This window comes from Musa acuminata, chromosome BXJ1-4 (genome assembly GCF_036884655.1).
Source record: "Musa acuminata AAA Group cultivar baxijiao chromosome BXJ1-4, Cavendish_Baxijiao_AAA, whole genome shotgun sequence".
Lineage (NCBI taxonomy): Eukaryota > Viridiplantae > Streptophyta > Magnoliopsida > Zingiberales > Musaceae > Musa > Musa acuminata.
Genome location: NC_088330.1, coordinates 24,002,112 through 24,074,200, shown reverse-complemented (window position 1 = coordinate 24,074,200; position 72,089 = coordinate 24,002,112). Strand labels below are relative to the sequence as shown.

The 72,089-nt window shown below is 39.7% G+C and overlaps 2 protein-coding genes and 1 long non-coding RNA gene across 6 annotated transcripts; 1 reads left to right on the top strand and 2 right to left on the bottom strand.

Annotated features, from left to right (window-relative positions):
* Positions 1-22,116: 22,116 nt before the first annotated feature.
* On the top strand, positions 22,117-25,657 carry LOC135650806 (uncharacterized). Its single transcript, XR_010501629.1, has 2 exons — positions 22,117-23,610; positions 25,439-25,657. It is a non-coding gene; the product is annotated as an uncharacterized LOC135650806 (long non-coding RNA).
* A 922-nt stretch (positions 25,658-26,579) lies between these two features.
* LOC135650783 (uncharacterized) lies at positions 26,580-41,568 on the bottom strand. 3 transcript variants are annotated; one of them, XM_065170385.1, is made up of 10 exons: positions 41,214-41,567; positions 39,835-39,927; positions 33,561-34,418; positions 32,855-32,948; positions 32,706-32,768; positions 31,755-32,615; positions 29,367-31,661; positions 29,209-29,278; positions 27,230-27,378; positions 26,580-27,097 (listed from the first exon to the last, which is right to left on the bottom strand). In XM_065170385.1, the coding sequence occupies exons 2-10, from the start codon at positions 39,877-39,879 to the stop codon at positions 26,784-26,786; spliced, it is 4,749 nt and encodes a 1,582-aa protein (XP_065026457.1). In that variant the 5' UTR covers positions 39,880-39,927; positions 41,214-41,567; the 3' UTR covers positions 26,580-26,783. The 3 variants fall into 3 exon arrangements, with proteins under 3 accessions (XP_065026457.1, XP_065026450.1, XP_065026465.1); XM_065170378.1 differs by having other exon boundaries at positions 39,857-39,927; XM_065170393.1 differs by lacking the exon at positions 26,580-27,097 and having other exon boundaries at positions 27,236-27,378; positions 29,371-31,661; positions 39,857-39,927; positions 41,214-41,568.
* Positions 41,569-42,731: 1,163 nt separating this feature from the next.
* On the bottom strand, positions 42,732-54,474 carry LOC135583996 (probable histidine kinase 3). Of its 2 annotated transcripts, none has more exons than XM_065170407.1 (14): positions 54,085-54,474; positions 53,380-53,572; positions 49,933-50,470; positions 49,484-49,765; positions 48,235-48,404; positions 47,917-48,129; positions 47,587-47,773; positions 47,421-47,472; positions 47,112-47,341; positions 46,924-47,022; positions 45,754-46,856; positions 45,081-45,446; positions 44,605-44,694; positions 42,732-43,121 (listed from the first exon to the last, which is right to left on the bottom strand). In XM_065170407.1, exons 3-12 carry the CDS (start codon positions 50,359-50,361, stop codon positions 45,182-45,184), a joined length of 3,030 nt encoding a protein of 1,009 aa, XP_065026479.1. In that variant the 5' UTR covers positions 50,362-50,470; positions 53,380-53,572; positions 54,085-54,474; the 3' UTR covers positions 42,732-43,121; positions 44,605-44,694; positions 45,081-45,181. The 2 variants fall into 2 exon arrangements, with proteins under 2 accessions (XP_065026479.1, XP_065026472.1); XM_065170400.1 differs by having other exon boundaries at positions 53,380-53,548.
* Between the last annotated feature and the right edge of the window lie 17,615 nt (positions 54,475-72,089).

Genomic DNA, 72,089 nt, shown 5'->3' with positions numbered 1-72,089 from the left:
AAATCTTCTCTTAGACAAGTAAATCATACGTGAATCAAGAAAAAATATTTCATATAAAATGCATCTCATTTCACAAACATTGATAACTGATTCGATTGGATATATTATCTGATCATTAAAACGAATCATACGAAAAGGAATCCAAAATCATCATAAAATCACTTTTCGGAAAATTCAATAGGTAGATTCCTATAAGATTAAAGATAGCTCAAGTTCTTTTAGTTCCAAATTTTGTTTTTGATTTCATATTCAAGTATTTTATACAAAGTTCATGCTTCATTATGTATAATCAAAAAGCAATACGGAAATCATAGAAATCATCAAGCTCAATAAACTATAAATTACCCAAAAATCATCATTACTTCAAATTACCATGCATAATTATAAAATCGTCAAGCATGATACCAAGACTTTTTAACATTTCCATTACATCATTACATCATTATGCATCATTAAATCATTAAGCATGATTTCATTAAACATGAAACATTTTTAATCAAAATTATTTTGTTTGTTATAGTAATGTAATTTTCTTTTTAAGTGAATCTAACTTTTCATGCTTAGTGCTAGGAGTTAACATGTAATTCTCATGATCATTTTTTTTAACTTTTCAAAAATAGAAAAGCATAATCCCCTTTTATTTAATTTTTATTAACTAATTTAAAAACAAGTCATGAAAAGCATCAAGTAATTTCAAAATAAACTAAGGGGGTTTCAGGTGAGTCATTTACCTCATCGTCGAGAGCCGTTAAGGCGTAGTTTGCCACCTTGCCTTTGTTGGTTTGTTATTCATCTTCAGATAAGCTTGATTCGTCCTTTGACAACTTCTTCTTCAGTTTTATATAGTCATCTTTGGAGTGACTTGGCTTCTTGCGTTCATAGTAGGTAGTTGTGTTCTTTTTTAAGTTTATTTTTATTCTTTGATTCTTGTTGTAAGAATTTTTTAAGCTTTATTATGTGAAGTTCAAGTTCATCATCACTTGAGTGGTCTTCTTTTGTTTTAAGTGTAAAATCTTTCCTGTTCTTTGGAAGATTATTCTCAAGTTCATCATGTACCACATAAGTCATTTCGTAGGTCATCAAAGACCCGATAAGTTCTTCGATAGGGAAAGTATTTAAATCCTTAGCCTCTTGAATGATCGTTATTTTAGGATCCCAATTTTTAGAAAGAGATCGTAAAACTTTAGTAACAAGTTCAAGATTCGAAAAACATTTGTCAAGAGCTTTTAAGCCATTGATGATATCTATAAAACGAGTGTACATGTCAACAATGGTTTCGCTTGGCTTCATTCGAAATAGTTTAAAATCATGTATTAAAAGATTGACTTTAGACTCTTTAACTCTATTCATGCCTTCATGAGTGATTTCGAGTGTGTGCCAAATATTAAAAGTTGTTTCACAAATAGACACTCAATTGAACTCATTTTTATCTTGACAAATGTTTGGCAATGTACCCCTCACAATGTACTAGCGGTGCCACCGCCAGTACTCTCTGACACTGGGTGATACCATCACCTAACATAGTTTAGGAGGCTATGTCTAGGCGGTACTACTGCCCAATCTTGCAATACCACTACCTGACATAGTCTGGGAGACTATGTCTAGGCAATACGACCGGTAGACCTTGCTATAGGACACTGAATGGGCCAAACAGTAAGACCATTTCAGCCCTGATTCAGGCCCAATTGGCCCCTAATTGAGTTGAAATTGTTTCATCACAAAACCTATTCAATTAGTCCTAAACTAACTTGATCTAGACACATAATTACAAGCATGAATCCTATATTGTTTGGCATCTCATTGGTTCATCTAGCACTTGTCCGATCTTTCGGCGCATCGTGCTCTCCTTCAACATATTACCCAACTGGCTTGTTGACTCTCGTAACTTCCGATCTCCTTGGCGCAATGTCTGATCCTTCAGCCTAATGCCCGAACTCATGGCACGAAGCATTCTATCGATATGTTGACCAATCCTACAGCCCAATGTCCAATCTTCTGACTTGTTCTAACATCTGTTTCCTCCTGCTTTAATTGATTTGCCTTTTCTGATCGAAGTTAGTCCTACGTCACTCAAAACGTAAATTATATCGTAAACTCATCAATTGATTTCATCATCAAAATATGAGATTCAATATTATTTATTTTAATCAGTTGCATCATGGTTACTTCTTGGGGATCATTGTATAGTCCATCCCTAATCCTAGAAAGAAAGTTAGAGTGTAGCTTGTTGAATCTCGGATTTTGATGATGAAATCAATTGATGGGTTAATTGATCTAATCCATATTATTGAGTTAAGTGTGCAGGATTAACTACGATAGCTTGAAGACATAAAGCAAGTCTACTAGAGTCAAGTTTGATGGGTGTTCGAGAGTCCACCGAAAGTCTGAAGATTCGTCAGAAGTGCTACCGGAACCAACCGAGAAGAAATCGGGGACTTGCCAAAGTTTTCGGAAGTCCACCGGAGAGATCGTCGGAGGTTCGTGGAGATCACTGAGAAGGTTCGGCTACTTGCCAAAGACTTGCTAAACTCGCCACAAGACCGAGAGCCTGTTGGGAGTCCGTCGGAAGAAATCCGATGGTGTATCGGAAGTCCGCCAGAAGTTCGCCGAAAAGCTCGCCGAAAGGAAACTCGATGTTGCCAATTAAAAACTTGTTTAGGACTATGTCTTAATTTCATAGTTTGCATGTAATTAGGGTTAGGATTAAGGGTTTGTTGGGAAATCATTGGGGGCGACATCATATGCGCAGCGGAAGAACAAGAAAACAAAAATCCCCGATTCCCAAAAAGATGTTCGTCGTCGTGCGAAGATTGGTGCGCAAAAATCCGCAAAACACAAAACTGCTTATAGAGATTGTGTTACTTAGGGAGATCGTATATCCCTGTTTCCTTGCAGATCCTTAGGAGAGGGTGAAGGAGGTCAAGCGTCCTCCTCTCTAGCGGTGATCCACACAACAGGGTTGCGACGACGCTCCTCAAAACTCTAGGCCTACTCTGAGGTGGAGAGGGAGAGGAGAATAGGAAAGGCAAGCAAAGACTCTAGCCTATGAGGCTATGAATCCCTCCTATTTATAGAGATCCCGTGTCAAACCCTAATGGGTCCTTCCCTAGTGGGTATTGGATCTGCATCCAATAAGACAAGGGCTCCGTCGGATATCTCATATCCGAACCTCTACTCATCGCAATGCCTACCATATGTGTGTGACCCTCTAGGCCCAATATCGAGCTGGCCGTGAGTCATACCTGTCAGAACTCCTTCTAACTCAGTGAATTATTATCTCTGTAATAATTCACTCGACTCATCGACTACGGACGTACTAGGCCACTACGCCGTAGTCCCCAGACGATACAGGGAATCCAATACATTGGACCTGTCTGTCCTCAGTTACCATGTACCTATAGTCCCTCATCCATCTAATATCCCAGAGACCGTATATCGAGCATGGTGCTGTCAGACCCATACGGTTTCTACTCGAGTTTTGCTCTAATCGGATTCTCCCGGAGAACTCTTTCTCTCTCAACCCGAATGACCCTGGCTAGGGATTTGTCTGAGCAAGAACACATAGGATATTCCTCTCATGACGCCGAGAGTGGATGATCCTCTATTGACACTCAATAGCCCTCGTAAGGTCGACTACCACTCCCAATGACCAGCTGTACTAGATCTGGGGACAGCCAAACCTATAAGTCTGGTATCAAAGAGTGGAGCACTCATACAGGACATCCTTGGTGTCTCAAGTCTAAGGACCAGATACACCACTAGGACTACGGAATCGCTGTCTGACAATAAGGCATCATCAACCATCCAGCATTCCGTAAGCGGATCAATCAGTGAACTCATTCTCCAATGAGCACATGTACTATATCCCTAGTGTCCCTACACGAGCAGCTATGAGACCAGCTGCATCCATCATATGGACGGGTATACAGCACACCAGTCTATCCGGTTATCACGATGTCCCTCTCGAGTAACCTATGACCGGGATTATTTAGGATATGTGTTTAAAGGTGAATAGATCTCATTATCGTGATCTCATCACGATCCGATTCCCATTGCACAAATCCAAGGACATCACAATATATGTATGCATTTATGCAATAGTTATAAAGTGATATACGCCAAAATATAATAAGCAAAAAGATTATGTATCAAGTCACACGTGTCATCACTCACGTGATTGGCTTGCTGGGCACCTATGACTAGCAATCTCCCACTTGACCTAAAGCCAATCACCTATGTGTCTGATCCCCATCAGACTCCTGTGACGCTCAAAGACAATCTGAGACAACGGCTTTATCAGTGGATCTGCAATGTTATCTTCGGATGAAACTCTTTCCACTGCTACATCTCCTCGGGTTACAATCTCTCTGATAAGTTGGAACCTCCTCAGAACACTTCTGATGAGACCCGAGTTCCCTTATTTGAGTAATCACCACATAGTTGTCGCAATAAGGGAAGTCGACTTGTCGCTATCTGTATCGACTCCCAAATCTGTGATGAACTTCTTCACCCAGACTCCCTCCTTTGCTGCATCTAATGCAGCAATGTACTCCGCCTCTGTGGTCGAGTTAGTAGTGGTATCTTGCTTGGAACTCTTCCAGCACACTGCTCCTCCATTCAAGGTATACACATACCCTGAATTCGACTTGCTATCATCGACATCAGACTGAAAACTTGAGTTAGTGAAGCCTTCAACCTTAAGGCTATTACCTCCATATACTAGTAAAAGATCCTTAGTCCTTCTCAAGTACTTAAGGATACACTTTACTGCTTTCCAATGCTTCAAGCCTAGATCCGCCTGATACCTGCTCGTGACACTTAGAGCATGCGCTATATCAGGCCTAGTACATAGCATGGCATACATGATAGACCCTATTGCTGAGGCATAAGGTATCATATTCATGTTCGCCCTTTCTTCTGGAATTTTCCATGTCAAACCTTTTGACAATGGTTTCTATGTACCTGGACTAGGACAAGCCAAGCATCCTCTTAGATCTATCTCTATAGATTCTAATCCCCAAGATATAGGATGCTTCCCCTAAGTCCTTTATGGAGAAGTGTCTAGATAACCAAGTCTTTACTGTGGATAGCATTCCTACGTCATTCCCAATGATGAGGATGTCATCCACATATAACACCAAAAAGGTGATAGCGCTCCCACTTACCTTCCTGTACACACAAGGCTCATCTTCGTTCTTAACGAAGTCATAAGATATGATTGCCTCATCAAATCTTATGTTCCAACTTTGGAAAGCTTGCTTTAGTCCATAAATGGATCTAAGCAACCTACACACCTTATCTGGGCAGTTCTTGGACACGAATCCCTCAGGTTGCATCATACACACCTCCTCCTCGAGGTTCCCGTTGAGGAATGCGGTTTTCACATCCATCTGCCAGATCTCATAATCATAGTGTGCTGCAATAGCCAATAGAATTCTGATGGATTTTAGCATTGCTACGGGTGAGAAGGTTTCGTCGTAGTCAACACTTTGCCTTTGACGATACCCTTTAGCCACTAACCTTGCTTTATAGGTCTCTACCTTTCCATCTACTCCGATCTTTTTTCTTAAAGATCCACTTGCAACCAATGGGTACAATACCTTCGGGCGCATCATCTAGGTTCCAAACCTTATTGGAGTACATAGAATCCATCTCAGAATTCATGGCTTCTTGCCACTTCCCGGAGTCTATACTCATAATAGCCTCCTCGTAGGTTTGAGGATCAATATCCTCAGCATCCTCTCATCTAATATGTCCCACATATCTCTCAGGAGGATGAGATACTCTATCAGACCTGCGTAAAGTTGAAACTTGTGTATTAGGTACCTGAACAGACTCGGGCTGTAGAGTGGTGCTTGAGCTTGGTTCTCTAACTTCGCTCAACTCTATCATTCTCCCACTGTCTCCGCCAAGAATGTGTTCCTTCTCAAGGAACACTGCTCTCTTAGCTACAAAGACCTTTTGGTCCTCGAGATGATAGAAGTAATACCCACAAGTTTCCTTGGGGTATCCCACAAATATGCATCGCTCTGTCCTTGATTCTAACTTATCGGGGTTGTATCTTTTAACGTGGGCTGGGCAGCCCCAAATCTTAACAACCTTAAGATCAGGCTTCTTCCCTTTCCATATCTCATATGGTGTAGACACTACCGACTTAGTTGGAACTCTGTTCAGAAGGTAAGCTGCGGTTTCTAGGGCATATCCCCAGAATGAGATGGGTAGGTCAGTGAAACTCATCATGGACCGTATCATATCTAATAAAGTACGATTTCTCCTTTCAGAGACACCATTGAGCTGAGGTGTGTAAGGAGGTGTCCATTGGGATAATATCCTATGGTCCTTGAGGAACTGAGTAAACTCTGTACTTAAGTATTCACCTCCTCGATCTGATCGAAGAGTTTTGATACTCTTTCCAGTCTGGTTCTCCACCTCATTCTTATACTCTCTGAATTTCTCAAAGGCCTCGGACTTGTACTTCATTAAGTACACATATCCATACCTTGAGAAATCATCAGTAAATGTAATGAAGTAGGAGTAACCTCCAATGGCATGAGTTGACATGGATCCACATACATCACTATGTATGAGTTCCAACAACTCAGTGGCTCTCTCTCCAGTTCTACTAAATGGAGATTTGGTCAGTTTTCCACGAATGCAAGGCTCACAAGTTGCATATGACACATAGTCGAATGGATCTAGATATCCATCATTTAGCAACTTTTGAATCCTTCTTTCATGGATGTGACCTAGCCTACAATGCCACAGGTATGCACTGTTCAACTCATCTCGTTTCCTTTTGGACACATTTACATTCATGATATGTGGAATGGTGTCTAACATAAATAAACCATTATGCAATGTTCCTTTCGTGATGATCTTATCATCTAATAATATCGAATAACCATTGTTCTCAAAAACAAATTTATATCCACTAACTATTAAACATGAAATGGAGATAATGTTTTTGATAATAGAAGGAATAAAATAACATGCATCTAATGCAATAAAAGCTCCACTAGGCAGATGTAGGGCGACCTCGCCAACAGCTAATACAGCAACTTTTGCTCCATTACCCATCTTGAGGTCCATCTCGCCTCTCTCTAGTCTCCTAGGCCTTGCTAGAACCTGCAACGAATTGCATATATGATAAGCACTACCGGTATCCAATACCCATGTGTTATCATAAGAGTCTGACAAATGGAGACTGATCATGAATGTACTTGAAGCTTCATCAAGCTTTTGTTTCGCCCTTTCTGCAAGATACTCTTTGCAGTTTCTCTTCCAGTGCCCATCTTTACCACAGTGGAAGCACTGGCCTTTGTCCTTTGTTGGGTCTTTCTTAGCAACCTTTGCTTTACCTTATTTGCCCTTGCCCTTTCCCTTCTTAAGGGACCTTTCTGCTTTCCTTTTCTTTCTGGTCTCACCAGTGTAGAGAACTAGCTTCTCTTTCTTAATAGTACTCTCTGCCTCCCTCAACATATTGAGGAGCTCTGGGAGAGTCACCTCAAGCTTGTTCATATTAAAATTCATTATGAACTGTGAAAAGGAATCTGGTAGGGACTGAAGCACAATGTCCACACACAAGTTATCCTCTAGGACCATTCCTAGACCTGCGAGTTTCTCTATCCACTCAATCATCTTTAGGACATGGTTCTGAACCGGTGTCCCCTCAGTCATCCTAGCGAGGAAAAGGCTCTTGGATATCTCATATCGTTAAGTCCTTCCCTGTTCCTCAAACAATTACGGACATGTAGGAGAATGGATCTGGCATCCATCTTTTCATGTTGTCTTTGTAACTCTGGAGTCATAGAGCCCAACATATAGCACTGAGCAAGAGTGGAGTCATCAATGTACTTCACGTAGCGAGCGATCTCATCCTCGCTTGCCCCTTCGTCGGGCGTAGGCATCACTGTATCAAGGACGTACACGATTTTCTCCGCTGTGAGAACAATTCTCAAGTTACGGAGCCAATCCGTATAATTTGGACCAGTGAGGCGGTTGACATCAAGTATGCCACGTAAGGGATTTGAAAGCTACATTTTCTGAAAATAAAGATGTAGCAGAAATGAATAACATACAGATTTTGCAAGAAATAAACTATCAAGATATGGACTTCTATCTTAATATGCTCCCACTATTTTACTGACGAGTCACGCGACACCCTCAGCACGTGAAACGGAAGTCTCCGGCAGACTTCTAGTGGGGATCAGGATCCAATCAACGTCTTAGTGTAACCTCGAGGGACTCGACCAATCACACTAAGCCTAAAAGGTAGGCAACTCTTGCCGATCACAACTCCTTGTGATTCCCGTCTTGTTCGGCCTCCGAATCACCATGGCCTCGAGGGACTCGACCAACCATGATGCTCGGTTAAGTCAACACCTTCGTTACAAGATGAGTCTGATTTGATGATATACCCTCGAGGGACTCGACCAAGCATACCATGTCCTCAGGTCACCGGTGACATCTCTATGTCGTAAGCAAGATAGCGAATCGCGATATAGGTGAGTCTCGAGGGACTCGACCAACTCAACCTACACCGGGAATCGATTCCTACTCATAACGATGGAAGGCCACGTGAGTCAATCTAATTGCCTCACGTTTACCGACTTAATATTATCGAGAGATGTTTCTATAATTTGGTCTCCTAATATGACATGTCACACATATACATATTTAATATATATCTACATCACATGCAAATATATATACATATCTAGTATGTGTATAAACAATCACACCAGATGATCATGGACCACAACCTAATATGATTAGGCCCGAGCCAGTAGGCCTAATCACTCACATCAAGATCTATGTGTGCTACGGTGCATCTCCATGCCCTGTGATCGTCCATCTCGTCCTCGTCGGTTTCGTCGACATCTTGATGCATCTCCATGCATCACGATCGTCCGTCTCGTGGGTCCCGCTATCGCATCCACGCTCCCACTGCGCCTCCTCATGTGATTACAACTTAATCATAGGCACGCAGGCCCGACAATAAACGAGAAATATAATGGAGGTTCGCAGACCTCAATAATAATAATCACAAGTACACACATCACACGGTCCATGATCATCCGTCCACACATCATACATCACATGTATAAATAATCATCATCATGTAGGACTACTAGATAATAATAAAAATAATAATCAACTAAACCTTTTAATTAATTAATTATTCTGAAATCAGGGACATGTAGGGAATTTCTCAATTCCTAAGGGTATTTTCGTAATTTGGACAAAAGACAGAAACTGGAATTTCTCAAATTCCGAGAGGCAAAACTGTCTTTTTCCCAAAAAACCCTAATGCCCTTTCTTCCTTTCGTTGCTGTCGCCGCCGCCACCCTGCCGGCGGCGGCCTGTGCGGCGAAGCGAGGGCACTGCCCTCGCCTGCAGGCGGCACGCCCGCTGGCGGCGATGCCGCTGCGGGTGGGCGCCCCCTTCGGGCGCCGCTGCCTCCGCAGGCGGTGCTGTACCGCCGGGCGACCGCCCCTGTGGGGGGGGTTTCGCCCGCGGGAGCAGCGGCGGCAGGCGTCGCGCGTCGCTGCCCTGCGGCGGCAGGCGCCGCTTCCTTTTGGCGGCAGGCGCCGCTGCCCTGCGGCGCCTCTGCCCGTGGGTTGCCAGCCCCGCCGACAGCAAGCCTGCTGCAAGCAGGCCGCCGGCCGGCTGCTGCAGACGCAGCCCCTGCGCTGCCCGCCTTCGGCTGCGCTTCACGCACGCAGATCGAGGGCAGCAACTGTTGCTGCCCTTTCTCGCTAAACACAACACACGTAGTTCAAAACCAATCATTCGCACGAACAACTTGGCTCTGATACCACTGTTGGGAAATCATTGGGGGCGACATCATATGCGCAGCGGAAGAACAAGAAAACAAAAATCCCCGATTCCCAAAAAGATGTTCGTCGTCGTGCGAAGATTGGTGCGCAAAAATCCGCAAAACACAAAACTGCGTATAGAGATTGTGTTACCTAGGGAGATCGTATATCCCTGTTTCCTTGCAGATCCTTAGGAGAGGGTGAAGGAGGTCAAGCGTCCTCCTCTCTAGCGGTGATCCACACAGCAGGGTTGCGACGACGCTCCTCAAAACTCCAGGCCTACTCTGAGGTGGAGAGGGAGAGGAGAATAGGAAAGGCAAGCAAAGACTCTAGCCTATGAGGCTGTGAATCCCTCCTATTTATAGAGATCCCGTGTCAAACCCTAATGGGTCCTTCCCTAGTGGGTATTGGATCTGCATCCAATAAGACAAGGGCTCCGTCGGATATCTCATATCCGAACCTCTACTCATCGCAATGCCTACCATATGTGTGTGACCCTCTAGGCCCAATATCGAGCTGGCCGTGAGTCATACCTGTCAGAACTCCTTCTAACTCAGTGAATTATTATCTCTGTAATAATTCACTCGACTCATCGACTACGGACGTACTAGGCCACTACGCCGTAGTCCCCAGACGATACAGGGGAATCCAATCCATTGGACCTGTCTGTCCTCAGTTACCATGTACCTATAGTCCCTCATCCATCTAATATCCCAGAGACCATATATCGAGCATGGTGCTGTCAGACCCATACGGTTTCTACTCGAGTCTTGCTCTAATCGGATTCTCCCGGAGAACTCTTTCTCTCTCAACCCGAATGACCCTGGCCAGGGATTTGTCTGAGCAAGAACACATAGGATATTCCTCTCATGACGCCGAGAGTGGATGATCCTCTATTGACACTCAATAGCCCTCGTAAGGTCGACTACCACTCCCAATGACCAGCTGTACTAGATCTGGGGACAGCCAAACCTATAAGTCTGGTATCAAAGAGTGGAGCACTCATACAGGACATCCTTGGTGTCTCAAGTCTAAGGACCAGATACACCACTAGGACTACGGAATCGCTGTCTGATAATAAGGCATCATCAACCATCCAGCATTCCGTAAGCGGATCAATCAGTGAACTCATTCTCCAATGAGCACCTGTACTATATCCCTAGTGTCCCTACACGAGCAGCTATGAGACCAGCTGCATCCATCATATGGACGGGTATACAGCACACCAGTCTATCCGGTTATCACGATGTCCCTCTCGAGTAACCTATGACCGGGATTATTTAGGATATGTGTTTAAAGGTGAATCGATCTCATTATCGTGATCTCATCACGATCCGATTCCCATTGCACAAATCCAAGGACATCACAATATATGTATGCATTTATGCAATAGTTATAAAGTGATATACGCCAAAATATAATAAGCAAAAAGATTATGTATCAAGTCACACGTGCCATCACTCACGTGATTGGCTTGTTGGGCACCTATGACTAGCAGGGTTAATCTTATAACCCGGTTAGAGGCCAATTGGGCCCAAGTTTGGACTAGTTAGGGCCAAGTTTGGAGCCCAACCAGTGAGCTGAAATAGTTTAGGCGGTGGCACCGCCCAGAACCTGAGAGTTCTAGCGGTGACACCGCCAGCAAACTGCTGGACTGGGCGGTGGCACCACCCAGAACCCGAGAGGTCTGGCGGTGGCACCGCTAGTACATTGTGAGGGGTACATTGCCATTGACAGGCGGTGGCACCGCCAGCATCAGGAAACCCAAAAGTAATTCAAATTTAGAGCCCAAATTTGAATTCTCTTGGGGTCTATAAATACCCCTCAATTCTCAGCAGAGAGCACAACCTTTGAGAAGTTAGAGATTGAGATAAAGCCTTAGCAAAGTCTTTAGCAAGTCTTGTTTTCAATAGCTTAAGTGTTCACCTCCCTCTTTCTTTTTGAAAATCTGTAAGAGTGTGAACCACTTGTAAAAGGTTGTAAGAGGGGTATTTGTCCTTCCCCTTCAAAGTGATTTTCTAGTGGAATTTGGGTGCCTCATCGAAGAAGGCTTCACAAGTGGATGTAGGTCATTTGATCGAACCACTTTAAATTGGTGTGTTCCTTGAATGTGTGAGTGTTTACCTTTCTGAAACCGTTATTTACATAGCAGCAAGCTTTTGGTTTTCATCTCCTTACTTTACTCGAGCTACTTTTACCAAGTCATTCTTTGTCGAATCGAAATCTCTACGCATTTACGAAATTATTTTTAAACTTACAAGTTTTAATCCGCTGCACTAATTCACCCCCCCTCTTAATGCCGCTCCGATCCTAACAATTGGTATCAGAGCGTGGCTCACTCTCATATTTGGTTTAATACCCAAGAGAGATGGCTTACTCCGGCATGCAAGAGGGTCACTCTATTACACATCCGCCTATGTTTAATGGGTCGGATTACACATATTGGAAGACTCGTATGAGGATCTTCCTTATTTCCATGGATTTTGAGCTTTGAAATATTGTCGAAAATGGATTTCAAAAATCTTCTCTTCTGATGAGCGAATGGGATAAATCGGAGAAGAAGGTTTTTGCTGTAAACGCAAAGGCTATGAATGCCTTGTTTTGTGCACTTGACAAAAATGAATTTAATCGCGTTTCGATTTGTAATTCAGCTTTTGATATTTGGAGAACTCTTGAGGTCACTCATGAAGGCACTAACCGAGTGAAAGAGTCCAAAATTAACATTCTTGTGCATTCTTACGAACTTTTTCGGATGAAACCAAGTGAGTCCATCGGAGACATGTACACCCGTTTCACGGATGTCATCAATGGACTCAAAGCTTTTGGTAAAGGTTTTTCTAACTTTGAACTAGTAACTAAAATTTTAAGACCCCTTTCAAAGAATTGGGATTCAAAAGTTACGGCCATTCAAGAGACCAAGGACCTTAAAATATTTCCTCTCGAAGAACTTATTGGGTCTCTAATGACCTACGAAATGACGTGCCGTGCTCATGAAGAGCTCGAGAACCCCCTTCCAAAGAACAGGAAGGATATGGTACTTAAAACACAAGAAGACCACTTGAAAGGAACATCAAGTGATGAGGACAATGATAATGACATTACACTTTTAACTCAAAAATTTAAAAAAATTATAAGAAAGAACAAATTTAAAAATGACACCAAAAACAAACTTGAACTTAAAAAGGACCAAGTAATATGCTATGAATGTAAGAAGCCGCGGCACTTCAAAAATGAATGCCCCCAAGCCAAGAAGAAGCAACTGAAGAAGAAGAAAGCTTTAAAAGCGACTTGGGATGACTCAAGTGATTCCGAGAATGAAGAAGCTAGCAACAAAGAGGAGGCAAACTTTACGCTAATGGCTTTAGGAGGAGAGGTATGTGATTTAATTAATGAAGATTTATCTTTTGATGAACTTTCTATTGCTTTTCACAAATTATTTGATGAGTGTAGAACTATAAGTAAAAAGTTCAATCTATTAAAGAAAGAGCATGCCTTACTAAAAAAGATGCTTGATAATCTTCAAACTCCTCCATGTACTAAGTGTGAACACTTAGAAGTAATAAAAGGTGAGAATTTGCTACTTAAAGAGACCTCAAACAAGTTTAAGGTCGGTAGCAAAGGCTTAGACATGATCCATACAAACAAGGGTCACGTCGTAAATAGAAGTGGAATTAGTTTTATGAGAGGATCTCACCAAAATCCTACCACTTTCATTAAAGGACCCATATTACATATTTCACCTCATTTGAAATGTAACTTTTGTTATAAATCCGGACATATTGCTTACAAATGTCCATTTAGGAAAATTAGTCCACATAAGTTGATATGAGTTCCTAAAGAAACTATAAATAATTCAATGATAAATGACAAAATTAGTAGATAAATTTTTGAGGCACCCAAAATCAAATGGGTACCTAAAAACCATCCTCTTTTGTAGACAAACTCACAAGCTAGGAGCAAGAGATGATATCTTGATAATGGATGCTCAAGGTACATGACCAAAGATCCATCTCATTTCTCTATGCTCACTAGCAAAGAATAAGAGTATGTCACCTTCGAAAACAACAACAAAAGTAAAATCATTGGCAAGGGAACCATAGGTAACAAATCAAGTTTTTCAATTGATGATGTGTTGCTAGTTGATGGATTGAAACATAATATCTTAATCATTAGTCATTTATGCGATAAAGATTACATCGTTAGATTTGAATCTAATGTGTGCATTATTGAAAAACCAAACAATAACATATCAATGATTGCCTTAAAACAAAATAATGTCTATACCATCAACCTTGATGAACTTAATAGTGAAATGTGATTTTTCGTTTTAAATGATGATGCTTGACTTTGGCATAGGAGATTAGGTCATGCAAGTATGAAACTAATATCTAAGATTTCATCTAGAGAGTTAGTATGAGGGATTCCCAATATAAAGTTTGTTAAGAACAAAGTGTGTGATGCTTGTCAACTAGGAAAACAAATAAAAACTAGTTTCAAACTGTTAGGACCCTTTTTCTAAGCTTTTGAATAATGTTTATTGAGTCTGTTTAGTCCAGTTGTTTATTGAGTCGATTTGGTTCAATTAGAGTCAAGTAGAGGTTTATTTAATATTTATTTATTATTAGAGTTCAAGTCCTGATGGACTTTGGGTGGAACTCTATAAATAGGGATGTAACTGCTTCTTTTCAGAAATCTATGAAAAATACTATTCTGTCTTTGGACAACCCTAGGAGGCTGATCCCCTCGAAGTGATCAAGGAGGGTCGATCCCCTCGAAGCAATCAAGGAGAGCCGATCCCCTCGAAGCGATCAAGGAGGTCGATCCCCTCGAAGCGATTATTATCATCCCCATTTCTCCCCTTTCTTCGACGATAAGATTTTAGAGTCTTATCATTTGGTATCAAAGCGACGGTAAGACTTTAGGGTCTTACCATTTGGTATCAGAGCCTACGATTAGACCTTTAGTGTCTTATCATTTGGTATCAGAGCGACGATCCTTGGCGCAGCCCGCCGCAGCCTTGCTTCCCTTCTTCCCCACCACCACTACAAGGCAACTCTTTCTTCACCGTTGTCGCTTCTTCTCCCCGGCCAGTGACCTTCGACCACCGCTCGACCTCCTCGCTGCCCCATCTCGATCAAAAAAACAAAAAAAAAACACAAAAAAAGAAAGAAGAAAAGAAGAAACACGAGAGGAAGAAGAAGCTGTAGCCACCCCTGCGTCCCCTACTTCCGGCCAGCCCACCCGCCGCTGCTGCTCTCCGGCCAGCGCCCACCATCGCCCCGCTTCCCGACCGGCGACCACCGCTGCCATTGCTTCCCGATTGCTCGATCATAGCCATTGTAAGGCAACCCTAACCAAGCCCCCCCCCCTCGGGTCGCAACCGCAGCCGCCAGTTGCCGCAGCCCCTCGTTGCAGCGGTTGTAGAAACAGAGCTTCCTCTGTTGCCGCAGCCCCTCGTCGATCGTAGCCGCGCCTCGAGCGCCATCGCCTTCCAGCCGACCCACCACCGCTGCTAGCCACAGTGAGGCGACCGCCGCTCGCCTCCCAGCCGCCGCTCCCCCTTGGCTCGGGCGAGAACGACCACTGCCACTCCCCCTTGCTCTGCCCTTTTGTAACCGAAACAGGGCAATCATGGGCAACTCACATCTGCTGCCCTTATTTCCAGCCGCCGCCGTCGCCTCGAGCGCCGTCGCCGTCGCCTTCCAGCCGCTGCTCCCCCGTGCGACGACCGACGCTCGCCTCCCAGCCGCTGCTCCCCCTTGCTCTGCATCCGTGGTGACCGAAACAGGGCAGTTACCACCGTCGCAGTCGCGGGTCCCCTTGCTGCCGCAGTCGCGGATCCCCTTGCTGCAGCGAACGCCGGTTGCCACCACCATCGCCACTGCTGCCCAGCCAGCGACGATGCCGCTCGTCGCCCAGCCTGCCACGACCCTCGCCGCCTCCTTCTCCACCGCCGCCGCTGCGCTCCGGCCAGCAACGACTACTGCTGCCAGCCACCGCAGCCTTCACCTCAACCCCCTCGATCTGCACCGTTGCTGCAGCCCCCTTTCTCTACATCGTTGCCGCAGCCGCCGGTTGCCACCACTGCAGCCTCAACCCCGGTCGCTTCAACGACACCGTTGTGTCCTCAACCGCACGCGATCCATCGACGTCACCAACGCCTTCGTAGTGCGGTAGAGACAGAACAACGCTACCTTCCATCCGTACCGTTGCAACCATTACAGCGACAGGCCCTTGGCGACGCTGCCCCCAGCTGCAGCCACATCAACGCAGTCGCCTTCCAACCTTGACGATCTCACCCCACACAACGATAGAAACAAGGCAGCTACTCTTCCTCCAACGCAGCGACCGTAGCACTGCCCTTGGCGTCCACCTCCTCGGCAACTTCGTATCGACAGTGTTGATCCCCTTGACCGATACCAAAAACAGAAGTTGAGATTACAGATTTGCAGTCTTACGCAATGGCCACTGATAACTCGGTGAAAGCACAAATGGAAGCATTGGAAATCAGAATTGAGAACTAACTGCAAGAAACACTTAATGATTTCAAAAAGAGCCTACTAGAGAGTCTCAGCAAATTTCAACAAAATGGGGGCTCAAGTTCTACGTTGCACAGATCTGAAAATACAGGAAAAATTCCCCAAGATTATGACACAAATTACTCACACATGAAGATGGAATTTCCGAGATGGAAAGATGGAGATCCGACCAATTGGATCTCTAAGGCAGAAAATGTTTTTCGTTTTCACAGAACCCCAAAAGAATCCTAGGTAGAAGTGGCCTCAATCCAACTCGAGGGAGATGCACTCCAGTGGTACGATTGGTATGAAACTTTTCACGGAGTTCCTTCGTGGGAGCAATTCAAAAGAGGGCTTCTTGTTCGCTTTGGCCCATCCGAATATGAGAATGTTGATTGCCAGCTCGCCAAAATCCATCAAACTTTTACAGTGTTAGAATATCAGAGTAGGTTTGAAAGATTATCAAATCAAGCTAGAGATTGGTCGAACCGACAACTTCTGGATACATTTATTGAAGGGCTTATTCCAGAGATCCGGTGTGAAGTTAAGACTCGTCAACCCCATACTATGATAGCTGCGATCTCATTTGCAAATCTACATGAGAAAAAAATTAGCAAGGAAAGATCAGCAAGGGGTTTGTATTATGATGAAAAATGGAGTATGCCGATGTAAACAAGGGCAACTTCTAATGATTGAACCAATTGGAGAGGAACCGAAAGCTAAGAATGTGGACTCTGATCATGAAGGTATAAATTCTAATGAAGATGTTGGACCTACCATATATACAATGCATGCATTAGCCGACTACTCTAACCCGCAAACTATGGAAGTTGGCGAAACTCTGGAACATCAGCCTGTTATAGTTTTGATTGATACTGGTAGCACTAACAATTTTATGGACAGTGAGACTGTCGACCGATTGGCCCACCACATTGAAGACTATGATAGATTCGAAGTAAAGATCGTTGATGGACAGATTTTCACTTGTGATAGCAAAAGTTCAAAGATAAAATTGATTATACAGGGCCAGAAGTTTCATGCAACAATTGCTACATTGAAAACCGACTTGTTGCTTACACTATTAAAAAGTGGAGATCATACTTACTTGATCAACGGGTTGTGATGCGTTACAGATAGTCTATGGTTAAAGTGCTGAAAGAGAAGCTCCTAGAGATTGATGCTGCTCAGCCTTGGGGACAAGGCTGATTTGAAGAGGGAGGAACTGTTAGGACCCTTTTTCTGAGCTTTTGAATAATGTTTATTGAGTCTGTTTAGTCCAGTTGTTTATTGAGTCGATTTAGTTCAATTAGAGTCAAGTAGAGGTTTATTTAATATTTATTTATTATTAGAGTTCAAGTCCTGATGGACTCTGGGTGGAACTCTATAAATAGGGATGTAATTGCTTCTTTTTCAGAAATCTATGAAAAATACTATTCTGTCTTTGGACAACCCTAGGAGGCCGATCCCCTCGAAGTGATCAAGGAGGGTTGATCCCCTCGAAGTGATCAAAGAGGGCCGATCCCCTCGAAGCGATCAAGGAGGCCGATCCCCTCGAAGCGATCATTATCATCCCCATTTCTCCCCTTTCTTCGACGATAAGACTTTAGGGTCTTATCATTTGGTATCAGAGCAATGATAAGACTTTAGGGTCTTACCATTTGGTATCAGAGCTTACGATTAGACCTTTAGGGTCTTATCAAACTGCTTCTTTTCAGAAATCTATGAAAAATACTATTCTGTCTTTGGACAACCCTAGGAGGCCGATCCCCTCGAAGTGATCAAGGAGGGTCGATCCCCTCGAAGCGATCAAGGAGGGCCGATCCCCTCGAAGCGATCAAGGAGGCCGATCCCCTCGAAGCGATCATTATCATCCCCATTTCTCCCCTTTCTTCGACGATAAGACTTTAGGGTCTTATCATTTGGTATCAGAGCGACGATAAGACTTTAGGGTCTTACCATTTGGTATCAGAGCCTACGATTAGACCTTTAGGGTCTTATCAAACTGCTTCTTTTCAGAAATCTATGAAAAATACTATTCGGTCTTTGGACAACCCTAGGAGGCCGATCCCCTCGAAGTGATCAAGGAGGGTCGATCTCCTCAAAGCGATCAAGGAGGGTCGATCCCCTCGAAGCGATCAAGGAGGCCGATCCCCTCGAAGCGATCATTATCATCCCCATTTCTCCCCTTTCTTCGATGATAAGACTTTAGGGTCTTATCATTTGGTATCAGAGCGACGATAAGACTTTAGGGTCTTACCATTTGGCATTAGAGCCTACGATTAGACCTTTATGGTCTTATCAAACTACTTCTTTTCAGAAATCTATGAAAAATACTATTCTGTCTTTGGAAAACCTTAGGAGGCCGATCCCCTCGAAGTGATCAAGGAGGGTCGATCTCCTCAAAGCGATCAAGGAGGGCCGATCCCCTCAAAGCGATCAAGGAGGCCGATCCCCTCGAAGCGATCAAGGAGGCCGATCCCCTCGAAGCGATCATTATCATCCCCATTTCTCCCCTTTCTTCGACGATAAGACTTTAGGGTCTTATCACAAACTAAAAAATCAAATTAGCACCACTAGACCATTGCAATTGATCCATTTAGACTTATTTGGATCAATTGACACAACGAGTCTAGGAGGAAGCAAATATGCCTTTATAATTATAGATGACTATAGTAGATACACTTGGACCTATTTCTTGGCTCACAAAAGTGATTATTTCAAATGTTTTTCTAAATTTTATAAACTTACTCAAAATGAAAAAGGCTTCATGATTTCATCAATTCGGAGTGAACATTGTGGCGAATTTTAAAACCGTGACTTCCAAAGTTTTTGTGAATCCAATGGATATAATCACAAATTCTCCACTTCGAGAAATCCTCAACAAAATGGGATAGTTGAAAGAAAAAATAAAAATTTATAAGAAATGACAAGAACCATGTTAAATGAATATAGTCTACCTAAGTATTTTTGGGCCGAAGCCGTTAATACAGCTTGCTATGTCATGAATCGGGTTCTAATAAGACCATCTCTATCAAAAACTCCATATGAATTATGGAATAACAAAAAACCAAATGTTTCTTCTTTTAAAGTTTTAAGTTGCAAATGCTTTATTTTGAATGAAAATGATGCCTTAGGAAAATTTGATGCTAAATCCGATGGAAGGTATCTTTCTTGGTTACTTTTTCATTTCTAAGGTTTTTCGTGTTTTTAACAAAAGAACCTTAGTTATAGAAGAGTATATTCATGTAGTTTTTAATGAAATTTCTGAGTTAAAGAAAAATGATTTTGATGATGATCTTGGTTTTGATAATTTGAATTTAAATGAACCCCCTCCTCAAAATAGCAACTTGGATGCATCTTTTTCCGAAATTTCCTTACCCAAGGAATGGAAGTATGTAGATGCTCATCCAAAGGAGCTAATTATAGGAGATGCATCAAAAGGGATTTAAACTCATTCTTCCTTCAAGAATTTTTGTGCTAACGCCACATTTCTTTCTCAAATTGAACCTAAATGCATTGACGAAGCCTTGAAAGATGATTCATGGGTTATTGTAATGCAATAGGAATTGAACCAATTTGAAAGGAATGAGGTATGAAAGCTTGTTCCTAGACCTAGTGATTATTTAGTCATTGGTACTAAATGGGTCTTTAGAAACAAGTAAGATGAATGCGGTATCGTGGTTAGAAACAAGGCTAGACTAGTGGCCAAATGTTTTAACCAAGAAGAATGTATCGACTACGAAGAGACCTTCGCTCCTGTAGCAAGATTAGAAGCTATTAGGATGCTCCTTGCCTATGCTAGCAGTAATAATTTTAAACTATTTCAAATGGATGTCGAAAGTGCTTTCTTGAATAGTTTTATTTATGAAGAAGTGTATGTTGAACAACCTCCCGGATTTAAAAATTCTCTTCTTCCTAATTATGTATTTAGATTGACTAAGACTCTCTATGGCTTAAAACAAGCTCCTAGAGCTTGGTATGAAAGGCTTAGTTCCTTTCTTATTTTAAATAATTTTATAAAAGGTAAGGTTAATATTATATTATTTATCAAACATTTTGAAAATAATTTTCTTATTGTTCAAATTTATGTTGATGATATTATTTTGGTTTTCGGATGAATCACTATGTGAATTATTTTCCAAGTGTATGAGTCATGTATTTGAAATGAGTCTATTGGGTGAATTAACCTTCTTTTTAGGATTGTAAATTAAACAACTTAGTAATGGTATATTTCTTAATCAATCTAAATATACATTAGAATTGTTAAAATGATTTAACATGGATGATTCAAAAGCTATAGGCACTCTTAGGAGTACTTTCACTAAGTTAGACATGGATGAAAGTGGTGAAAGCTTTGATCAAAAAATATATAGGGGAATGATTGGTAGTTTACTTTACCTCACCGTAATTAGATCGGATATCATATTTAGTGTAAGACTTTATGCTAGGTTTCAAGCTAATCCTAAATTGTCTCATCTTAAAAGTGTTAAAAGAATCCTTAGATATCTTAAAGGAACTCCTAATTTAGGATTATGGTATCCAAAATCCGATAATTTTGATTTAATAGCTTATGCAGATGCCGATTTTGACGGATATAGCATAAATAAAAAAAGCATATTCGGAACATGTCAAATTTTAGGACATGCACTTGTTTCTTAGACTTCTAAGAAACAAAATTCGGTTGCACTATCTACGGTGGAAGCCAAATACATAGCTACAAGTGCATGCTGTGCACAAGTTGTTTGGATGAAAAATACATTGGAAGACTATGGAATTTACTTAAAAAACATTCTCATAAAATGTGATAATACATGTGCTATTTGTCTAACCAAAAATCCAATTCAACACTCTAGAACTAAGCATATTCAAAGCATCAATTAGTGGATATTTTCATAAAATCCTTAAATGAAGATCAATTTGACTTTATTAGAAGAGAATTAGGCATGTTGAATTATCCTTGTGAATGAGCTTGATTGTATATATTGAAATAAAATAATAATACTCTAGTATATAACAAAAAGAATATATTACAAATTTCAACTCACCTGGGGTTCACTGAACTTCAATCCAGGGAAAGAAGCTAGACCAGCAAGATCATGTTCTATATACTAAAAAACAAGGTATAAATTGCAAGACATGCGTGATGTTACTAAACCTTCCAACTTTACTATATTTGGATGATCAAGTCTCCGCAAAATGAGAATTTCCCTAGCCATAAACTTTACACTTTCAGGCTCCAGATTGTCAAACTACACATTTTTTAGAGCAACAATCTTTTTATTGTCAAGATCACGAGCCCTGTATACATTGCTATATGTTCCTAGGCCATAAATATCCCTTTCATCCCTAGTTAACTTACACAAGAATTGAGCGTAAAAAAGAAGAAAAATGCTATTGTAATCTTATGAGTCCTCCTCTAAAAGCTCTAAGTATTAGTACAATTTATGAAAGGAGTAAGTGGGAGTGAAAAGATTGTCTCCTAAACCTGTGAAAAGGAGAAAAATGGTGTAAAATAGTAGTTGATCTTCGTCTATTAAAAGAAGATCTTTAATGGATGCCAGTCATTTCGACGAAAGAGGAATCGGTGGAGTAGATGTAGATCACTATAATATCTATCATTTTTGAACATTATTAATAAAAATTTATTTATAAATCAGAGGACTTATATGTAAATATAGAAATTTTAAGGACTAAACTGTTAAGTAAAAAAAAATCGGAAATTTCGGTTTTATCCCACCGCCCCCCACGCAGAGAGAGGAGCGGTGGGGCGTGGGGAGAAGAGAGGAAGAAGAGGGAGAAGAGAATAAAAGAAGAGGAAGAAGAGAGGGAAGAGGGAGAGGAAAGAGAGATAGCTGCAGCAGGGCTGCAGCACCTCTGTTTCGTGTAGGAGGAAACAGAGGAGTTCATGTGTGGGGCGTCGGGGAGGAGAAGGGAAGAAGAGGAGAAGAAGAAGAAGAAAAGAGGAGGTGGCTACGGCAAGGGCTGCAGCGAGGAGCTGTGGGGCGTTGGGGAGGAGAAAGGAAGAAGAGGAGAAGAAGAAAAGAAGAAGAAGAGGGAAAAGAAGAGAGGAGGAAGAAGAGGGAGAAGAGAAGAATAGAAGAACAAAAAAAGAGAGAGGGAAGTGGGAGAGGAGCGAGAGGTGGCAGCAGCTAGGGCTGCAGCGCCTCTGTTTCCTGCAGGCGGAAACAGAGGAGACGAGGTGTGGGGTGTTGGAGAGGAGAAGAAGAAGAAGAGGAAAAAGAAGAAGAGAAAAAGAAAAAAAAGAAGGATGGCTGCGGCATGGGCTGCAGTGAGAAGGTGTGGGGTGTCGGGTAGGAGAAGGGAAGAAGAGGAGAAGAAGAAGAAGAGGAAAAGAAGAAGTAGAAGCGGGTGAAGAGGCGGCACCTCTGTTTCCTGCAGGAGGAAACAGAGGAAAGGAGGTGCTGTTCATCGGGGAGAAGAAGGGGAGGAAGGAGAAGAAGAGAAGAAGAAGAAAGGAAGGAGAAGGAAGAGGAGAAGGGAAAGAAGTATCTGCGGCTGCGGCTGTGGCAGCTGCAGCTGTGGCAGGGAAAGAGGAAGAGGAAGGAAGAAGGGAAGGAGAGGAAGAAGAGAAGGGGAAGAAGGGGCTGCGGCTGCGGCGATGGCAGCTGCAGTTGGAAGAGAAGAAGGAGAGGAAGATGAGCAGGGGAGGAAGAAGAGGCTGTGGCCGTGGCTGAGGCTGTGACTGCAGCAGTGCAGCTGGGAAAGAAGAGAAGGAAAGGAAGAAGAAGAGAAAGGAAAAGGGAAGAAGAGAGGAAGAGGAGAAGGGGAGGCAGCTGCGGCAGTGGCAGCTGCAGCTGGAAGAGAAGGAGAGGAAGATAAGCAGGGGAGGAAGAAGAGGCTGCGGTTGTGGTGACTGCGGCCATGGCTGCGACTGCGACTGCGGCAGTTGCAGCTGGGAAAGAAAAGAAAGGAAAGGGGGAAAAAGGGGCTGCGGACGGGATTCCGGCCGCGGCGGCAGCGACTGCGTATCCAGCAGCTGTGTCTGCAAAAGAAGGGGAGGAAGAAGGCAGTGTGGTGGAAGGGGCGGTGACTATGGCAGCGATAGCGGCGGTGGCTGTGGTAGCTACGTTTGGGAAAGAAAACGAAGGAATGAGAGTAAGAGAGAGCAAGTGATTATGCCTCTATATTCTGCATGAGCTACAGTTGTGGAGGAAAAAGAGAAGACATGTAGAAAACGAAACAGGGAGAGGACACGGAGGAAAAGTCGAAGGATTTGGGACACCTTTGGATCTTCGGATCAAAATATTTGAAAGGCAAGTGTTTCGATCTTTTCTATTGCAAATGTTTCGATCCTTTCTATTGCAAGAGTCCCGATCTTTTCTCCTGCAAGTGTTATCTTTTCTATTGCAAGTGTTTCAATCCTTTCTCCTGCAAGTGTTTCGATCCTTTCTATTGTAAATGTTTCGATCCTTTCTATTGCAAGTGTTCCGATCCTTTCTATTGCAAGTGTTCCGATCCTTCTTATTGCAAGCTTTCTAATCTTTCCTATTGCAAGTGTCCTGATCTTTCCTTACTGTAATCTTATCTCTACATTTACTTTGAACAACTTCTGAGATTCTGAGATTCTGACCTTTCTACCTTATTATGGTTATAACTTCATGTATTGACATCTGATTTTGACAAAACTTATTTGATCAGAATATAGACTCATAAACATTTCTTTTGATAGCTTATTTTCAGAATTCGGAGTAAGTTTGCCTGCCCAAACTTCTGTTTTCAAATGAGCCTACAGATTCTACAAAACAGTAATTTTGTTTTTGACCTTTGGTTATTAAATCAATGGTAACTCCTTGTTGGAAACCTTGATTTATACGAAACTTATTTCATCAGAAGCTAGATTGAAATATCTTTCCAATGATATATTTTCTGAGTAAAATTGGAGCACGATTGATAGTTTGAATCATTTATTCAATGTGCTTCTTGAATTCTGCCAGAAATCAAGCTTTGGTCGATTTCGGATATTCTGGTTTCATTCCTTTAGAAATTGATTTCATCTAACCTTCTTATTTGAATTGAGTTATATATGATTGCTTGGAATCCTTGAATGCTCTTGCTTTCATTTTCTTTCAAATCTGAATACAATTGTGAAAGATTATTGCTTACTTCGTATTGACTCGTAAAGGCACATGTACGTTTTGTTGTTCCGCGTGTGCTTTCGATATGTGCTATTAATTGTTCATACTATCCTTTTGTACTCTGGTGTTTGTGGGATATTGTGAACCTTTGCCAAAAATGGTGAAGGGAGTTATGTATAGAGCCTGTGATGCTCTGCCGATCCCTATGACTTTACTCAGACGTGGGTGGATGGAGCTCCCAAACGTGGGAGACCTCCCAGACGTGGGAGACTTATGTTTGGTGGTCATTCAGAAATGGATGTACCATATTATGTTATAGTCCCACTTCACCTTCTGTATGTTTGATATGATATCCAGAGCTTTGGTTATGTGTTTCTATACATGCTTTGGATAAGAATGATATGAATGTAACGTCAAATTCGACGTTTGAGCTTCTATTTCGTATTCGTTCTTTGATATGCTCCGAAATGGTCCATATGCCATTGATATGTTTCGAAATGTCCCATTTGTCATTGATATGCTCCGAAACATTCCATACGTCGTTGATAAGCTCCGAAATGTTTCATTCGTTATTGATATGCTCCAAAATATTTCCTATGCCATTGATATACTTCAAAATGCTTCACATACCATTGATATGTTCCGAAATGTTTCATTTGTCATTGATATGCTCTGAAACATTTCATACGCCTTTGATATACTCCGAAATGTTTCATTTGCTATTGTTATGCTCCTAAATGTTTCATATGTTGTTGATATGCTCCGGAACATTTCATACGCTATTGATATGCTCCAATTACTCTATGCTCCATTTGTTATGAACCAAATAGGTTTCGAATGACAATATATGATTTTGTATCTAATGATATGGTATCTTGAAAATTCTTGTATTCTGCCTTGCATTACGATATCTTACTTGTTTGAAATCATTTCTTTTGTTCTGAATATGCTTTGTCACTTGCTGAGTTATTTTTAGCTCACTCCATTGTTATATAAAATCTTTCAGGTCAGCTTGTCACTCTTTGAGATGTTTGAATTGGGCCGAGGCAGTGGAGAGCTATTCAGAATTATGGGCAAGTCTTGTTGGTTATTATGTTATTATTATATAAGTATATTTTGTATGTAATGAAATGTTGTCGATGAACCGAAATGAATATACCTTGTAAAAGTATTAAAAGATCTCTCTTATTTGGAATTTCGGAATGTTAAGTCTAGTTTACGATGATATGAACTTGTAGTAAATGGTTGGAGTTATGATTGTATAAATTACATAGCTTGTGGATTTATATCATCTTCCAAGAAAAGAGGCTGGGCATCTAGACCCAACCATGATGATGTGTTAATGGTCTTAGTTAAGATCTTGAATTTTGATATATGTGAGAATTTTAATTGATATCCTATATTTTGTTTCATTTTAAAAAATCTATTTAACTCTCAAAACTTACGATCCATATCCTTTACACTCAAGCCCCTTGGGATCACATAACTCTACGGAGCCCGCTCAAAGATTATGAAATCAAAGTTTTTAGTGGTAGATATCCCTTCAACTTACATCATTGGTAGGTGACTTACTCCTAATTGACTTCGTACAATAATATCAACTTATTACATGATACTAAAGTTTTCCAATACGAGAGAAATCGATGTGTTTCGAAGCTACCCTCGAAAGTCTCATCAATATTGTCTAATCTCAATATCTCTCACCAAGAAAGTAGCACCATCGATTTTGTAGCTAGATACAAGCGAGGCTTCTCGTTGGTACATCCTAGTTTGATCATACAATTAAAATCGATGTTGCGCTGTCCAAGAAATGAGCTCATTAATTTTCTTCTACGACTTAATTCAAAAATAATTTTTGCTTGGTCTCCTAACGACATACTTATAATTTGATGTATCATTTAGGCATTTGTTCAGATCGATACGTATACCGGTCCTTCCCATCAATAAAATTTAAACTCTCATCAAAATTTCAATATTGTCGGGAGCTTTATACACAGTTACCCCCGTCCCTATGGCAGAGTCATGAAGTGAAAGAGACATGTTTCAACGCTCGGATCTGTTTTCAAGAACCGGTGAATCAACTGCAGAGGGGAGCAATGTCACGGCTATTGATCGCCCAGGCCAGTTTCGACTTCCAAGGCAGGCTATACTGCAGGATGCGACTTGTATTGATCTCACTGATCGGTACACATGTTTCATGCCGCCGATACAAAGAGGCCACTCTTGAATTTCAAATCTGAACCATGCTTTACAACTTTATCTGCCAAGAGAGAAGAAGAAAAGAATCACGTGGGCCTGTACAAAGCTTGGAATGGCACCACCTCATATACTGCTTGGAATGGGTGCAACACTCAATCATCTGGGCGCTGGATTTCACCCATCAATATACGGTTACTATGCACTTTAAATCCAAGGAGAGATGGATCGATTTGCCTCCCTTTCTTCCCCCTTTTTTTCGCACTCTTACCAATGGAACCGGCTTCTAGAGTCTCGACCAGCTCAGGCATCGGCTTTTTAGTGCTCTTCAGCATCTCACTGAATGAAGGTTCTATAACATCTGCATTATTGCCCGAGGAAGTTTGACAAAATCGCAAGTCTTTTTTGTTGGAGATTGACGTCTCTATAGATTGAGATGCCGGATTCCCTGCAGATTCTCGCTTTCCCTCTGTATCAATTTTTTTTTTTCAAATCAGAGTTAGAGAATTGATGATCTACAGCAAAGGACCAAAAGTCTTCAAGGTACCATAATTAGAAGAGAAACGGACAAAAGGTAGGGGAGAACTAGGAATAGCATTACCCTTGGAAGATCCAGAAGTAATAGGATTCCTTCTCTCGGGAGGTCGAGAAGAGATCAGGTCTGATACTGTTGCAGGTGATGTAGCAGGAAGATCGCAGGCATGTTTCGAGAACAACTTGTCAGTTCCTTTTGGCAGATCACCAGAAATCCTGCAAAACAGGAACAGCACAGCATAAACAAAATTGAAGACTAAGTTTAACAGTCTGCATCTGCTGTCATTTATCTTTATGAATGCATAAGCGATCACAAGCAAGGCTCCAAAACGGTCATTCTTTCCGATTGGTACCTAAACTTTACAAACCGGATCAACAGGATCAAATTTGCATTTTACCCAAGGGTTGCCTTTTCTGGAAGATCAACAAGAATACCAGATCCAGTTCATACTGGCATACGAACATATGGTATGCTGGAACATTGCTACAGTATTCTTGTTTTCAGCATGTCCCAATATGGCATGAATATTCTTGTTTAACATACAACAAATATAATGGTTATAGAGAATAACAAATGCAATAGAATTTATGGCTTGTTCTAACTGACAGCAAATATCAAGAATTGCCTTTTCTGTTTTATAATCATAGTAACTGGTTTCCTTTTTAAATTCCCTTATCTCAGCTTCCCTCTACTCCTCTACTCACTCATTTCCCCTTTTGAAGCTAGAATTGGTCAAAAACAACCGATTCTGGTTTATGTTTGTTTGATGATAACAAACTCCAACTAATTTTTCAGTATAAGACCAATAAATCAGCAAATATTAGATCAGCATTATCATATCAGAATTGGTTGATACCACAAACTATTGTATGATGAATATCCAAGTAACCTTAAGGTCACACTCTACTAGACCTCTAGCCCAGAGTTGTCTCTATCATCTAATAAATTATCCATTTTCTCCCTCCCTCATCATACTCCAAGGTACCAATGGGTCCTCGAGACCCAAATGAATGATTCATACCTAATATCATGCCAATACTTCATCCCTTAGTCTCACATCACAGTAATGAAACACTAATTGCAACTTGTCTATTCTAAGTTTCACACCACAGTAATGAAACACTAATTGCAACTTGTCTATTCTAAGACATGCATGCACATGATGGCGGTTAGTGCCATCGTAATTGGGTCAGTACATACTAATTGGCATCCAAAAGGGCATAAGAGGAGAAGGAAAAAAGAAGAAGAGGAGAAGTAGGAGAGAAGAGGAGAAGGAAAAAAGAAGAAGAGGAGAAGTAGGAGAGAAGAGGAGAAAGAGAGGAGCAGACCAGGCAAGGTTGGACAAGGAAGAAGAGGCAGTGAAGGATGAGAAGCAGTACCACACAGCGGGAGGCAACGGTGCGAGATGCAAGAATATCAGTTAAGAGAGATATGGGGAGGGATTAAAAAGTTCTTAAGAAACACCCTAAGTTTAGCCCAAAGAGGACGGCTAGAGGAGGAGAGACAGAGTAGAGAGGAATAGGCAGAGGAAGGTAAGAAGCGCCTGTTCCAGATTGCTTTTGATAAACTTGTGTATATATGCATCTAAAAATGTGTACATGTATTTGCATGTTCAAGTATTTAACACATATGGATGTATATCCTAACACACAAAGAGCTAGTAAAAAAATCTTGTCACTAGGATTGATGATCTCAAAGTGTTAGCATCAGTCTTTGTCATGATCAAGAACAGTTAGTAATGTAGTTCACATATGTATGCACACACAAGTATAGTAGGTTACTAGAAATAATAAATAAATAATATTCTACAAAAATCCAAACAAACTCAATCACCAAAAGATCTAACGATAAATCAATCAGCATCCATTTGAAAAATGTTCATAGGTCATAAATCGTAATAAGCAAGAAAGAGATCAAATATATGGAACTTAATTAAACAGTGAAAAATAATCCAACATCAAATTCTCATGACTCATAAGGGAAAGAAAACATTCTCACTGATCATCCTTTTCAATAAATTAGTTAATTGGCAGAGAACTTCTTACATGTTATTGGTCTCCTCAAGGTTAGCACTATCAAGTCCCATTTCATAATTGTAGAAGACCAATCCTCCACCTGCAGAAAATCAAGACAATAGCTATCTGAATCATCCAAGTGGAAAAGTAATTAACCAAGAGATAGAAAAAACTGTTAGACAAGTTACCAGCCTTGCCAGATGAATCATGTCTGGAAGGCTTGTCAATGTGTTGCTCTTCATGACCTCCACCTTCGAATTGCATGACCCCACTTTCCTGTGTCTCCATAGCTGATTGAGTCCCAGAAGTACCTTTTAGACCCTGCATTTTCCCTCTCTCCCCCTCCACAAGATTGGAGAAACCTAACCGTTGCAAGGAAGCACCACCAACATAATTAACAAACTTATCTCTTTCAATTAAATCCATATCTGACTGGAAATGTTTCTGTTCAAGTGATGTTGTAGAATTAGATCTCAAAGTTGACCTGCTACTTTCAAAGTTATTGACACCATCTTCCAAATTATTGTTTACAAGTTGTTCATTTGGTGGCTGTCCTACTTGAGCAAATAAAGAACCTTCTGAGAAAGAACTACTCAATCCTGCTCTATCTGGGCCAAGCTTAAAAGCATGTTCAAAAACAGGCTGAGAATAGATCCAAGAAGAATCTCTTTGTTCATAGGATGGCGTAGCAGTAGCAACTACCAACCCTTTAGTATGTTGAGATTGAGGAATCTCTCGATGGATTAAGTCTCTGAACCCATATTCAGAGTTTCCATCATTTTCTACATATGATGCCCAGTTTGGGTCCTCAATCATATTGATGCCCCTCCTCTGATTTTCTGCTTCTATTTGCAACTGCTTCAGATGGGATTGCATTAAATCAGCTGGTTGGTGCCTGCTTGGCTCAGACCAGAGCTTCTCTGCTGCATCCAAGTGTGTGCCGGTGAACTCAAATACGTCACTTTGACAAGGGTGAGCACTAGAAGGAAATTGTCCTATCTGACCAGGAGTATGGAAATGATCAAGATGTCCTTGTCCATCTGGACCTTGAGCTCGTGCTATGGCATTTAAGAGTTTCAAGTTTGAATTAGGAGTAACTGCATGCATATGCATTGACCTGTCTATAGGATGTGGCCCTCGTTCATAAGGACCTTGTTGCATTCTCTCATGTGATGGAAAGTTTCGATGAAGATGGCTTGGCTGTTCAGGTGATGAAAGTGACTGTGGCGTCCGCAAAATGTCTAAGTGGCCAAGTCTGGCAGAATGGTTCTGGTGGGGACTAGCTGCAGTTCTGATGAACTGACCAGATTCATCAACCGACCAGACCCCTCCTACATGTCTCTCTTCTTCCATGCCAGGCAGCTTCCTTGAAGCAGTGGAGTATTTTTGTCCTTGAAGCTGCTCGCGCTGAAGCCTTAAAAGAAATTGTTGTTCTAACGGAGGCACCTGCCTCTGCTTGGAATGAGATAGAACATCCAATAGATCATTATGATTCCGCCTCTGCAAGCTCCGGGAAACATTTGCTTGGAGAAGTTGCTCAATAGTTGCGTCATGATGCAGCAGAAGATTATGAGACTGTTGGTGTGTCTCATTCAAAAGATGCTGCCTTAAAAGAACCTGTTCAAACATGTTCATCTCATGAGAATCAATATTTGATGCTCCAGAACCAGGTTCAAGTAAATGCTGATGCAACAAATCTCCACGATGAATCTGCTTCTGTGGTTGTTGAGGTTCATGAAATTGAAGATGATGTTGTAGTAATTGCATCTGATGTTCTTGCAGTTGTTGATGTCGTTGATGCAATTGATGTTGCTGCTGCAACTGATCAAGAAGCCGCTGCTGTTCAAACTGATATTTCAGTAGGCGCTCTAGATCCTCCATAGATCGTTGATTAACAAGGTGGTGCTGGTGGACAGATCTATGCATCTGATTGAAGAATTTTCCAGCAAACTCAACATCTTGATGGGCCAGCAAGCATTGCTCTTCATGTTGCTGCTTTTGTAATTGTTGGAAGAGCAATTGTTGCTCTAAATTTAATTGGTTGGGCTGGGCTTCAAACCGTGACAAGTTATTTGCATAAATGGTATCATGAATTATGTTTAAACCCTTACTCATTCTGCAGTTGTTGGCCCATGATTCTTTAGCAACAGGGTAGTCACTTGTTAAATTAAACTGTTCCTGATTGTGGCTAAACAGAAAGGCATTTCTTGCAGCATCATGATTGTCAATCAACTTCTCAGACGAGAGAGGAATAGTTGATGAAAGGGGATGCTTCACATGAGTTGCTTCCAGCTCAGACCACAACAATCCAAGAGGATTTAAGTCATTATCTCTTGAAATCTTATGGCTGGAAAAACTAGTATTTCCTGTATCCGCCACCATAAAATGATGACCAGTAGTGGAGCTTGATAGAGCAATGTGGTCATTAACAAGCTTTCCTGACACCTCCATGTCACTCATAGGCCTACCACTAAACGATACAACTGCAGACAGAAAGTTCTATTCAGCAACTACAAAATTTGACAAACATTAAATATCAACCCATATATAAGGCAAATAGCTCAAGCAATACAAACCTTCTGCATCTTGCCCAGCAAAATCCTGGAAGATTTTTCCGTCAACACATGCGGTACCCAGAGGTGCTTCTGAATTGGAAAAAGACAGCCTTTCTTTGTTAGGATTTACTGAAGCTTCACTCTCAACAACATTGGGTTTCATGTGATGACCCAGAGCATCCCATGATAGCACCCGTTGTTGACCATTCGTAATAAAAGAGCCATTAGAATGGGACGAGGCAACACAAGCATCCAGGTTTCCCCTTGTAGTGTCCACAGCTTCAAAATTTTCAGCAGACGGTGCATCCGAGATGGTATGAGTCTCCAGTTTCAAGTAAGGCATAATTTCACCTAGTGGTTGAAATGGTGTGCCCTCGGGAGCATCTGATAAACACACAGGTAAATCTGTACCAAAGAAACCTTGTTCAAACCATGAGATAATGTCGACAACTAGAAAAGGACCCTGTATATCTCCTCGGGGATCCTGGTATAATAAACTCAACTCCTCAAGAGAAGTTCCCTGCTCTAAATGCTTTTTCTCAATTTTGCTGATTTCATGCTTGTTGGTGTTTGGGATCTCAAAAGATGCATCAAACAAAGGATATGACTCATCAGGTAACATAGCACTAACATCAAGTGAAACAGTTGAATCCTCTCCTTCTAACTTGATATTCTTCAGAATGTCCAAAAGACATGATCGCCCATCAACATTTACCAGTTCTATCTCACCAACATTAATCTCAGAATTAATAATGTTACCATCTGAAACTGGTTTATCATAAACAACATCATGGTCTACCACCACCGGAGCCAGACCATCAGGCCCCACTAAGTTAATCCGAATGTCAGGATTATTCTCACTTTTGCAGTCCGTATCCAGATCTAAAATGAAAAATCAACAGAACTTTTAGTAATGAACAACAAAAGTCAAGAAGAGCTTTAAATATATATGCAACACAAGTATTTCATGACCTCTAGAAGTGGTAATAGATCCCTTTTCATCATGTTTCTTCTCAACTATGGTTTTGCCCCCATCTACATACAAAAAATTAATAAATAACATGATTCAGTAAGCTTACTCACTACTCAGATTGAATTGAGTATTATGGCATGTTGCTTACCAATCTCAGTCTCATTAATTATCACTGCCTTTTCCTGACTTAAACTGAGTTCATGGCTTGTGACCTTCCCCTTCCAAATATCTTTCAGAAGAACCTTTAAGACAAGCAGCCAATATTTAAAAAATATATATGTCCATCGGAAAGATTTATCTCCATCAAGATAGAACACATAGCTTGACTAGAAATTTCAAAAATAATAGCACAAAAAACAATGTGAACTAAAATTTTCATAGACCACATTTTCCAACCAAAATTTATGACCATGCAGGTAAAGTGAAGGCATGCGCTGTGCTTTTAGTAATGGTTACTTGGCACTAAACTAACTGTAGCATGTATCATTTGTCATTTGTAGATCATAATTTCACAAGTCATCATATCGTAGTGCCTTTTTCACGTTATTATTGAGAACAATAAACAAAGTTAACAAACCTCTCCGCATGAAATATATGTATCAAAGTTATCATTCAATACAAAATAAATTCTTCAGGTTCTACTTTCCAAAATCAAATTATTTCCACAAGTTCTCTTTCAATGTCAAACTATATCTATGTTCACATAAGATAAGTAAATAAAGCAATAGAACTACAAAAGTATTTGCAATCTTTGTATAATCTTCTCCGATATGCAAGATTTGGAGGGATCACTTTAGCTGCAAATGCGACAAGAGAAAACAATGATCTAGTGGATAAATTACAATTCAGCTTACCTCTTCATCTACATCAGGTGCAACAAAGGCCAAAGGAGTTAGAGAACTAGATCCTGTTACTGGAGGAACTTCTTCAAAACCATCTGGGATAGCATCAACAACAGACATCTTCTGATTCCTATAGATATCAAGAAGTTTTCCCCTGGGATACCGGAACTGTTCTTTATTTATTGGGACTGCACCAATGGGGCCAGCAGCAGATGATTTGCCAAATTGCAATACTGTAACAGAGTTTGATCTACCTCTACCAGAAGTGAAAGGCACAGGTGGACCCTCAACACGATCTCTTTCCAAACCAAATCCAGGTGCAGCACGGAGCACTGAAGATCCACTGGAATGAATTTCCTGACGATGTCGAGGTCTCCATCTATCATGAGAATCAGACCCAGACCAGGGACGGAGGTTAGCAATAAAAGACTGTTTCTCAGCATGAGAACCATCTTTATCTACGTCCGCTTTCTTTTCTTTCCATGGCTCCTTGTCTTTGTCCTCAGGACCCCACCTTGATGACCACTTACTATCACGGCGACTTTCATTGCCTGCACTACGATTAGAAACTTCATGCAACCAATCAGATGAGGACAAAGTCCTCAAATCAGGAGCTTCTCTCATAGAAATATTGTCAGGATGGCGGTCATTTTTACGATACTCAGTTTCTCGGTCACCTTCCTTTTTCCATTCTCTCCTACCAAGCAAACCAGTTTCTCTCTCCTCATCACGCCATCGGCGATTGCTTTCAAGATCATTGGCATTCCTTCTCCATTCTTTCTTATCCAGTGAGCCATCAAAACGCCGCATGTCATTCTGAAAGGAGTCAAGCAAGGTTACAGAAGGTGCCAAGCTGGGTGACCGAGCATCCTGTCACACATACGGCCAATAGTCAGAATATTTAAAAAGCATTAGTTAAGACAAACATGACTGCAACAAGACTGCAAATGATGAACAAACAGAAAACAGATATAATGCATGATGCACTACATTAGATCTTGCAATTTCTTGATCACAACAAATACTATGAAATAACAAACAAACATTCTTGATCAAAAGCTGCTTCTCACGGAAAGAATCTAAGTTTCCATAATGCTATAGTACTTCATTTTTTGAAAAGTATTGCCACTTCTAAGTTTAGATTAAGTAAAAAGATCCTACAGGTTATTAAAGTTTGAGAAAGTTGTCTTGTCTCAGCCACCGTCACATCAAATTGTTAGCTATTCTTGTACTCAACTATATGGAACAGTTGAATGCTAGATGACTAGAAAATCTGCAACAAATTGAAGGAACTAAATGAATATAACTTTACGATTCCACTTGCACGAAGTCTCTGACAAAGAAGGTTAAGTGGAATAATTAAGTGCAAGGATAATGACCCTTTTTAATTGATAGATTCAAGGATTTTAATTTTGAATGATACCATCCGGTACCGTACCAATCCACCAGCAAACCGATACGTGGCCACCTACTACCGGTCGATATCAGCCTGGCTACGGTGAAGGAAGAAGAAGTGTCGAGGGAGAAGAGGGAGAAGGCGCTCAAAGAAGAGGGAGAATCGGGAGAAGCTTTACGCTTCCCGATTCGGCGCTGCCCTCCCTCGACGATCCCAATCCAAAAGGTAACAGAGAGGCGACGACTCGACTTCTTCTTCGCGATGTTCTTCACCTAAGGCCGAAGACACTTGCGGCTTTCGCCGCGTTCTTCACCAAAGGCCGGAGATGCCTACGACCTTCGCCGTGTTCTTCGCCGAAGGATGAAGATGCTTGTGACCTTCGCTGCGCTCTTCGCTGAAGGCCGGAGGCATCTGCGACCTTTGACGCCTTCGCCGAACGCCGCAAATAAGGAGAAGACCGGTCTTCTCCTCGTCTGATGCAACGAGGAGAAGAAAAAGAGGCGACGTCACCGAGGCAATGTATGCCTCCTTTTTTCTAATATTATATTATATTATATTATATTATATATATATATATATGTATATATGTATGTGTGTACATATAGATATATATATATATATATATATATATATATATATATATATATATATATATATATGTGTGTGTGTGTGTGTGTGTACCGAGCGATAAACCCTAACGTACTGCTCGGTATACTTGTATCGTACCATACCAAGCAAAACTTGAAACACCGATACGATACGAAATTACGAAACTCTGATAGATTCATAAGTAAAAGATTATTTAAATTCCTATGTCTTGTTTATGAAAAATATTTCACCAGAAGGTTGGCATAAATAGAAAGCATCATACATGATTTTAATAGTTCTTATAAGCAAGGTTCGCAATACCGTACCATACCGGTATTTCGACCTGGGCTCGGTACCGGTACGGCACGGTATATTGAGCGGTACACCCAGGTGTGCCGAGTACTGTAGCACTGCTATAGTGCTATAGTGCACTCGGACCGGTAACAGACGATCCGCGTACCGACAACCTGTCGGACCGGTACGTACCGCCCGTACCGGGCGGCACAGTTCGGTACGGTAGACCCTGCTTATAAGCTACAACACCCAGGAATGGATCCAGCACAAAGGTCATCTCATAATCAAGTAATTCAAGAAGTAAAAGATGATAAATTTGTCTCTCAATTTTATTAATATTTCATCAAAAAATTTCCATTAACGGAAAGCATCATGCTTAATTCTAATACTTCTACTAGCAACCAAAAATCTCCTAAAGCAGTAAAGATCACCAATAATCACTTGTCACACCAATTTTTTTATGATCGAAAATATCAAATAAAAATAGATGTTTGAAATCACAAAAGACCACATGATACACTATTAGCACATAACATTAACAGGTTATCTAGTATCAACCTGCACAACCAAAAGAAGGCCCTGCATTTAAACCATTAAGACTTCCAAAACCACAATCATAAGCATATATATAAGCGCAGATATCAAGCATGGCCAAGAAACCCATGAAAAGACTTGATGTAATTCTTAAAGAAAAATCAACCTGCTAATGCATTAACACCTGTGTTAAAAAGAACCCTTTCAAAAAGGCTAATACACAAGTCTCAAAATACCACCACACTGTACTTTTATTACGTAGTACCATAGTAGACTTAGGAGTACCCAAGTGTCAGTCTATATCATAAAATACAAAATGTTTTAAGGAAAGCATTCAAGCAACTAAATCCTTCAGACAGTCATGATTTTCAGCATATAGACCATTAACGAGCATGGGCAGCACGTTTCAGATCAAGGATATGATTTTTTGTGAAATAAATCAAGTAATCATTTCAGAACCTTGATGGTGAATCTGAAGAATAGATATGATGCCATCAGGTTAACTATCATATAACAATATAGCATTATTGTGCTATATTGTTCGCATGCAAAATTTGAGTACTCTCATTCTTATTGTGCCCATGTAAAATTTGCTCGTTTGCAACCTTAGTGTCAAGGGTTTGAGTCACAAAAATAATCGCTCTACTTATTAGTTGTGTACCTTAATCATCCCTGGATCCCATATTGACAAGAATCTCATGCACTAGATTGGCATTTCAATTGGAACAGTTCAAAATTTTAAGGCCAAAAAGGTATCGTTGAAAGTTCATCTTTTCCAAATTGTTGATTTTATGCAACCCACCGATGGTACATAGAAATCAAATGGCAAACTAATGGCCATGCAATTCTGATGCAGCCATAGCTACAAGATCAATTCCAGTTTTGGTTAGAATTAATTGAGTTTGTGAAGTACTGATTTTATTAGCAATCATTAGAGTCCACAACTTCAAATACATGAATTTGAAGTAGTTTCACTTAATTCAAATCAATATCAAAGTGGTTTAAATCAAGTCATCTTTTGCTTAGCTTAGGTGCTGTTTTGAGTTTGCATTAAGTCTATAATGAATTGCTGGGTTAAATTAAGTTGGTCTTGACTTTTATTTTGAGTTAGATCTTAGCAGTCCAAATGCAAAAGATTTCTAATAGGCATATTATCTTTTAAAGTTGTTGCTTGACTGAGATTTTATTGGAATATATATATATATATATATATATATATATATATATATATATATATATATATATATATATATATCTTAGCAGTCCAAATGCAAAAGATTTCTAATAGGCATATTATCTTTTAAAGTTGTTGCTTGACTGAGATTTTATTGGAATATATATATATATATATATATATATATATATATATTTATTTATTTATTTATTTATTTGTTTGTTTATTTATTTATTTATTTGGAGTTCATATTTAGAAAGCAAATTTGGAGATATCATTTTCTAGAACAAGAGATCAGACGCCAGTAATATCTTGCTATCAGATGCTGATTTGACTTCAATCATTCAAATAATATCTGCATTGAAAAGAAATTCAGCAAATAAAAATGGTTGAACAGTAGATCTCTTGATTAGGATTTTCAGTTTTGTTGTTGCCATTGGTCAAATTCCAGAAATTTGACCAATGGCATTTAAAATCCTACTCTGTTTAAATCAGCACATATTTGAATTAAAAAGATTTCAACAGCAAGATAAATCAGGGAGGTTAGAAGAATCCAGTCACAGAAGATATTGTTCCATATATATGTTGGTTTGCAAACCCATAAATATAAGCTTAATTACAATAATGTAGTATGGTTTAATGACATATTAAAAATTGTTTAACTAAAGGTTGCATGGCCATGATTGTCCTTTTCTCTTTCAATATTTATCTGGCTTATGACCAGCATCTTAACAGAATTTTCTATATCTAACCCTCGACTCTCTTATGGTTTGATAGATACGGTTATCCCATTTCATCAACTTGACAATGATACCATAATAGCAGCTTGACAGATTCACAAGTTAATTCCTAAGGACTAAAATGAACTGCATATATATTGTCAGTTAAAATACCATGCACACATTGAAATGTCAAAGCAAGTCACCACTAGACAAAAAAGAGTTTTCCATTCAAATGCTAGTGAAGGCTGGCGATATTCAAAAGTATAAATAAGAGCATGCAACTAGAATCAATTATGATGTCTATTCACATAGGTCCTATGCTAAATTTTACCAGTGATTTAAAAAGTTTTAGGTGCCAAAAGGCACCAAAGTCCCAAAACGCCTGAGGTAGCAGGCGCTCGCTCGAGCGAAGCAAGACGCTCTAAAATATTAAACTATAAAAAATATATAATATAATTAAAAATATAATTATTTAAATAAAAACATAATATTAAATTAAAAATATAATGTTAACAGTATATTACTTAAGTTAGAAGAGGAAAAAAAAATTCTATGAAATATTAAAATATAAAAATAAATAATATATTTAAAAATATAATTATTTAAATTAAAAATATAATATTAAATTAAAAATATACTGTTAACAGTATATTACTTAAAGTTAGAGGGGAGAGAAAAATTTATTAACAGTAACAGAGAGAGATAGCAACAGCGACAGCGATTTAATATATTGTTAACAGCATATTACTTAAAGTTAGAGGGGGGGAGAAAAAAATATTAACAATCACAGAGACAGCAGCAGCGGTAGCGACGAAAGCTGCCGGCAGTAGCAACGGCAACAGTGGAAGCTACGGACAACAACGGCGAAAGCTGCAAACAGCAACAACGACAGCGACGGAAGCTCCAGAGGCCGTTCGTCAATGGCAAAGGAACCTACGGTCAGACTCGTCCGTCGACAACAAAGGAAGGCTCGGTTAGCTGCGTCTGTAGCGAAGGCAACAGCAAAAAGCATTGGCGGTAGAGGCAGAAGGAGCGCTAGGGTTCCTCGGGGTCCTGCAGGTGCGAAGCATGATTTTGAGGTAAGAAACTACAAACCAAACCAACCTTAAACCGGTTCAGTTCGCCTAATAGAGTTGGGCGCTCGCCCGAAGCACCTAGCGCTTGCGTTCGGGCGAGTGGCTAGGCGGCGCCTCATTGAAGTGCGTCACCTAGTGCACACACAAGGCGCTCGGGCCTCGTGTCTCTCGAGCACTTAGGCGAGCGCCCGAGCGCCTATTTAAATCATTGAATTTTACTACCCAAATGAAAAAAAATAGGGGCCAACCAATGGATTGAAACTAAACCACCTAGAAAATATTATGGCCTTAACTGAACATATTTTTTGAAGAAGAAACGATGATGAAAATGACAAGCTTAAGTTACTAAACTCTGAAATACCAGCAAGGAAGCAAAGTGAACAAGGAGAAGATATGTCAAACACAAAAGAAGAATGAAAATTTTAAACAAGCAATCATGAAGCCCACTTAAATAGAAAAATACAATAAATTATCACCATATAGTAGAAAAGAAAGATGCTACCAGTACAGTAGAAATGCCAAACCTTGTTGTCACTGGGCTTAGCATAGAGCCATTGGGGAGACAGAGGAATACTATTTTCAGAAGTCACTTGATCTGCACCAGAATTACATACGAGTCATTAGAATTATATTAACAAGTTAGTGAAACAAAAGCAGAATTTTATACAGAAAATCTTGATCCTTTTAACGAAGAGGAAGGTGGCAATAAGAAGCAATAGTATGTATGGGAAAAAGTCATAATGACTTTGTCAGTTGATGTGCATGTAAAATAACAGAAAGGTAGAGTTCCCAGAAGTTTCTGGTAAAACTAAGGATTCTGAAATTTGTTAAATACACACTAACCAGCAAGCTAAATAAGAATGGCAGAAATTTCACAAAAAAATATCCATAGGTTATGCAGAAGCAAATACCGAATCATACAACTCCAAGTCTATACATCGGACAAGTAAATGGAACCAGGTTACAACTATAAGTCCTGCAAAAGCTCACACATTCTGGAGTAAATAATAAACAATGGATGACAAACTTAGCATACACATCAAAAGCAAAGCTCCTAATATTTATGAACTAAAATAAGTTCTGTGCAATGCAGCAAATTCAATCAATTCTTATAGCAAAGTCTAACCCAGATATGACACTAAAAGCCCTACAAAAGGGAAGCTCAGTTGCTCTTTCACTGTCACAAATCCAGATGGATACTATTTACAACAATTGCAAAAACAGAGCATGCCACCTAACTGAATCAAAGAAACCAGCATCAAGTAAATCACCCTTCCCCTTATCAAGAAACCCCATAAGTTTTTTTTTTCCTTGCCATTTCCACCAGTAAGAGTATCTGACAAGAAAAAACTTCCAATTCAACAAAAGAAACTAAAGAGACGACTGCATGATTCAACATAAACAAAAAAATAAAAATATCTCAAAGAAAATAAAAATCCAAGAACATACATATATCTAAATTGGGCCCTAGAGGAACCTCTTGGATTTCAACAACTCTAAAACAGAACTCATTGTTACTACTAATAGCATATAGCAGCATAGTGCAGATTCCCCAGGCCCTTCATAAACTCAAAAAATCATTGATAACATTGATCAGTGAGGATATGACAAAACTAATCACCCCTGCAAGTAGATGATTTTTGGTCCTTATTGTTTGCTGCTTTTAAAGAGTTTTATTTTTTTCTTTCTAGCAACAATATTTAGCTCATCGATCAACATGTTCATGAAAAAGTACACAGCTAACAATGGAATGAAGTCGGCAAGAAAATCTGACAACGGAAGAACAAAACACTAAGACCCGGCTTCAAGATCGACCCGTTCAAATCGGCAAACACGAATCCCAGGAAACGCAAACAAAGAAACGAAGCGTCGGGTAACCACCTTTCCCGGCCCAGGCCTCGTCCGCCAGCTTCGAAGGGAGGAGATCCTCCGGCAGATCCACGTTGCCGCCCGCCATCCTCACCGCACCTGGTTGTGCAGAACGCAGAGATCGGAACCGCAGAGGCCGAATCAGGGTTTCCGAGGAGACAAACCCGGAGAATACGAGGGCGAGAAGAAAGTGAGAGCGAGGGGTCGATAGGGATGACGGCTCGGGGGATTAGGATTAAGATCAGGATTAGGGTTTGCAGGAAAGCGGATGGAGAACGAGAGAAGGAGAGGGTTCGGGCTCGGATCAGGTGAGCGGAATGGAGTGAGAGATGGTCGAGAGAGAGAGAGAGGGAGAGAATCAGATCGAAGGAAAACCATTTTATTTCGGGATTCTCGATGACTTTTTTTTTCTCGTATTATAAGAAAATTAAAATTCGAATAATTTTGCACAGTGATCAACCGGTTGCTGAACCGGAACTGCGAGTTTCGACACTGGTTGAACCGGAGGTCGAACCATGCCAAAGCATGTGTTCCCCGTAAGATATTATCCATGAACTCGGACTCCAAATATGTATCGCATATTATTGTGGAGATGCAACAATTCAATTGTGTTCACTCTTTGGCTTAATATGATTAGAACAAAATATTATTATAACCGAGTGAATTTTGATTAATTAAATCGTTTTGTGAACGACCGTTGAATCATATTCATAGATTCGTTAAATAATATATTGACTAGAAAAAACTGTGCACTTTTCATGATAGTGTGCAGTTATGATTGATGTTGAACAGTGAACTGAGGAAAATATAAAGATAGATTAGATTTATCTCGAAACCTTTTTTTTTTTTTGTTCTTTATTTACAGAATGGCATCAGATGGGTATGACTTAGCACACATTCTCATTTTAACAACTATATGTGTTGTTGACTACTGTGTTAAGCCCAAAGTTCTTGAACTAGTCCAACACATTATTATATCATACAATTACTAAATGATATATGTATATATATATATATATATATATATATATATTATTATGTTGTACAGAAGAATGAATGATGAAACTAGCAACTGTTAAAGATGATCTGAAGAAAGAGACAGGTAATCACTCAGACAAAGAGGATGTTTGTAGTGGCAAAAGCAGTTTCATGGATAACCTAATGCTGAAACAAAACCTGCAATGTCAAGTAAAGAATCTCACCTTAGAATTGATGTTACTACAACAAAGTGGCTTCAGATGCTGCAAAATCCAGAAAGGAAAAAAATAAATCATCTACTTGAATTGTTTGCAGGTAATCATCATATGCTCTGGCTGAGCCTGGCAACCAACAACTGAATCCAGACATAACAACTGTGACTTTTAACTCAGAGGTTCATGGATAGGTTGGTTGTCTAAAATGGATGTTTTAGCATTTAACAACAGTATGCTGCAGCTATCATGTAAATAAAAATGATCGGAGTTTACCGGATGACAAAAATGTAAGTTCACGAATTGCCACACACGAATGGATTCAACCGGATGCCAAGTGTTGAATCTGACTTCAGTGAGATTTTATTCTGACTAATGTAATTTACATCCATGAGTTACTTGTGTTGCTGTAGAAGACGTATTTTATCACATATTTGACAAACAAATAAAAAATCTAAAATGACTCTTAGTCTATGTACACACCTCATCTAATGCTCCAGGAGGAAAATCAACAATCGTCTGTGATCTACTTTATTGAAGACAGGCAGAGGATCAGCAGTGGTTATCAGGTCCAAAAAGGTGTTTCTTCTCCATAACATGTCAGAGAATGAAAGTTGCATCTATGGTTATGCATCTCACATTAATCTTGATATAGATGGATCCTACAAGTTAGATGCAACCAAATGAATAGAGAACAAACAAGGATCTGCTCCATCTCCAACTATCACACCTGGAAGATGAATAGAGGTGACTATTAGTTACGAAAACTATAAAAACGATGTTTACATCAGGATACACAAAAAAGCAAGAAATTGTCAACACAGAAGTTGCATGCTTTGCATGATAACCCTGAACATGATGATTAGTCCAAAGATGTTAATGTTTAAACTTGACAACCCAGAAAAAAGAAATTTGCTTTTTACCTATTAAGAACAATAATTGTCACTTTGGGAGGGGGAAAAGGGTGTTACAATCTTTTTCTTTTTTTTTTGCAAAATTGTAATAATCATGAAGCCCTTGACATTCTTAAATCAGCTAAAATTGGTTCTTAAATCCATGTGTAGACCTCCAAAAGGAACTTCACATATTCTTTTCTTCTGTGGAAAGCATATCCTTTTTCTATATCAAACGTATTTGATGTTTTCATAAACCATCAATCTTTCTATCAATTATATCAGGAAAGAAAAAAGATAAACTCACAGTTGGTTTCAAAGGAGGATATAACTGTTATAGAGGACTGCAATCTAATTGCTTCTCATCTTGGATATAGCAAGTTTCTTTTACTAAGATGACATGAGTTCCAAAATTACTTGAAGCAATTTTAAGAGTTTGCTTAGTTCAGATATTTGTCTGGTGCCAGTGATAGTCAAACAATGCGTATTGTAGTCCTGCAGTCTCCTGTGTTACAAACACGATGTCCTTCTTTGCTCTAGCCAATCTTGGAATAGCAGATGGTAATAGCTATTACAAGTTTTATATCACATGATGTATGAGGTTTTAAATTTATCAATTAGTGCTCAGAATTCATTTAATTGCCAAGATTGACTGATTCAAACTGATCATATATGGAAAATTGACTTGAATTCATGAATGGGCAAACAGGCTTTAAATAGGTAGGGTAAAAGTCTAAAATGAGATTCAAGATAGTTAGAAACTACTTGATGCATTGCCATGGAGAAAACATGTATGACCAAGGTATCATCATAACAAGATTTTGAAATTGATGCCCACTTTTATAGTGAGGTGATGGAAAGGCCTCAAATTACTCAAAAACCAGTCACAATTGGATGGATAATCAATTTCGTTGAGCTATTACACAATTAAATCAATACTACATAGGATTTTTCATGGAGAGTTTGGTTCTCAATGAGCAACTATATTGCAGTCATTTGTATGAAGGATTGACTTGTTAGACAAATTGTTCCAACATGTTCACATATTTGGGATGTAATTACAACATTAATCAGCATAATTATTCATTTTCAGTCATACATTATTCCATAAGAAGGTCCTACTGTCCTTGTTGTCTTTGTTCAATCAAATATGATTGAAGGTTAGTTGGGTGAGAAAATCTCATATTCAATTATCATTTTTTCCTTAGAGGTTACAACTTTTCAAGGCATACAGACATGGGCTAAGAGACCAAAAAATTTCTTTTCTTCTTTGGAATACTGCTTTACATAAGAGAGAAAAAATATACAGATTGCAGATACCTTGTTCCCGAGTACCCATCACCTTCCACTCTCTGAAAGCTGTTGTAGCTTTTCGTTTTTGAGGGGCTCATAACTGATTTTGTAGAGTACCTGCCAGATGGAAGTATTCATTCAATAGTCTAGCTAGCATATAACATTTTCCAAATAATTACTGTTAAATATAATCATGGGCAGTACTTTAGATTGTCTAGCAAATCTGCATTGCATTGAGTCGATGACAATATATAGAAAGTTTAATATAAACAAAGTTTGAAGATACAAAAAAGATGAAATAGCGTTGAGGAGTCTTCTGATCATTAACAGCACACACGGGACATATAAATGTATTTCTGTATTATATTTCATTGATTTTACAAATTCCAGAAAGTTTGCACTGTAAAGTTTCATAATACCATAATAATTCAATATTATAAGAACTTGCAGTAAAAAAAATACTTAATTGTAAATAGGCAATAAGGTCAGTTAGAGTTGCTCACTTCTGAAACAATATGTTTCATCAGACAGTGCCTGAAGCTCAAATGTACCAAAACTTGTGCCAACATCCTATCATTAGTGGATCTTCCAGAGTTACCCTTCTCTATTGATTCCCTTTTGCAGATGTTTCTAAAAACCGAGCAACTTCCCTGTACAGCTGTTCCCCTTCAAATGGTTTTGAAACATAGCCATCCATTCCATACCTTAGGCACTCCTCATGTGTTGCATGGATTACATCTGCTGTCATGGCCAGTATAGGAATATGCAGGTGTAATACATCCCGGTAACACTCAAATGGCACCTTCCCATGCTTTATTAGATTATTTACATCAGCTTCCATCTCACGTATCCTCCTAGTAGCTTGAAATCTAAACAAAGAAAAAATTATATTACTAAATTATGACCTGAAATTGCAAACTAATATACTAGTTTTAAAAGTGTATTGAGATGTAAACAAAAAAATTAATGCAGAATTCATCATAAGAAAAAACATTGACTAGAAGAAAAGAAAATTCATCCTAAAGAACATGTTGGATACCAGAAAAAGTATAAAGTACAACCATTTTGAACTCTAATAGAAGATTGACATGGTAAGAGATTCAAATTAGAAAAAGAAATCTATGATTACGGAAAGCAGTTATAAGATGATGTCATAAAGCAAGTAATGAGGCGTACCCATCCATTTCAGGCATCTGAATATCCATAAAACAAGCATCAAATTTGTGTGGTGGCTTGAGCATTTTAATAGCCTTCTTCCCACTCTCTGCACAAGTTACTTCAGCTCCATACCTTTTTAAAGCACCAGCTGCTACTCTAAGATTTACAATATTGTCGTCAACTACCAGAATCTGCTTCTCATTAAGAAGGCGATTCAATGATAACCGGGGAAGCCTTTCATCTTGTGCATGTTCCCCATCTCCACAACCCATAGCTCGTCTTAAAGATAATTGAAGCATGCTTGCTCTGAGCGGCTTTGAGATTATAGTTGAGATATGTTCCATCGAACCAACAGACATACCTTTGGCAGAACTTGCAGGACCTGCTAAAAGGAGGACTTTTGGAATATCTAACTGATCACCCTTTAAATTGCTGATAATAGAAGGCCAGATACTAGCATTATTTGACCATGTTTCCTTTTCAATAATCACCATATTCGTTGTCAATGTCCCACTTGTTAATCTAGGAAGAACTTTATTTGGGTCAATTTCCAATATAGCATATATGCCCAGCCTGTTGAGATGGTATTTTGTGACCTTTGCACGTTCCGGTCTATGATCAACTACCAATGCAGCCATCCCATGAAATTCTGATGATTTGTAATCATTTGAAATAGCATATGCCCTTGTGAGCACAACTGTGAAGGTAAAAGTGGAACCAATCTGAGGTTTACTCACAAATCCGATCTCTCCCTTCATGAGACCAACTAAACACTTACTTATACTCAAGCCAATGCCAGTTCCGCCATGAATGCGAGAAACTGATGGTCTCACCTGCATGAAAGGAGTGAACACACGGGATTGGGCTTCTAAAGGAATCCCCAACCCTGTGTCTTCAACAGATATGATCAGATTTATAAGATCAGAAGAGATTGACGGAAGAGATGGATCAGTTGCAGAAAGTCCCTGATTGAAGATCTTAAAGCTTTCCCAGCTACATCTTCTATCAGTTACTGGAAAGCCACTTAAGGTATTTGTAGAATGAGCTTCTGTAACTACATCAGGTGAGTTCATCTCTTCAATAAGATGGACAGTCAGGTAAATATGACCTCTCTCTGTGAACTGCAAAATAAGAATTTGTCTAAACAAAATATCCATCTTTCCAGTAATTGCAAAGCTAAAATCTTACTTTTATTGAATTTCCGATCAGGTTTGTGATGATTTGGCGTATTCTTCCATGGTCACCAATGAGAATTTCAGGGACTTGATCAGAGACATATACCGCCAACTATGCAGTTAGTTCGAGCAGCAATTAAGGAAGAGAGAATTAGTTTATGAAAATAGATTCTAAACAGAATTCTAAAAACTCTTAGATACCTCTAGTCCTTTCTCCTGAGCCTTTCCATAGAAAAGTGACAATATATCATCCAACACAGCCCGCAAGCCAAATGGAACAGCTTCAAGCTCAAGCTTACCAGATTCAATCTTAGCCTGATCCAGAACCTCGTTTATAAGTGACACCAAAGCTTTTCCACTGGCTTGGGCAGTTCTAACATAGTCTTCTTGTGTTATGTCCAGATCAGTATCCATAAGCATTTGAAGCATACCTGGAAGTCAGAATCTGTTAATGTTTGATCACGATTAAACTCTCCAATGTATTTCACTTTACAGAAACATATCACTCACCCAATACTCCATTCATTGGTGTCCTTATTTCATGAGAAACAGTTGCCAAGAACTGAAGAGACAAAAGAGAACAACCAATACCGGGGGTGTAAAACCAAGTACAAAAGGATCAGTGATGTTAAAGCATCAGAAGGTCAATACGTATAATAAAGACAACATAATCTACCTGAGACTTTGCAACATCGGCTGCTTCAGCCCGCTTTTTAAGTTCCATCATTTGTCGATAATCATCTTCAACTTTCGCAATGCGGTTGACAGTAGCATGGATTATGTATCCAACTAGTAAAGCAATAACGAGAGTTCCAAATGAAGTTGTTATTGCGAGCCATGGAAGCGGAGACTTTTGTTTAAACCTGCAAAAACAATGATGGTAAAAATGGTGTATGAGTGTATCATATGTCTCATGTTATCATACATCTCATGTATGTTCACATTCAGATCAAGGTACTGTTTTCCTTTATAGCAATATTTGCTTTGGGGAAGTTGTGTCAGTTACCTGCAATGCATCTCATGCTTTCTTACTGGATCGCCAAAATGAAGGGTACTATTATGGTACATGCCAATTCCAGTCATGTTTGAACCATACATACTAATTGGTGCATCAGGATTTGTTGTATCATAAACACTGACCACAATGGAGTGCTTGCATGCAAGTTGGTGAAGTAATTTATCCACTAGAGCCTCTATGTCGAAGATTCCACCCAAGTACCTGCACATGCCAAATTGAAATTTGTTGGAATTCTTGAGCATATGCATTCTTGATAAGTATCTTTTTCTGCTTAGGGACTTTTTGCATGATTATATACTAACTTACCCTATGGCTGCTTGGATACGCTCAGCTGGTGTCGCATATGAAGGAAGTTGTGACTTGTAAACTGCATATGTCAGAATAACCCCAAGCCTTTTTGACTTTAATAGCTGAAAAGGAGCAGTTAGAACCCCTTTCTCAGATTCCCTAGCTCGTAGGATGTTTTCACGATCTTCCTGCACATAAGGAAATATCTTCACTTGCTAGAATAGTAGGAATACGAAGCAAGTCTTAAGGTGGCAGTGGTTGTCCACTGTAATTGGTTAGATGATGAACACTGTAGCTCCACATGTTAATTGGTTGGTTCTTGGCATCTCAGCTAAAGCATGTAACTCCAGAATATTAACCGTCACAAGCGTCGTCATTCATGTGAAGAATGATTAGTTAGCCACATCAGAATAACAATATAACTATAACAAATTGATATCTTGTTAGAATTAGCAAATAAGTGTGCCATTAGCACATCACAACTAATAGTTATACATAATTCAGCAAAAGGTTCCTAAATTCTGCAAAGGATTTGTTAAGTCACATCTAAACCAATAATATTTGTAGTAACTCAATAGCTCAAATGAAGTCTAACAAAAGAAAAACTGCATTCAAAAGCATATATATCTTAGTCGAATGATATAATAACATATGTTAATATGCAACACGTCAATCTCAGCTTCTAGTTAACCACCAAAAGATTTCAAGAAGTTGGATGAAAATTTTATACAATATATACATCTTCCAAAATATAAAATAATAATGCATCATGTACCAAGCTTCCATCCAAACAACTACCTAAATGTTGTCACCTCTCTCACAGATTTAGAGTCCACAAGAGAGGACAACTCTATGAGAGAGCTTACAACATCTAGAACATTGTTTGCATGCATCCTTGGTAAAGTAACTGAACCCAGAATAACATAGTATTAAATATATCTTATTTTTCACAATACTTGAAAAGTTGTACACTTTAACTCTTAAATCTAATCAAGGTTTTTTTTATCTTAAAGCATTTTTAATGAGAACAACTCATAGGAATACACATACATTTATCAAATAATAGCTTGAATGTTAATTAAATGTGTCTAACTGGAGACAACAAAATTGGATATCATATAATCATAAATAATCTAAACTCCATAGAACAAATAAGCTTATTTAATTCCAAAAACTGAATATATGATTGTAACATATATTATAACAAGCACTTACAAACATTATGACAAAAAAAAGGATGAGCATGAAAGGAATATCTATGTCTCACCTTCCCTGTTAACATATCGAATGAAATCACATGTTTATAGGTGTCCTGGGCAAAAATAACAGGAGCATATTCATCTTTTACAGGGGATGTCTCCTGGTTGTCAAAATCTGCATCTTCTTCCCGTGCGGGTGTCTGCTCTGTTGGATCCATTCTCCTGATCCTCCAACCATGTTGCTTCTCAAACTGTTCTCTTTCTGAATGCAGCACCTTCACGGCATATGCCACACCACTCGTCAGTGGCCTCTCAAAAGCAGTCCTTTCAGCATATCTAGCAAAAGTTATCTGCAGAACAAATGTCATCATTCAGATTGGCAACTTTTAAAATGGCAAAAGGTTGCACCATAGTGATACATTTAGTTTTCTTCCACTTTCAGAATATTAAATCAGATGAAAACATAGTGACATCATATTCATAAGTAATTTGGACCTAAGACAAGAAAACTTGGTACCTGATCTATGGCAGAATGCTCTTTAGCATGGTGAAAGGTTGAAATCAAGATAGCTAAGGCCTGAAGATGGTTCATGCTGACATTGAACTGGTCCTGAAGCATCCTAGCACGCTCATCGCACATGCTTGCAAGCATCTCTCTCCTCTTATCCACTGCTTGGGAGTTCATAAACCAGAAGATCGATAAGGAACCCAGGAACCATGCAGCTACCCACCAGGCCAGCAGCTTCTTCCACCATATCCCCCTCACCTTCTTTGATTCAAAATAGTTGTTGTATAGGTAAGTCCTCCAATCCCTTGCCGGGAATATCTTTGACCATTCCAGCAATGAATTGCACTCATCACTAAGATAACCAGTTTTCTGATCCATTATTTGCGCATCAATAAACCAATTCATGGGTTTCTCGGAAAAACCCCACCACCATACCATCAAAACCAGGTACAGGAAGACCAAATCCAGATCCAAATCTGTGCAAATAACTCATCCAAAGGACCAAAGCAGCAGCTACATACTCTTATGCTACTGTTGAGTCTGAGAACTGAAAACAAAAGCCAAACTAATTAATGTCTTGCTGTATGGAGGAAGGGAAAGAGGAAAAGATTGTATCCTCTGATGCAAAAGAAAACAGAAATTTTTCCCTTCGAGGCTTCTTATTAGTCTTAACTCAAATTACCAATGTACTAGTTGAACAAACTATTAAATAGTTCTCTTGGTTCTAGTTGAGCTCAATACCAAATTAACACAAATTCTGTCTCAAAAGTAACATAATACATCATTTGATCACTAGATACATCTACGTCTTCTTACATGAAACTTTTCAAGATAGTAAATAATTGGGCTGGGTGCACAAATGGCAGCAGGCTTAGCAAATGGTCTAGTTAGTTCAACTCTCAAGCATGGTTCAAAATCTTGGTATTGGCAATGTATTGATCCGGTGGCTAGACCAATATACTCTTGGTACACTCCAGAATACCAACACCTAGTATACTGATACATACCACTACACCACAAGGAGGAGGAGATGGAGAAAGAGAAGAGGAGCAGGTGGAGAAAAAGAAGAAAAGGAGGAGAGGAGTACCAGGGCTGGTGGCAGGTGATGCAAGCAATGGGCATACGGGCCAATGGCGCCAGGCATCATGGTTCATGCATGTGTTGCACACACGCATAAGAGAGAGAGAGAGAGAGAGAGAGAGAGAGAGAGAGAGGTGGGGCCAATGTTTAATACTTAAAAAAAACAAAGCAATTGGCAAGGAGTACTTGGAAAGGGATAGTCCACAACTTGGTTCACACCTTGTCTCAGGAACCTTGATTAATTCAATTCTTACATTCAAATCACAGCTTGACAAACAAATATTAAGATATGTAAAAGTTAAAATGTAAATGTATACATATTCCAGAACTAAAAATTGCATGATGCGTGATGTCCATAGTCTTACCAGCATAATCCTCATAAAGGACTTACATGATAGCGAGAACACTCATGAACTATGTCCAATGTGTTTCAGCAACACATCTTGTGGATGTTGTGTGCCAATTTTGATCTGTCTAGATAGGTAGGTTGATGCACTAATTTAGATGTTTTCAACTTGTGACCACGTAGCTTGGGAAATATCATCAAAGGATAGTGAATCTTGATTATCTTTCTTAAATCATAATGAATTATATTCCATACTAACTCATGAACATATATTTGTGTGACCAGCATGCAAATACAAGATGAAAAGAATGTGAAAGGCTGTATATTCACAAAAATCATAACAGTGGAAGTGAATGACCCTACTCAGGACTAAATAAAGGCCACAAGAGCCCAGTGATTGATTATTGTCCACGGCTTGACACACAACAGAAAGAAAGATAGAGAGGGTTCTACGGAGCGAACTGCTTCACATCTTTCCCTTCTAAATTGACTACCATATGTGTATAACATTCGAGCATGGACATGAGATATACCTTATTACCATGAATCTATATCTAAAATTCCTACTCACTACTGACCTAGATTACATCAAAGTCTTTAAGAACTTGAAAACCATAAACGTGCCAAACTGTGAAATAATTACCAGAAGCTTTTGTAAAGATATATTTCTTATGGAGATTGTCAGAGAAAAATTAATTTCTTAAGAATGTAGATCCTCAATCTTCAGGATTCTAAATCTCTTGCCATTATTCATATATAGAAATTTAATTCTACCTACTAACTGTTCTACTTTCGTTACTTAGCAAACATGTATGCTTCAATTTGAAGCATGCTTTCCATTTTAAAGATAGGCTGATTCGCAAAGGCAAGCAAGCCCTCCTGTGTGCTCTATCTTCTTGGCATGTGATGAGAGCACTGGACACCTTTTCCTTGACTTCCACTACAACAAGGGTGGTTGAGGTATTGTTGTCAACAAATTTTCTCTTCTAGCATGTCACCAAGCTCGATTGGTTTGTTGAAGGCTACAAAGGTAAACTGCTTGGCTCCTACTGTTAGAAAGATGAGGCAATGATTTGCGATGTTTTGCTGGTGCATATTGAGATAATAAGACAACAATGTTTCTTCCAACACCTCGAGAAGCATCGAGTCCATGGTTGATGAGATGTTTATTGAGTTTTGGTCCCCTAAACTTTATTCCTTTGAAACTAGGCATCTAGTTGGGGAATGTCTCGTCTCTTTATGAATTTTGTTGCTACTAATTTTGTTTCGGATCTTTGAAATGAGATAGCAGATTCGAATTTTTGTTCCAGAAAAAAGAGAAACCCACAAATCTTTACATAAAACTTCTCTCTGTTTTACCTTCAATCAAGATCAATACGAAAGCCCACAGCTCTGTTTGTCTTATCTCTTCTTTTCTCTTTTTCTGGGATAAATCACACCTATGAGGTTGTAGTTGACCACAGATGAAGTCACCCAACTGCTCGAATAAGAAATTTATATACACACGCTGATTGTCAAGAATGTAAATAAAACAACCAAGAATCCCATATGCAGGAAGGGACATGACATGCCTCTTTTCTCCGTTCTTGTCATTCATATGATTTTCCAGTTCTTCCAAATCTTGCGGATTATTAGTGCCTAAACTCTCACTCATTCTGCTTATTCTTGATTTATTATTTACATCAGAATGACCGAAGGACCAGTCCGTACCTATACGCAGCGTTCTATTAGTCCTAAGTCATCTCCTTAGAATGAGGAGACCTCTTGGAAGAGCTAATTGTTGCAAGTCTCGGACCATGTGAGATTACTGATGGTTTGTAGCTGGGCAAGATGATTGGTGATTCAATGATCATTTCGAACAAGAAACCTGGAGTTCATCAAAATCGATGTATTATTTGGATCCCAGGAGGAGGAAGCGAGATAGATTGAGAGGAAGGCTGGCGACCTAGCAGAAGGGGAAGATCGATGGACATCTATTTGGGGATGAGATAGATAGATACATGGAGTGAGAGGGAAGACGATGAACTCACCAAGAAACGGAGATCTGCCCGCCCTGACGTACGGCCACGACGGCGGTTGATGGAAAAGAACGGCCGTGATGATTGGCACTGTGGAGGAATGAGGACTGCGTGTTCGGCGATGAGGATGACGGCGACGGACGGCGTCTGAAGGCGGAGTTACGGTTCGAACCCTCAGGATCTGAGAAGAGGAGAAACAAATCACCTGCAAGATCCGATCTTTTTTCGGTTCTGAACAAAAATGAGAGCTTAAAGAAACCATAAAACCTCACACCGAGCTCCAAACCCCCCAACACCCCCCCCCCCACCCCCCTCAGTCCTCCTGGAATCAAACGGGAGAGACACCAAGCCGGTGGCCTCCAGGGTTTGACTTCATAAGAGGAAAAGCAGGGGAAGAATGGTACTGACGAAGACGGCGGTGGTGGTGGTGGTTAGGGTGGATGGGATCGGATGACGAAGCGGAAGCACTCTCGATCCAGGGATCCTTGAGAAAGGAGATTCCTGAGAGAGAGAGAGAGAGAGAGAGAGAGAGAGAGAGAGAGAGAATAATGATGGGGAACAAGGCAGGGGTTGAGGAGAGCCCTGCCGATTGCAGAAGCCATTATCTCTACCAAGCCAAAAAAAGGCCCGATTTTTACGAGGAAAAAGGAAAAGAAAACACATAACGATCCAGAATCAACAAATGGCATCCACCGCCGCTGAGCACAAAGCGCGCACCTTTCCGCAATCCCATCCCCATCAGGCAGAGAGAGGGAGAGGTGGAACAGTGGAGAAGCCCTGCACGCAAGTGCTCTGCTCTGCCGCTGCTCCTCTTCTCGTGGGGGCTAAACCTCCTTTTCCCAGGACCAAAACGCCCCCCTCTTCCTCCTCCTCCTCCTCCTCCTCCTCTCCTGCTGCTGCTTCCCCATCACATGCTCACCCCCCACTGATGCGTTCCACTTCACACGGGCATGGGCTCGGCCAAACGGGTAGGTGGATCGGTTTCAGAGAAGGACACGCTGCATTTGATGGATGGAGATGGAAGGGGGAAGGGAAGAAGAGAGAGAAAGAGAGGTAGGGGGCAAAAGGAGGCAACTTTACAGGGAGGTGGGGGTTGGGGTGATTGGTGGTGTGTGCACTGCTTACAGCTTGGACTTGTTGTTTAGCTGCTCATTGGATAACTTTGACAAAGCAAAGATGAGTGACAAAAACTAGATAGGAAATGATAGGGTGTGGGCTCACCATAAAGCTTTCACCATATGAAACAAAACAGCTTATCAATGTTTGTTTGTTTGTTTGTTTTCCTTTCTTTTTTTTTTTCTTCTTTTTCTTTTTTCTCCTTATCATGATTTATAAAAACCATAAAATCACCAATTTTCTATTAAAAAATATTATACACTAATAATTGCACAAAGTGCAAATAGTAATTAGATCACACTTATTTAATAAATTTAATATTATATTAATTGAAATAAGACTTGAGTACCAAGCATATTATATTAATTGGATCACATTTATATTAATAAAATTAATATTATATTAATTAAAATTTATATTATTTTAATTAATATATATTTAATACTATATTAATTGAAATAAGACTTGAGTGATACGGGCAATATGTATCACTCTGATAAAAGATCGATACTATCTCAATATATCGTATATTGATATGTATCGATAGCTTATTATCGATAATAGGAATCATGATTTAAAAAAATTTTATCGGGTTCTCTACGTAATTAACTAAGACATTTATATAGGTAATTTAAGACTGTGTGATTATTACTAAATCTTTTCATTCTTCAAATAGATGAAATATCTAAATTTATAATAATATTATTCTTTATCAAACAAAGAATAAGAGAGAGAGAGAGAGAGAGAGAGAGAGAGAGAAGGAATTGTAGTTCTTGTGCCCTCTCATCTGTCGTGTTTCTTGCTACTTCATGGAAACGAAAGCAGCATCCATGTCTCTCTCTCGGTTGACCCAAAGCTGCACGTTAGCAACACCATGGCTGGATTGTCCTCTCCATCTTCCTTTCTTTGGATAGAACTTGAGAAATATGAGGCATTTTATACCGAATATTATAAACCTTCGAAGACCATCGTAACTTGCTTTGCTTATACAACTTGCATTTGTGTGTTTTATATAATGTTTCATGCTTGCTTCATGTTAGACACATTGATGCCATCATTTACCAAACATTAATATCAAATTCAATGTCATGGTTTCTAGAAGATGATAGGACACCTCTCAGTCACAAAATATATTTAAAATATGATTTCAATATGCGTAGAAAGAGAGAGAGAGAGAGAGAGAGAGAGAGAGAGAGAGAGAGAGATAAAACACGTGTTCATAAATTTATAGCAAACAATCATATGAGGTTGCCCCTTTCATATGTAATGTCATTTGAAAAGTCAGTGGTTTCAACATTTATCCCTCTAAATTTAATATTCTCTATGATGCTCAAAAAACTATACATACACTATTATAATCAATAGCTATTGGTTAACTATTTTAAATTAATATAATCATATCGATATTATAATCTTTATTCATTTAAAATCTATATTATATATGAAAAAAATGAGAATTGTAATGATATTTTAGATGTTTTATTTTTTATATGAAATTCAACTCAAATTATGTACCGATGATCATGCTTAATAGTGATCTATTAAAATTTATTGGATAGATATTTAGAGAGATAAGTGTTATATTATAATTCATGGAGGCAAATATGCTATTTCCAATAGATATGGGGAAAAAAAAAAGGTGGGAGATGCAAATTTGGCTCCACCAAAGTTGGATGGCAATAACGTGAGTTGGGACCAATGTGTCCAAATTTGGCCCAGCTAATTAATTTGGATACCAATAATGTGTTTTTGGGACCAATGCGTGCCGATTTGGTCGTGTTTGTCCTAAAATTTTCAATCAATTGCAACAATTGGATTCAACTCAAAAATTATAATCATTAATATTTTTAAAAAATAAAACAGTGCATGAATAGTTATTAGAGTCGAATCAAGAGATAAACTGGTCAAACCATAGATCATTGAATCACTGTTGACTTGATTGGTTAGACTAAGTTGAAATGCTAATAACCTATAAAATATCACCTAAAAATTAAGTAAAACAAATTATATAATACTTCAATTATATTTACCACTATTAATCCATCCGTCTAAAACCTTTGCATCAAGCATGAGCACCTTCGAGGTTAATCCGTTTTTATTTTTTTCTCTTGGTTTATTCTAATTTTAAAAATTTATTTTTAAAATATCTAAGTTTCTACCCTCTTTTTTTTCTCTTATTTTTGCTTCATTTTTGCATAAAGTATTTTATTTTTCTAAATTATGATATTATTCTTAACCTTTGTCCCACTATCGTTTCTGTTTTATGTTAGAATCCTAATGAATTCTAAGCTTAGGGTTGATCTCTTTAGGAGATCGACCTCCTTGGAGCTCTATAGGGGTTTCTTCCTCCAAGTTACTGCTCAAAGACTGCTAAGAAGATTCATCTATTGCTTGTCAAAAGATGATGAATACATGACTATTTTTAAGGCTTCTAAACCCTAACTCCTAATAGGACTCCTACTCAAGACTCCTACTTCTAACCAACTCCTAATAAAACTCCTACTCTAAGAAGCTACCTCCCAACTAACCCTAACCTTAGCCGGCCTCTTCACCTCTTTAATAGGGGTCGACTAAGCATGTTTTATATGAATGCCCCTTTCAATAAAATTTAATTAGGACTATCTTAGTTATAGTCCTAACAGACCCGCCCTCTTCAAATCAGTCTTATCCTCGAGGCTGACGATCCATGAATTCTGAAAATTTGATCTTCAAGTCGTCATAGTTCTCCCAAATGACATCTTCTGATGGTAGGTTCGCCCATTGTATTATCACTTCAGTAATGGATCGTCATCGTCGAATTATGATCCGTCGATCAATAATGGCACTCGGTTGAGTCTAGAGTTCTCCTTAAGTAGTCATATTTGGTAGATGACTTTGGGCTATCTTGTTTTGTCCCAGCTTGAGCTTTACACATGACACATGGAAGACTAGATGGATTCGGGGAGCTAGCGGGTAAGTCCAATTTGTATGCTATCGTTTTGATGCGCTCCAAAATTTGGTAGGGTCCATAAAACCAAGGTGAAAGATTCATAGATGCTCTAGTCTGGATTGATGTTTGCTTGTATAGTTGGAGCCGTAGAAAGACCCAATCGCTTATTGAAAATTCTCTTTTGCCTTTTTGTTGATCCTATTATTGTTTCATTCTTGCTTGGACTGTAGTGAGATTATCATTTAGTAACTTCAACATTTTATCTCTGTCCTATAGTTCCCTGTCTACTTGTTCTACTTTAGAGGTGCCCAACACATATTTTGGGATCATAGGGGGAGGTCGGCCATACATAGCCTCATAGGGGGTACATTTTGTGGATGAATGATAAGTTATATTATACCACCACTCGACTTATGGAAGCCACTTTATCCACTCTTTTGATCGGTCACTAGTGAAGCATCTAAGGTATGTCTCCGAGCATCTGTTTACCACTTCAGTCTGACCGTCAGTTTATGGGTGATATGTCGTACTCATTTTTAATTTAGTGCCTTGCATTTTGAATAACTATGTCCAAAATCTGCTTGTGAAGGCCCTATCACAATCACTTACAATAGATCTCGACATCTCATGTAATTTTACAATATTCTTCATAAATATTCGAGCAATACTAGAAGTAGTATAGAGATTACGAATAGCGCAAAAGTGAGCATAGTTTGTAAGGCGATCAACCACGACAAAAATTATACTTTTTCCCTATGATGAGGGAAGCCTTTCGAAGTCCATTGATATATCAGTCCATATTGAGTCTGGGATGGGCAAAAGTTGTAACTTTTCGGGGCTTACCATTATCTCGGCTTTATGTCGTTGACATACGTCACATTGTGCCATAAATTTAGCAATAATATTTTTCATCCCTACCCAATAAAATTTTTGCTTAATTCTCTTATAGGTTCTAAGGAACCCGGAGTGCCCGGTCACAGGTGTGGAATACATCTCTTGAAGGATAGTCTTTATGCAAGTAGAATTTGGCACAAGCACAATGCGTCTCTTATAACGCAATTCTTTTGAGTCTCAATTGTAATGAGCCACAGAGTTTGGTGCTTCCTCCAATTTTTTTATGAACTTACTGGTATCTGAATCTTCTTGTCATTCCCTTTTAATATCGTCGAGGAAGTCGCTGGTCGAAAGTAGAACGACCAAAAATTTAGCTTGCTCGGGTAGCCGCAAAAGCGCATATGCAATAACATTCTCTTTCCCCTATTTGTAAGTTATTTCATAATCATATCCAAGAAGCTTTGTTACTCATTTTTGCTGCTCGGGGGAAGATATATTCTGTTTCAAGAAATATTTTATGCTTCTATGGTCGGACTTAATTTGAAAGCGTCGCTCAATCAAGTATGGTCTCCATTTGGTCACCGCATACACAATCGCGAGCATCTTCTTATCGTAAATAGTCATCTTGAGATGGGAATGAGATAATTTCTTACTGGTATAAGCGAGGGGATGGCCATCTTGCATTAGTACAGTACCAATTCTGACTCCGGGGCATCGACTTCAATAATAAAAGTCTTACCGAAGTTGGGTAGCGCTAGTACAGGCATTGTCATCATTGCGTTTTTAAGTTCGTTTAAGGTAGTGATAGCTTTATCCGACCATTGGAAAGCATCTTTTTTCAGCAAGGAAGTAAATGGTGCACTGATCTTTCCATAGTTTTTAATAAACTTGCGGTAGTAGCTTGTTAAACCGAGAAAGCCACGTAGCAATTTTATGTTCCTTGGGGTCGGTCAGTTCTGCATTGCTTCAATTTTAGAGGGATCCACTGCCACACCTTCCTCTGATATGATATGCCCAAGATATTCTACCTTCTGTTGAAGAAAGCTGCACTTTGATTTTTTGACAAAAAGAACATGTTCTCACAAAATCGTCAAAACAAGTCGTAAGTGCTAAAAATGGCTTTCAAGAGAAGGGTTATAAATAAGGATATCGTCGAAGAAAACCAGCACAAACTTACGAAGATAATTCCAGAAAATATCATTCATAAGGCTTTAGAAGGTGGAGTGAGCATTGGTGAGACTAAAGGGCATTACCAAAAATTTGTAGTGGACGTTGTGTGTTCGAAATGTGATTTTCGGTATGTCTTATTCGCACACTCATATTTAATGATACCTGGATGTCTCATGTGTTGGGAAATCTTGGGGGCGACATCACATGCGTAGCGGAAGAACAAGAAAACAAAATCCCTGATTCCCAAAGAGATGTTCGTCGTCGTGCGAAGATTGGTGTGCAAAATCCACAAAACTTAAAACTGCATATAGAGTAGATTTTATTACCTAGGGAGATCGTATATCCCTATTTCCTTACAGATCTTTAGGAGAGGGTGAAGGAGGTCAAGTGCCCTCCTCTCTAGCAGTGATCCACACAGCAGGGCTGCGACGACGCTCCTCAAAACTCCAAGCCTACTCTAAGGTGGAGAAGGGGAGGAGAATAGGAGAGGCAAGCAAAGACTCTAGCCTATGAGGCTCTGAATCCCTCCTATTTATAGAGATCCCCTATCAAACCCTAATGGGTCCTCCCCTAGTGGGTATTGGATCTGCATCCAATAAGACAAGGGCTCCGTCGGATATCTCATATCCGAACCTCTACTCATCGCAATGCCTACTCTATGTGTGTGACCCTCTAGGCCCAATATCGAGCTGGTCGTGAGTCATACCTATCAGAACTCCTTCTAACTCAGTGAATTATTATCTCTATAATAATTCACTTGACTCATCGACTATGGACGTACTAGGCCACTACGCCGTAGTCCTCATATGATACAGGAGAATCCAATCCATTGGACCTGTCTATCCTCAGTTACCATATACCTATAGTCTCTCATCCATCTAATATCCCTAAGACCGTATATCGAGCATGGTGCTGTCAAACCCATACGGTTTCTACTCGAGTCTCGCTCTAATGGATTCTCTCGAAGAACTCTTTCTCTCTCAACTCGAATGACTTTGGCCAGGGATTTTTCTGAGCAAGAACACATGGGATATTCCTCTCATGATGTCGAGAGTGGATGATCCTCTATCGACACTCAATAGCCCTCGTAAGGTCGACTACCACTCCCAATGACCAGCTGTACTAGATCTGAGACAACCAAACTTATAAGTCTGGTATTAAAGAGTGAAGCACTCATACAGGACATCCTTGGTGTCTCAAGTCTAAGGACCAGATATACCACTAGGACTACGGAATCGTTTTCTGACAATAAGGCATCATCAACCATCCAGTATTCTGTAAGCAGATCAATCAGTGAACTCATTCTCCAATGAGCGCCTGTACTGTATCCCTAGTGTCCCTACACGAGCAGCTATAAGACCAGTTGCATCCATTATATGGACGGGTATACAGCACACCAATCTGTCCGGTTATAACGATGTCCCTCTCGAGTAACCTATGACCGAGATTATTTAGGATATGTGTTTAAAGGTGAATCGATCTCATTATCGTGATCTCATCACGATCCGATTCCCATTGCACAAATCCAAGGACATCACTATATATATATATATATATATATATATATGCAATAGTTATAAAGTGATATACGCCAAAATATAATAAGCAAAAAGATTCTGTATCAAGTCACACGTGCCATCACTCACGTGATTGGCTTGCTGGGCACCTATGACTAGCATTATGCTCCCTTTAATTCATCAAGCAATTCATCTATTACTGGAATAGGGTATTTGTCCTTGATGGTTATGCCATTGAGAGTTCAGTAATCAACGCATATTTGCCATGTTCTATCCTTCTCTCGTACGAGGAGCACCCATGAAGAGTAGGGGCTATAACTTGGCCAAATAACTCATGTTTCAAGCATCTCTTTTACAATCCTTTCTATTTCATCCTTCTGGATATGTGGATACCAATATGATTGAGTATTTGCTAGAGGTTTATCTGGAAGAATCGGTATACAATGATCATGCTGGCGGGTAGGAGGTAGGTTGCACGGTTCATCAAATATATCTGAAAATTCAGCAAGTAAAGGAAGTAGGTTTGAATCTTCAAATTATGTTGGTTTTCCCTTAGATTATTGCTCAAGTTGTACCAAAAAGTTACTGTATACTTTGTGCAAAACTTTTTACATTCATTGTGTGCAAATCGTCATTACGTCGCTCCTACGTTTCCCGTGCAATATCACCTATTTCCCCTTACTGTAAAATTTCATAATTAGTTTCATAAAATTTCAGGAAACATCACCTAATGTCGTCAGTCATTCGATGCCAAGCACGGCCTCATAATCATCAAGATGGAGGAGGAAGAAATCTATAATTATCTCTTGATCCTACAACAATATTTTCACCCATGTGTCACGGACTTAGCTGGAATTGCCTAAGTCGTGAGGTACCTTTGCAGCAAAGATACAAACTTAGCTTGCATTGCCTAAGTCATGAGGCACCCTTGCGGTAAAGATGTGAACTTAGCCTGTGTTGCCTAAGTCGTGCTTCGCCCTTGCAAAATGCATCCGTAAAGATCAGCCCACTTACAATCTCCCGCAGGTCCCGAAGGACTTATAAAAGAGAAAGTTGATTAGTTCAAAGAATGAGCGACGGACAAGTCCTGATGTCTCGCGAAAAGGGAAAGCTTTGCAAACAATTCAATAAGCACCTTACATGCACAAGAGAGAAGAGGGAGAGGAGGAAAATAAGGACTTTAGAAGGTTGAACGAATAGCTGCAAGTCCACAAATAGCTACTCACCGGGTGCCGGGCGTGACAACAAGTTTCCATCAAGGTAACGTACGAACTTACGAAAGATTGTTCAACACCCGACACTATACCGAAGCCCCATCCCCCATGGTGCCACCTGAGTAGTTCCAGGGTGCTGAGATGGCTAACGTTTCGCGTACAACAGTGAGCTGCAGAAAATAGCTCGTGGCAGGTGAAAACAGAGCTGTTTTGGGCTGTTTTGCTTGATTCAGTGAGCGATCACACTGTAGCGCTACAACTTGTTCGAACTTACATTTTTACAAGCAAAAGGACATAAAACCAAGTCATAATATGCTGCCAAGCAGTCGTATATATAGACGAGAGCGACGAACAGTTCATTGAACGGAGTTGTTGCAGGTGTGCGATGACTGTTCGTGACATTCTCCCCCACTTAAACTGTCGACACCCTCGTCGACGCTTGTTGGTAGTTGTTAATAATCGCTTCTTTATGTTATAGGGCGTATTTGGGCTCCCAGTTGGCTTCAGTTCGGGAAAGCTTTCACCACTTCACTAAGTACTCAATCTGCTCAGCTCTAATGGGTAGCTTTATCTTGTGGTATGCTAAAATGGTTTCAGCTCACTTCTTGTAGGAGGCTCTGGTGGGGGGTAGCCGAGTTGGAACACTTCGGGAAGCATCTTGCGGATCCGAGTGGTAGGCTTTCAAGTTACTGGCATGAAGAACATTGTGAATTTTGAACCATGCCGGCAGCTATAACTTGTAGAAGACGTTGCCCACCCTATTGATAATTGGGAACGACCCTTCATACTTGCGCACCAATCCTTTATGTACTTTGTTCCTAAAGAATTGGAGTGATGCTGGTTGGAGCTTGACCAACACCAAATCGCCAATCTTGAACTCTTGCGGTCGCCTTCCCAAGTCTGCCCACTTCTTCATTCTTTTTGCTGCCTTCTCCAAGTAAACCCGCGCAATATCTACATTTCAGTGCCACTTCTTTGGGAAGTGATAGGCTGACAGACTACTCCCAGTATACTCGATTACCATAGTGTGAGTTGACGGTTATTGCCCTGTAATTATCTCGAAGGGGCTCTTGTTGGACGCAGAGCTCCACTGCAAGTTGTAAGAGAATTAGGCAATGTCCAACAACTTCATCCAATCTTGTTGGTTGGCACTCATGTAGTATCGAAGATATTGCTCTAGGAGTGAGTTTATTCTTTCAGCTTGGCCATCCATTTGGGGGTGGAGGCTTGTGGAGAAGTATAACTTTAACCCCAACAATTTGAATAGCTCGGTCCAGAATCGTCCCAGGAACTTAGCGTCTCGATCACTAATGATATTATGTAGGACTCCCCAATACTTCACCACATTCTTTATCATCAGCTTGGCCGCCTCCTCTGCTGAACAGTGTAGGGGAGCAACAATGAAAGTTGCATACTTTAAAAATCGATCGACCACCACGAGTATCGATATGAGTCTCCCTATTGTCGGCAAACTTGATATGAAGTCCAAGGAAATGTTCTCCCATGACCTTTCTGGTATGGGAAACGACTGCAAAAGTCCCACCGGCTTTTGCTGCTCCACCTTGTCTTATTGGCAAGTGAGGCACGTTCGAACATATTCCTCCATATCAGTCTCCATCTTCGGCTAGTAGAAGGCCCTCTCCACGAGAGCCAAGGTTCTGTGAATGCCTGAATGTCCCGCCTAAAGGGAATCGTGACACTCGCTTAAGAGTTCACGCCTCAGATTGTCCACTCGAGGAACATAAACCCTATTTCCTTTGGTGTAAACGAGTCCCTCCTGGACCCAAAACCATCGTATCTTGCCTTCTTCAATGAGCTACATCAGGATTATTGCCTGGGGATCACTATACAAACCATCCCTGATCCTGGAAAGGAAGTTGGAGTGCAACTGACTTGGTTGGCCTTTGCCCTCCAATTATACAGCATTCACATGCTCTACTTTTTGACTAAATGCATCGGCCACAACATTTACCTTTCCGGGCTTATACTCCATTACCATATCAAACTCAGCCAAGAAGTCTTGCCATCATGCTTGCTTTGGAGAGAGTTTCTTCTAAGTTTGGAAATAGCTTAAAGCGATGTTGTCTGTCCTTAGTATAAATCGTGATCCAAGAAGGTAGTGTTGCCAAACTCATAGACAGTGGATCACCGCTGTCATCTCCTTCTCATGCACCGGATACCGCCGCTCGGTCTTGTTGAGTTTGCGGCTCTTCTATGCTATCAAATGACCCTCCTGCATGAGTATTCTCCTAATAGCGAAGTTGGAAGCATCTGTATGGACTCGAAGGGCTCCCCATAGTCCGGTAATTTAAGCACCGATTCTTCCAATATAATAGCCTTTAGATCTTGGAATGCAATCTCACATTTATCAGACCACCTCTAAGGCTGCTCCTTCTTCAGCAACTCTGTCAGTGGAGTTGCACGCTTCGAATACCCTGCTATGAAGCGTCGATAATAGTTGACGAAGCCCAGGAAGCATCTCAACTCTAGCACCTTCTTTGGAGTTCGTCATTCCGTATCTGCTTACACCTTCGATTTGTCTATCCGAATAGAGCCATCACTGATTCGATGCCCTAAGAATAAGATCTTTGTTTGGGTAAAGTAGCATTTCTCCCCTTTCATGAACAAAGTGTTCTCCCTGAGAACCTTGAAAATTGTCCAAAGGTGCATGATATGCTCCTTGAGCGTTTGATTGTAGACGACGATATCGTCCAAGTAAACAACTACGAACTTATCTAAATACTCCTTCAATAGCTAGTTCATGAGGGTGTAGAACATGGCTGGAGAGTTGGTTAAGCCGAAATGTATCACCACGAACTCAAACGCTCCATACCTAGTCACACAGGTAGTCTTTGCTTCGTCGCCTTCAGCAATACGCACCTGTCAATACCCTGACCGAAGGTCGAGTTTTAAGAAATACTTGGCTTTGGCCAACTGGTCGAATAAGTCCATGATGAGCGCGATGGGATACTTGTTCTTCATCGTCACTTTGTTGAGGGCTCGGTAATCGACTCATAGTCGGAGGCTCCCATCTTGTTTCTTCTGGAAGAGAATGGGAGTTCTGAATGGTGCTTTAGAGCTACGGATAAGACCATTGCTTAGCAGTTCACCTAACTGCTTTCTAAGCTCAGCCAACTCGGGAGGGGGCATGAGGTAGGGTGGTCTCGTTGGAGGTTTCACTCCTGGCTCCAGCTCGATGAGATGATCCACACCTCTGCGTGGCGATAGAGTCTTCAGCAACTCGGGTGGCATAACATCCGTAAACTCCTTCAGGACGTTCGCCACCACAATAGGTTCATGAGTGGCCTTCTCATCGAGTGGCTCTAACTTCATAGCAGCCACAAATGTTAGTTCGTCTTTTTATACTCCTTTCTTCAGTTGTAATGCCGATATATGTTAGGGTTCCCTAGTTCCTCTCCGAGAGACGGGAACCACAAAGGGGTCATCACCTCCCATCACACATAGGGAGTTAAGGAATGACATTGGAACCTATTACGATCAAGAGTACTAAGAGAGGGGGGGGTGGGGGGGGTGCGGGTGAATTAGTGCAGCGGAAAACTTTCGTATGAAAACCGTTTCGGAAAGAACTTTAACTTAAGAGCAAATGGAATTATAGACGATGTAAAGCAACAGAGGCAATTTTCAGTTAAGATAAAGAGTAGAATGTAAATGCAAACCGAGATTTAGAGTGGTTCGGTCAATCTTGACTTACATCCACTTTTGGCTTCCTCCTCCGACGAGGTCACCGACGTCCACTAGAGACCTTCCTTCAATAGGCGAAGGCCAACCACCTTTTTATAGTTTTTCTCCTTTTGACGGGCTTAGGAGACAACCCTTACAGATTTTCACTCATCTCTTGAATGATCAACACTTAGAAAGAAAGAGAGAGAAGAACTTTTAGCCTTTTACAATACTTTTAAGCTCTTAAATACACAGAATAAAAGCAAGCTTTGGTTACCTTTTCATGCAGAAAGGGTAGCGTTTATATAGGCCCCAATTAGTTTGAATTTGGAGCTTAAAAGTGTCATCTCCCGAATTTTCGGGGTCCTAGCGGTACCACCGCCAGAGCTGGGTGGTACTACCGCCTGGCATCTAGCACTAAGCAGTACTACCGCTCAGTCTGGGTGGTACTACCGCATGACATCACTCGGAGATCGAGCTCAGGCGGTACCACCGCCTGATAGGGGCGATACCACCGCTGGCAATAATAACTACCGGCGGTACCACTGCTTGACAGGGGCAATACTACCGCCCATAATTCCTAGGAGACCAAGTCTCCTGGGCGGTGCCACCGCCGGCCAAGAATTCTAGGTCTGAATGGGCTGATCCATTCGGCCCAATTGGCCCTAGATTAAATTAATGGGATCACCTCCCAATCCTAACTTAATCTACATGCTAACTATGATAATTAAGACATCAATACTACAGATCGTGTTCCGGTGCGTCAATCGCTTCTTCCAGCGAACTTCCGACGAACATCCGACGTACCCTCGGCGATGCTCCGGTGGACTCCCTGCAAACTTCAGGACTTACGACGATCCTCTTGGTGCATTCTGACGAGCTTCTTTGGCAAGCTCTTGGACTTCTCGGATTGTTCCCGCAGAACCTCCGACGACGGTCTGGACTTCCGACGAACTCTCGAACTCCTAGCGTGATCTTGATCTTGACTCCGGCTCAACACCTGCTGCATGTCTTACTGCCATCGTAGTTAATTCTGCACACTTATCTCATCATATGGATTAGATAACCAAATGACAATTGACTTCATCATCAAAATTCGAGATTCAATAATCTCCCCCTTTTTTATGATGATAATCAATTGATGACAGAGTTAACCTTAACTCCTCCTATCTATATGCCATACTTGAGACAAGTCATTCTTGAATTCAAGAGACATATTGATAAGTTTATTTAAACTTATCAATACTCCCATCATGATTCTTATCATTATGTATCTTTCTAAAAATGATATCAAGGCTTGACATCTATTTTCAAGTCTTATATTTCAAATATGAATGATAGCAATCATAGCAATTCACCACATGGTAAGATATCAACATTGTAAAATTGCAATGTAAGCTCTTGATATCTAATCATAATGCAAATATGGCATTCATAGCAATTCATTCTATCATCAATTTACCACATATTTCTCCCCCCTTTGTCATCAACAAAAAGGAGAACGATTCAAGCGTATTTCAAGCATAGTAATAAGTGTGGTGAAGATTCATGTCATTTTTCAACAATAAGTGATAAGATACCATTCATACAAATTTTTCAAGCAAACATGACATGGTATCATTCAAAAGTCTATTAAGGAGATAGCTTTCATTACTTCTTCCTTATTTGTCATTAACGTTTTGCATGAAGGAGGAAAGCCATTGTGAACTAACTTTGAATGAAGTTAAAAATGATAAGATATTAAATCATGCTTCATTTTTACAAGAATCAAGATATACATGTGAAATTAAATTCTTGCAAGTGTTCATTTAAAAAAAAATCTTCCTTCATCAAGAAGGAATTCATTTCTCGATTAAAAATTCAAAGATAAATCCATGAGAGATGCATTTTCATATGTCAAAAATCATAGAGCATTGATATGAAATAAACTTGATACATTGATATAAAATCATTTAGGCTCATGAAAGCTCCATTAAGTCCGGAAGAGAAATACAAAATCATATATTTGGACAGTATTGTTAGGATCAAAAAAGTCCGAAAATGAAATTCATGCATTCGGACAAAGTTTTGCTATAGCTTTTCAAACACAATCATGGAGGTAAAACATGCTTATCATCATGGAAATCAAGACACATAATTTCCAACATGTTATTGAAGCATATAGTCATGTAAAATTCATATCATAAGATTTTTAGCATTAAGTAATTGAATCATAGAATCAAGAAAGTCCGAAAAAACAGTTTCAACAAATTCATGCATTTGGACAACGTTTTGTTATGGCTCTTTAATCATAATTATGAAGCAAAATTATTAGTGTTTGTAGTACTCAAAGATTAAGAATCCGATGTATGAAATCATAATGAGAGTATAACATGCTCATCATAGAAACTTTTAGCACCAAGGCACAAAATTTTTATTTTTAAAGTAAACACATTATTCAATCATATCAACTTCGTATAAAATTTTCAGCATAGAATTTAAGTGATTAAGGAAAATCCGAAAACGAGGTTCAATCAACATTAATGTCCTTTACTTTGTAAATGCTCACCAAATAATATATCAAGTCATAGATACCAATGGTTAAACATATCAAACCGAGTGGCATTGTGATCAAGGTGAGTAACAACATAGTTTTACAACAAGATAAGAAGCAATTGTGTCCATATTTTCTAAGTACATACATATGCTCATTCAGGTGGTGAAAAATTAAAATGCCTAAACAAAGAGTCAAATTGTCGATGAATCTGTTGTAGCTCAGATAGGATTTGATCTTGACGATGTTCGAGCCGATCTTGTCTTCGTTCAAAGTGATCCATCCGAATCCCTATGTCTTCGATAGATGATGAAGGAGCTTGCTCAATTAGATGTGATTCCTCAAAGAGACCAGTAGGAGGAGATTGATTACCCCTAAAGATTAGTGTTTCTAGTTCTGGTTCAGGTTGAGGGGGATCGGTTCTTCTAGGCATTCTAACCCACATACCATTTCTAAATATATATCTCATTCGACGAAGTAGATTTTTATTTATGATGCTAAATCTATCTAGCTTTATAACCTCTTCGTCGGGTGGTATTACAATATCATAGGCATTAAGTATTCTAGTGATTATATCACCATATGGAAATATCATGTCTTTTTTAGATATTTCTATCAAATTTTGTTGGATAAGGTAACCAAAATAGTTGTTAAATCCTTTCATGATCCAATACATGGTTCCTAGTTCCATTTGACTTACTTCATCATGATGGTATTGTTTAGGGAGAATGATACTAATTAGAATGTGATGAAGTATTTTGGTGTTTAATGGTAATAGATATTCACAACGTTTAGGAAGGACCATTAAGTTGGGATTACCAAAAATTGTTCCTAAGGCATCAACATACGTGGTCCCAACTATTTCATCATCCCATTATCCTCTAAAATAATAACCTCTATCTTTTACAGGGATACCTATTATATTGCAAAGGGATCTATCCATGATAGATATATGATGTCCTAGAAGATAGGTAGATGCCATTTCTTCTTCATCTATACGTAGATTGTTATAAAACAACCTAACAAGTCTAGGATAGATGTGTTTGCTTATTTGTAGGATTGAGAGAAGATCTAGATTTGCAAACCATTGAATTGACTCTAAATCACTTAGTTCATCTAAGTCAACGTATTTTCCCTTATGAACATTTCTAAATTCTATGGAAGCAAATTTTTGGGCATGTAGATTTAAATCAAAAAGTGTGGAATCAAAGTTTTCTTCTAATCTCCTCTTCTCTTTTTCCCTAGAGGTTCTTCTAGAACCCATAAATACTGCTATTTAGGAAGATAAATAATGAGCAAGAGCATATGATACAAAACAAAAATCAAACGACATCTTAAAGAATACCTTAGTTGAGATCTTCAAGAGGATGAAGGATTGATTCTTGATCTTGCAGGGAATATGTAGTTTTGGACAGCTAATGGGGAGGAATGGAGTTGGAGGAGAGTTTAGAGCTGCAAGGAGGAGAAGAGAATGAGTTGGGATCGGTTCTACCACTGGACGTATCTCAGGTTTAAAAAGGGGCAGGTTGCGGGCGGTGTCACCGCTGCTTGGGCGGTGCAACTGCCTGCCACCCATGACAGCCTACGGTTCTACTGCCAACTGGGTGGTGCCATTGCCTACAAGCAGTGAGCACTGCTTTCAGGGGTGTATGGGCTGATGTGAGTGTTTTTAATTTGAAGGGAGTGTTTGTTTGTGAAGCACACAACTCTAATTACATAATCATGTAAAAATTCACATCACAAGATGAGAAAATTTGTGCATTCATGATCAATCTTGTGAAATGCATACTCCACTCAAATGTCATATAGAGCTTATATGTCTTCAATATGTTCATGACTTACATTATACAAAATTTATATGCAAACTTAGCTTGCAAGACGTAAGTTCATGATCTTGTGAGATATAGTTGGATCCGGAAAAAATTGAGGAAGGAATGTATCCGATGAATTCGGAAAATCCGAAGGATGTATGAAGGGGAATTCATGCATAAGAGTTTATAGATTTCAAAATTTGAGAGATTAACTTAAGTGTTTATCATGCAAGATTGCATCATTAACGTATGGTATATTAGTGTCATTTTGTAATTGATTCTATTTATCCTCTTTTCGTCATTTTAGCTAGAGAGTGTTATGAGTCATTTTGGATCTCTAGTAAAAAACCTTGAGCACCCAAAAAGCAAGATATCATCTCTTGTTCCTAGCTTGTGATGGTATACATTTCTAAAAATGATGATTTTTAGATACCCATTTAATCTTGAGTGCCTCAAAAATCGATCTAAATTGTTTGTCATGTTGCATGGAGTTCTTTATGGTTCCTTTTAGAACCCAAATCAATTTGTTAGGACTAATCTTCTTGAATGGACAATTATAAGTTCTATGTCCATGTTTGCAATAAAAGTTATACTTGTTTTGGTATGAAACATGCAAGATAGGGCCTTTAATAAAGGTGGTTGGATTTTGGTGAGGACTTCTCACAAATCGGATTCCACTTCTTTTAGGAATGTAACCCTTATTTGTAAGGATCATATTCAAAGACTTGCTACCGACCTCAAATTTCTTCAAGGTGTCCTTGAGTAGCAAGTTCTTATTTTGAAGAATTTCTAAATTATGACATTTCGTACATGGAGCTAAACTATCATTATGTTTAATTTTTAATTTATCGAAATTACTAACAAGAATATCATGCTCCTTTTTTAACAATTTATATTTTTTACTAATTATTTTGTATTTATCAAATAAATCATGGAAAGCATTTAATAATTCATCAAAAGATAAATCTACATCAATTAAATTTGATACCTCCTCTCCGATGGCCATAAGTGCATAATGAGCAACTTGCTCGGTGTTGGACTCCTCTTCTTCGGATGCACTTGAGTTATCCCACGTTACTTTGAGCACCTTCTTCTTTGGTGTTCTCTTCTTAGCTTGGGGACAATCACTTTTATAGTGTCTGCTTCTTGCATTTGTATGCAAATATCTTAGTCCTTTTTGGGTTCAAATTTATTTTTAGAATCATTTTTAAATTTATTTCTTTTAATAAATTTTTTAAATTTCCTTGTTAGAAGTGTCAAGTCATCGTCAAAGTCCTCATCACTTGAGTTTTCTCTCAAGTGGTCTTCTTGAGTTCTAAGTATCATATCCTTCCTATTCTTTGGAAGAGTGCCCTCGTGCTCTTCATGAGCTTTGCAAGTCATTTCGTAGGTCATTAATGACCCGATTAATTCTTCAAGAGGGAAGTTGTTTAAATCTTTAGCCTCTTGAATAGCAGTGACTTTAGGGTCCTAACTCTTTGGAAGGGATCTTAGAATTTTGCTAACGAGCTCGAAATCCGAAAAATTTTTACTGAGTCCTTTTAGACCATTGACGACATCCGTGAAATGGGTGTACATGTCACATATGGTCTCGCTCAGTTTCATTCGAAAAAGTTCATAAGAATGTACTAAAAGATTGATTTTTGATTCTTTCACTCTACTTGTGCCTTCGTGAGTTACTTCGAGTGTATGCTGTTAGGATCAAGAGCACTAAGAGGGGGGGGGGGGGGGGGGTGAATTAGTACAGCGAAAAACTTTCAGCGATTAAAACGAAACTGCGTTCGAACGAAAAAAACGATTTCTGTGTGAAAGCTGATTCTAAGAAAGATGATGTTAAAGTCAATCTATGAAGGCGGTTTGCAGCTATGATGAAAACCAGAATATAGGCGCAAACTGAAATACGACGTTCGTACGAAG

Excerpts from the sequence above, each read along its gene's own strand:
- LOC135650783 (XM_065170378.1), bottom strand. The coding sequence starts at position 41,289 with ATGGCGGGCGGCAACGTGGATCTGCCGGAGGATCTCCTCCCTTCGAAG. Across the intron at positions 34,419-39,856 it reads CTAAGCCCAGTGACAACAAG|GATGCTCGGTCACCCAGCTT; the intron begins GTTTGGCATTTC and ends TATGTGTGACAG. Across the intron at positions 29,279-29,366 it reads TGATTCATCTGGCAAGGCTG|GTGGAGGATTGGTCTTCTAC; the intron begins GTAACTTGTCTA and ends GATTTTCTGCAG.
- LOC135583996 (XM_065170407.1), bottom strand. The coding sequence starts at position 50,361 with ATGGTATGGTGGTGGGGTTTTTCCGAGAAACCCATGAATTGGTTTATT. Across the intron at positions 48,405-49,483 it reads TCGATATGTTAACAGGGAAG|GAAGATCGTGAAAACATCCT; the intron begins GTGAGACATAGA and ends CCTTATGTGCAG. Across the intron at positions 47,774-47,916 it reads AAGCATGAGATGCATTGCAG|GTTTAAACAAAAGTCTCCGC; the intron begins GTAACTGACACA and ends TTGTTTTTGCAG.